General features: G+C 34.3%; 3 protein-coding genes across 4 annotated transcripts in view; 2 read left to right on the forward strand and 1 right to left on the reverse strand.

Annotated features, from left to right (window-relative positions):
• Positions 1-18,544: 18,544 nt before the first annotated feature.
• LOC110666771 (serine/threonine-protein kinase BSK1) lies at positions 18,545-45,517 on the forward strand. Its single transcript, XM_021827367.2, has 9 exons — positions 18,545-19,027; positions 19,129-19,264; positions 21,152-21,285; positions 21,411-21,516; positions 36,710-36,795; positions 38,025-38,213; positions 44,052-44,216; positions 44,301-44,414; positions 45,062-45,517. Exons 1-9 carry the CDS (start codon positions 18,716-18,718, stop codon positions 45,314-45,316), a joined length of 1,497 nt encoding a protein of 498 aa, XP_021683059.2. The 5' UTR covers positions 18,545-18,715; the 3' UTR covers positions 45,317-45,517.
• A 3,747-nt stretch (positions 45,518-49,264) lies between these two features.
• Positions 49,265-50,654, reverse strand: LOC131168948 (uncharacterized). Its single transcript, XM_058146001.1, has 2 exons — positions 50,120-50,654; positions 49,265-50,039 (listed from the first exon to the last, which is right to left on the reverse strand). Exons 1-2 carry the CDS (start codon positions 50,608-50,610, stop codon positions 49,412-49,414), a joined length of 1,119 nt encoding a protein of 372 aa, XP_058001984.1. The 5' UTR covers positions 50,611-50,654; the 3' UTR covers positions 49,265-49,411.
• Positions 50,655-72,009: 21,355 nt separating this feature from the next.
• The window catches only part of LOC110667692 (uncharacterized), a 1,638-nt gene continuing 1,558 nt past the window's right edge, over positions 72,010-72,089 (forward strand). For both annotated transcript variants that reach the window (XM_058146007.1, XM_058146004.1), the window contains exon 1: positions 72,010-72,089. This exon is cut by the window's right edge and continues 52 nt beyond it. The gene's annotated coding sequence lies outside the window, so the exon portion shown is untranslated.

Consider the following 72,089-nt stretch of genomic DNA (forward strand, 5'->3'; position numbering starts at 1 on the left):
CAGATGCTAATAAAACAGGTGAGGCTCTGCTCTGGTATCCACAGAATAATTTGTGATAAAAAAAAAATCTCCACATGTTTTAAATGAAGTTTAAAATTAACAATGAACATGACAGCATAAGATAGGGTGCTCCGGTACCAAATGTGACACTCCTCGCTTGTCTACACTGTAGACGGGTGAGGGGCGTCACAGTGGAGGATATGTTAAGAATGTGTGTACCTTGACTTTGGAAGATTGTGGAAAACGTACCTTCCCCTAGTTGAGTTTGCATACAACAGTTATCACTCTAGCATTAGAATGGCACCATATGAAGCTCTGTATGGAAAGAAATATAGATCTCTTGTGTGTTGGGAAAAAGCAAGTGAAAGAGCCTTAGGGGGAACGGAGTTGGTGGTAGTCACCAATCAAGACATACCCTTAATAGGGGCAAGGATGAAGACAACAGCCAGTAGACAAAAAAGTTACGCAGATCTCTGCAGAAGAGAAATGATTTTCTAGGAATGGAACATGGTGCTTCTAAAGGTATCTTCAATAAAGGGTGTTATTCAATTTGAAAAAAGAGGCAAACTAGCTCTAAGGTAAGTTGGACCGTATAAAGTGTTGCAAAGGGTCAGAAATGCATCTTAGAAGTTAGCTTTGCCACTAAAAATTGAGAGAATCCATTCGATTTTTCATGTTTCTATGTTAAGAAAGTTCGTGTTAGATCTACATAAGGTTATAGATGAACTAGACATGGAAAGTTTGGAAAACCTTTCTTATGTTGAATAACTTATCTGGATTGTAGACACTTAAGTAAGGAAGCTGAGGAACAAGGGGGTACCTATGGTCAAAGTGTTCTGGAACCACCACAATATGGAAAAGTACAAGTGGGAAACCCGCGATTCCATGATACAACAATATCCCCACCTTTTCTAGGTATGTTATGCTTGTTATGTTATGTTTTTATGTGTTTGTTTAAACATTCAAGGATGAATGTTCTTAAGAGGGGAGAATGTAATACCCACCATGTTTTAAGGTTAGAATATCTGTCCTTGATAGAATATTTTGGTGAAAATTAAAACTTCACTAATAAGGGAGTGGTAGTGAGATATGAAAATGTATTTAAGAATGAAAAATATTTTAAAGGTTTTATTTCCTAAAAGCTTTCAACATGGTTGTTTTAGGCAGAAGGAACTTTAGTAGCCAAAGGACAGACTTTCGGTAGCCAAAGTCCTTTTTATAGTTCAAATACACATTTGGACAAAATGAACTCTAGCAGCCAAAAGTATGGATTTCAGCAGCCAAAAATCCCTCGACTATCAAGGGGATAAAAGGGACCACAACTCATTTTTCTGCCCAAAACACTTCTATTTTTCTTCTTTCCTCTCTCTCCCAACTTTAGGGCATACAAAGAGCTTTTTGAAGAGATTTCCTTGAGTTTTTAAGGATTAGGAGGTGGATTCTTCCATTTAGAAGTTTGAAAGAGTAAATTGTAGCCTTGAGGTTTTGGTTCTCTCGCCTCCAAGCTTTAAGAAAAGGGGTAACTTTCTTTTCTTCTTGATCTAATAGGTAGATCTAAAAGAGTTGATGAGGAATTAGGTTTCTCTAACTTCAATTTTATGAAAAGTTTTTTATAAATTGAGTTTTAGGAAGTTTATATATGCTAGGGTTTTGTGATTTTATATTAAAGTTACATGTTTTGTGATTAGAATAGTTATGTTTAAGTGTTATGGGCCTTAAATGGCTATTTTCTCTTGATGGATTTCAAGAAATCCATGTATATGTTATGTTGGGTTTGGGGAAAACTTAGGATTTGAGTTTTTTATTAATGTAAGTGGGTACTAAGTATGATTTCAAGTTATTTTAGGCCCTAGAGATGTGAATTATGATTAGATTGTGCTTTAGAACTTTGGAATGAGTTTTAAGGTTTGCGAGAAGGAATCTGCAAATTTTTAACTTGGGAATTCTTGAAATTCCTAGATTCGGCTATCAAAAACTAAAGATTTGGCAGCCAAAGCATGCAATTTCTCAAAAATTTGAAAAATTTCTAGGTTCAATAGCCGAAGTCCAAGACTTCAACAACTGAAGTGTTGTCCGAAGCCTAAGAGTTCAACAGCCAAAGTTCAGGACTTCGATAGACAAAATGGATTCTGTCTAACTTTTTCTCCCTTCTTTTCTAAGGTTCCAAAACATAGTGTTGTGGTTCCTAAGGGCCTAGAATAAGATATTTATGATATGTATAAAGTTTTAGAACCTTGTATAACACTCTAGGATTTAATTTTATAGGATCGAGCTTGAGAAACTCGGAAGGTTAAGGATCTGAAGATACCTATAATTCGAGTTAGGTGATTGATGGGCTTTAAGAGGTGAGTCACTCTAGCCTTAATAAAATAAAAACTATTTAAAGGTAATTAATGATCATCCTCATGCATCATGTCATATTTATTTAGGATATCTGCATCTAAAATATGAAGATGTTGCATAATTACATAATTTATTGCTGGTGCATTGATGGATGTTTAATGACCCACTGACTCCCCTCAAGTTTATGACTATGTTACGTTATTTATGTTATGGATCCATAAGTAAATTCCATAGGGAGATCTTTATGAGGTCTTTTAGGGGAGATCCATAAGTTGCCCCAAGGTGTATGACACAGTTCATGTTTTAAATGAAAGTTTGGCGAGTTACTAGTGATAAGTCCATCCTACGCGAAATATTTATGATGTGAAATCCATGTGAATGATGCATTGCATATGTGTGAATGAATGATATAATTAATGTTGGTTAGTTTACTTACTAAACTTGTGTAAACTTACCCCATTCCCTTAAACCCCAGATGCTGGGTTGCAGGACTAGAAGAGTTTTTTGAAAAGAGAGCATCATGGGTAGCTTTAGCCTTTTCCTTTATGTATGATGTATGGGTAGATGGACATGTAAAATGTGAATGGATAGTACTGTGCTGGTAATTAAAGCAATTTAGAGTTATGCAGTATTTTTAAGCATGATGATATATATGTTATATTAACCTTTTTTGGGAGTTTGCATGTCAAACCATTATGCTTTAGAACTTATGTACATTACGGTTCAAATTAAGAACCATTCTTATGTTATAGATGTTTATTTATAGATGAAAAGACGAAAGCGTAATGGTTTGGAGTATGCTTAGATGGTGAGGTACAAGGATATGTATATGTTTTACAAGCTTTAGGCTTGCTACAGGTTTCGGTAGCCTTAAGCTGACCCAATCCCTAGCCCCGATAATGGCCCTTGATTAAAGTAGTTACAGTATGTATCTAGAATATGAATATGTTGCATTACTGCGTAATTAATTATTGATGCTCGATAGATGTTGGATGACCCATTGATTTCTCCTATGTTATGGATATGATATGGATATGATATGATCATACATGATATGATGTGGTAAGACCAGGTGAGACCTAATAAACCCCTAGCTCACTATTTATCATAAAGGAAGTTCTGAAGAGCTTCTTTAGGAGTTGGGCGTATTAGTTATGTTATATAATAAGAGGAAGTCCTGAGAGTATCTTTATGAGCCGGGCAAATTGGTTTGGGAAATCATTGGTGACAAGTCTATTTTGTGTGTATTGTTTGTGTTATGTAAAATCATGTGCTTACGCATTGTATATGTATGGATTGAATAAAAAGAAATATGATAGTGTTAATTTATTCATTGAGCTTTCCAAAGCTTACCCCATTTCCTTAACTCTAGGTGAAGAATAGTAGGAATAGAAAAGGTCAATAGAAAGGCTAGCGAGTTACAAAGGTCTTTTAATGTATGACTTGATGATTGTATAATAGACATGTAATTGTATATTTTTAGTTATTGTACTTGGCTTTAGTTTATTATAAATATGTAATATGTAAAAACAAAATAGTCAGTGTGTTTGCCTTAAACCCTAAGCACTATGATTGGATGGATTACACTTTAAAAGTTATGACTGTTTTATAAGGCTCAAAATTCAAAGCCCTTTTTAAATGAAATGTTTTTATACTATGATGGAAAAGCTTAAGTATAGTTGCTTATGAGTTGCTTTGGGTTTTGGTTTAAATGGAATAAAGAAATGTTTTTATTATGATTTAGGCTTGCTATAGGTTCCGACAGCCTTAAACTGACCCATTTCCTGGCACTGGTAACTGCCCGTAGTTGGGTCGTTACATGCAGCATAAACCCTTTTGTTTCTTTTTGAAATTGCCATATATTTATTGCCTAAGTGCTAATAGAGCATAATCATATAGTAGTAATATATGTGGTCTTTTGAGTTTTATAATATAACATATAAATTTCAACCCTCGGAATATTATAGCATTTGTAACAAAAAAAAAAAAATTTGTAGTTATAGTTAGAATACTATTGTATTTCAAGATCAAAACTAATTTTCAAGAGACAATTTTATTTTAATTTATCAACTTTTAAAAAACAAAATTTATCATATTTGATAAATGACTATTTTGAATAAAAATTAGTTTTTTCACCTAAATATTCTTAATATTGAAAAAAATTACAGAAATGGAAGCTTTTGACATCTCTCCCATTCTAACATGGGGCATAAATTAAAGAGGAATACTACATTTTTTTTTTCTCTTTTTTTAGTTGTGTAAGGATATTTAATTCTATTTGATTTCTTTATTTTCCTACGAAAGTTTGTTTGTTATTTCTAATTTTTTTAAATCTTTTAATTTATTTCAATTTCTATTAGGATTTAGTTTTTAGTTTTCCTATTTTATTTACGATATTATTTTTCCTAGTTTATCTAGATTTCTTATTGTATTTTAATTTACCTAGAATTCCTAAATAGTAGATCTATTTCACTATTAGAATTAGGAGATTAGAACTTTATAAACACCCATGTACTCTTGTATTTTACAGATTTTGTTAGACTTTGATGAAATTTTCTTTAATAAAGTTATGTTTGCTTTACTTTATCCTTAGATTTTAGATTGAATCTTGTGTATTAAGGTATTGGATTAGACCTTGTTTATTTTTCAAGAGTTTGACTGTGTGTTAGTCCTTTATCGCACTACATGTTGCCTCAAATGGTATCAAAGTATGGATTTTTAAAGTGGCCAATATTGGTAGTAATGGTGGCAATAACCTCATGATGGTGATCAATGCATGTTATTTGTCAAGCAATCAATGAGAATTGAATGCTCTAACTAATATAGAGCATCAATTGCAGGAGCTTCAAGAACAATTGTGTATCATATTGAAAGTTTGTAGTGTTGAAAAGAAAATTCATAACTTGAATGAAGCGAGAGGGTTTAACCATGATGGAGTTAATTATGATTTTATTCTTTTCAATTTTAGAAGAATACTTGTTACTAATGATGAATATAGATAATGTCACACCTTACCCCTCTGTAAAGCATAACATGATTCTGTACTATACCTAATGAATTACTGAACTTCACCGGCCGATAACCCATTAAATACACTACAAAGGATTTTAAAATAATTTTCTTACTTTTCAAAGGTAGTGAGCACTTTCGGTAGGAATTAAAAACTTTTATTTGAAGATAAACAACATATCAAATTTTTAATCAACTTAAAGTTTTCACAAATTTTATAAAAATTTCGGCAGAGTGCTGTCTGTATTTTAAAAAAACCAAACTTAAAACCTGCAAAGAAATACACTCCCAATGTTTTCAAAACAACCACAACTCCAATACACTCATTTTCATATCCTCATTCATCACAATCAATTCAATTCACTTATCAAGCCAAACTCATCAAAAAGAAACCGTCCATAATTTTCAATTTCCAAAAGAAAGTAAATAATACTTTCATTAAGGTACTAAAATTATTGTTACAACTAAATTTGCATTTCCATTATGCACCCAAAATAACATTTCAAAAGTTTTATATATCTGATCAAATAATTTACACACATATATTTACATGCATAATCAAAATCTAATATACAATGGTATACCTATAATATACCCGAGGCTAGTCACAAGCAGTCTTCAAGGTATAGCTGCAGGAATCTCACTCAACTGCTCTATCTTTACTCTCACCTGCGACAGCATACAAAGCTATCGCTTAGTGGTGAACTCAGTGGTGCTCAACTATAATTTAAAATGTAATACAATATACATTGACAATAATTATACCAAAAATTTTGGAATCTCAAAATTTAACTAATTTCCAAATATCAAAATTGTCATTGTCAATAATAATAGTCACTTATTAAAATAACCTTCATCAAAATTTCAATATGTCAAATCACAACTGAATAATAAAAATAATTCCTACAATTATGGAAATAAACAATTATTTTAACAAAATCATTTGTGCACAATCTCATTTAAAATCACAATTTCTTATCAATCAAAACTCATTCTTTATCTCACTAACTATGCAAGACTAATCCGAAAGGGCCATCATCGGGGTGATTCTAACTCCCTATGGTCGGAGAGGTCGAATCGGGATTCTAACTCCTTATGGTCGGGGAGGTCGAATCATCATGCATAGTACACACTATAATAATGCAACTTCTGAAAAGGTCAATGAAAAACTTAGATCTAACCTCTAATAAGAGGATAATCTAAGCTTGTACACATACCATGGTATTCAAAACAAAACAAAGCTAACTCCATTGTCTAATCAATAAATGATATAGAGACGGGTAATAACCTAGTCAAGCATCTATAGTGAGATATAAAACCATATCATGCATTTCTTTGTCCTTTTTGTGAGCATAAATCACAACACAATATTAATTCAAGATCAATTCTAATATTTCATAATTTTTTTTATGCTCATCACAATCCAAAATAAAATTTTATATTTTATTCATGCAAATTGTCCGTCACAATTCAAAACATAATTTATCCAGTCCAAAACAATATTCAATTATTGTTGAAATAATATTTCACAAAACTAAACTCATACTTGCTATACGAATTTCACTAATCATTGAAATAAATCCCATAATTGATAAACATAGTGCATAAGGAAAAATAAAATCATTTAATTACGTAAAATATTCAAAACAAATTCAACTAAAAACTAGTTGCGCACAAACCTCTTTTGTCAACTCAATTTACTCAAACTTTCATTTCTCATTCTAAGATCCCTTTCCAACTGAAATACATAAATTTAAAGTACTTCAGTATTCATTTCTAATACTTAAATTCCAACAATTTCTTTGCAGACTTATCCTACCTATTACGGTTTATAAATTTTAGGTCTTTCATATTTTTGTGTATAGTGGCACTATTCATGGCACTATTCAAGTCAAAATGTTGACTTTTCTATACTTAATATGTTTATTAGTTCTAATTGCACCCATATACCACATTTTGGGTGTCAATTTTGTTGGCATTGATTGCCAATTCAATTTCTAAGTCTCCTAAGAGAAATTACAATTTTTTTCAGTTTTGGTCCCCTGTTTTCTACTATTCTGTTGGTCTTGTTACTGTGAGAATTTGGCTAAGTGTCCTTCATCAAAGTTGTTCCTTATTATCTTAGCTTTAATTCCCTTTTTGAATCACTCCATTTGGAGTTTTGTAACCCAAGTTATGCCCATATTTCTAAGGCTGGCCGGATTTGATGTTACCCAAAATTCTGGGCATTTTTTTGGATACTGGCAGTTTTGGTGTGCTGGTTACAGGTGACTTTTTAGATGGGTTATGGTCAAAATTTAGATTTGTTTTCTTCATGAAAGTTGTAGGGCTATGTCTCAGCTTTCCATCGGTATAAGATTCAGGTCATTTGGATCTTCCTAGACCAAGTTATGGTCATCTAAGTGACTACTATTCATTTAGTCATTTTTGTACAGGATAGTGTGCCCAAATCCAGATTTGGCCTAATTGTTCGCTAAGTTATGGTCATTTTCTGGGCATAATTCCCAAATGAAAAATGGTCCATTTTGGTCTAGTTTTATTTCCAATTGACCTCACATCAATTGGGTTGGTAAATTTCTAGTTTTGGTCCCTGAAAGGGACTTAGGTCAAGCCGTTTGCACACTAACCCTAACCAATCCGAATTGAAACTTGGTTCTAACAATTCACACACACCACAAATGGTCACAATTAACCATTTTTCAACTCAAGTAAGGTCAATAGCATCAATTGACTAATTGTCAACTTTTTCTCCCATTTTTCAAAATGCTAAAAACCCTAGTTACACATTTGTATAATTCAATGAAATCAAAGTGTACATTTAATGTCTATATACTTCATTCAACCTAAACAACTAATCAAACACATCAAAATCATTCATTTTAAACCCTAACATAAGCTGGCCAAAATTTCCTTTTTGGTCCCCCAACAATTATTTTCTTTTGATTTTAAGTTAAGATCTAAGCTACTTACACTAAAAACATAAGTATTAAGCATAAATTTTCAATTCAAACCACTAACCTTTCTTTGATGTTCAAGTCTTCAATTTCCCTCCTTGTTTCTTCTTTCTTTCTTGCCCAATCACCTACTCAAGTGAGTTCATCAAGTTCTAATGGATTAATTTGGGGTCAAAGCAAGGTTTAGTGGGAGTTTTAAAGCTTGAACTCAAGCTTTCATGGAGGTTCATCCATGGAGATGGCAAGAGGGAGGGCGGCCAACTTGATGGGAGAAGAAGAGTGATTTGTTTTTTTTTTTTCAATTTTATGTTTATTTTATGCCTTTTAGTCTTATTTGACTGGGTCAATTATGGTGGGGAAAATAAAATTGTATTTTGACATCATTCATGATGTCATCCAATGGTGTAATAAACTTTTTCAATTTTTTTTTCTTTTGCATTTATTTTTTCATTAGTTCTTTAATTTAATTCTCGATTCCCAAAGATTCGTTTCTCCGATTTTATTGGACAGTTAGGTCAGGAATCAGCTCTAGGGGTGAATTGACCAAATTTCCCCTCGCCAGTTCAATCTGGTTTACAAGTTATTCGGTATTTCTTTCGGATCTCTGACCTAATTATTTAACCTGCTTAACAACTCTTTTTTGTGATTTTCTCTTTTCCACTGTGTTCGCAATAGTCCTAAGGACTGCGGCATCACATTTTTCGGTTCAAAATTTGAGTTAAGACTGACCTCGCAGTCATTTCTCGGGAAGGTCACCCATTGCTGTGACTCCCCAGCTCATTTAACATTTTATGTTCTATTTTTCTTATTTATATTTAATCTTCTAGCACTCACTATTTATTTTCATTCAGGGCTTTTTTAGGTGTCTTAAACATAGTTCTAGTTCTCTTAATTGTTGGGACTGACACCGGTCACCGAAACAGTAAAATATACCAGGCTATGCAAATAGGGGTGTTACAATTCTCCCCCCCTTAAAAGAAATTTTGTCTCGAAATTTTACTTGGTATCAGTCTCTGAACAGCTGTGGGTGCTGTCTCCTCATGTCCTTATCTTGTTCCCAAGTAGCTTCCTAGCCCGAATGATGGTTCCACAGCACTTTAACCAATACTATTTACTCATCGATTGCTCACTTCGTGTGCCAAGTTTCTTATGAGCTTTTGTCATAAGCTAGATTCAAATTCATTTCAATTTTAGAGGTAAGCAAATCTGTGTGCCAGTGGATCCACTTTTTCTAGGACCTCGTGTGATCCTAGATAATGAGAACTTAGTCTTTCTCCTTTTTACATAATCTTATAATCTTCATCCTTTGAGTCTGTGCAAGACTTCTAACAATCTCATGTAACATTTAATTTGTTTGTTCAATCATAATCTTTTCTTACTATTGCTTTAGCAATTATTTTCCTTTGTAGTCTCCTTTTTTTTTTTTTAAATGACCTTATTGGTCATATATGAACTGCTTATCTCTTTATTGGCCATAGGTCCATAACCATTATCTTACCATCTCTATTTATGACTAAGGCCTATATGTCATTTTGCATTATCTTGTTTGCTTTTGCTTAACTTATTTCTTTCTTGATAAAATAGTTCGAGATATCGTTACGCGTCCTAAGTAGGTTGTTTGCCCTGGTGGCAATTCCTCATCTAGTGTTTTTCTAAATTCTTACTGTTCTATTTGTTTTTTTTTTTTTTTCATTCCACAACTTAACTTTAATTATTTTATTCCTCAATCTTAGCTTCTTCCTTAACTTGACTGTTGAGTCATGATTTAGCACCTCTTATCATCCCTAATAAATTCACTATACTTCAATATTACTTGATTTGGTCCTCTGACCATTCTAGTCAACACTTTAACTAATATTCATAACGTTTCTTTATTACATTTGCACTAATTATTCTAATTTTTACTTCCACAACTCTTTTATCTATTGATATTCTATAGCTTATTTTGCACTGATGTGTAATCATTACTTCCTTTTGTACTGTACTATAACCTTTCGATATTCTAATTTTAGAGTTTTAAATCTCAGCTTAGGATTTTCAAACTCCTTTCCAATAAGAAAACTTTATCTTATCTTAACTATACCAAAACAGATGCCGTTTGCAACTATTCTTATCTTGGTACACTATCGGGTAGTACGTAGCTCTACACAATAATCCTAAGTCAGTACTGTAATCTGCAGCTTACAATACAAACATCAAGAACATTGCATAGTTACTACGATACAGCCCAATAGATCAAACTTTCCTATAACTTATCCTTTTCGAATTCACTAATATCCAGAACTTATTCTCATTACAATATTCATTGACTATTACTAACAGTAACATCTTTGCTCTCATCTAGAGCAATTATATTACTATAATTTACTTTTAGGTCCTCTTGCCTTATATTAAATAGGCTCACTAATTAACTTATAATTTATTGTATACTAATAATTACTTTTCGCTGACAAACTCTTCCAAAACTAATATCAATCACACTTATTATCGTAGTTTATATCCTAAAGGACTAGTTACTAATGCATTAAAGTTTATTCCCATGCAAAGGAATAACAGCAGAACATATATTTCTAACACTAACATATAAAAAAGTAGTGCTGGGGTCAAATAATAACTAATTGTTTCATCTAAAAATTAAAAACTTACCAGCAGCTACATCTGAAGTTTTTGCTATTTCTCTCTGGCGCATAGTGGATGCTCTGACTGATGCGCTACTATGATTGGGTGGATTCGTTGTGCTTGGATTGCGAGGAGTACCAACTCTATTTCTAGCTTGGCCCTGACCGACTGTCTGTGAACTCCGGAGAGCAGATCGAGGTGCTCTAGTACAGTCTCTAACAAAGTGTCCATGTTAACCACAATTGTAGCAGGCTCCAGTGGCCTTACGACACATACCCTCGCGTAACTTGCCACATACCTCACAAACACAGAGAGGGTAGAAACTTCGAATTCTTTGCCGATGGGTTCTCGATTGCTTCCACCCTGAAGATCCGCCTCTGTCATATCAATAAGTTCGAGGTTCCTCAAATTCTTTTCTTTTCCCTAATTGCCTATTCGAGTTCTGACCCATAGATTTCTCACTCTTTTCTATTTCATACTGCCCTTGTGGGGGTTGAGTCTGTACTTGGGCTTGAGTTTGGGTTTGAGCTTGGGCTAACAAACTATCAGGCATTTGTTGGAAGAAGGTGGCCATTTGCTGTGCCACTTGTGTGGTGATTTGTACCGATGGAATTGGTACAGTCGAGCCTTCGACACTCCGAGGAGCTGAGGCCTCCTCTTATGCCTCAATCGTGTCTGATTATTCTACTAGTTTATTCCCCTCTTCCATTCTATTCAGAAAATTTTCTTTTCTCGGGATAACCTACACAATGAGATTTCTCTCCATTAATTCATATTTATGATGCAATTGTACTATATGTATCAAATATTTAAGCAGTTGTATGTACTAAAAAAATATTTCAAATTCACAGTTCAAAAATTACTTTAAAACCATGGCTATGATACCACTAAACATGTCACACCTTACCCCTCTGTAAGGCATAATATGATCCCGTATTATACCTAATGAATTACCGAACTTCACCTATCAATAACCCATTAAATACACTACAAGGGATTTTAAAACAATTTTCTTACTTTTTGAAGGTGGCAAGCACTTTTGGTAGGAATTAAAAACTTTTATTTGAAGATAAACCACATATCAAATTTTCAATCAACTTAAAGTTTCTGCAAATTTTATAAAAATTTCGGCAGAGTGCCGTCTGTATTTTGAGAAAACCAAACTTAAAACCTGCAAAGAAATACACTCCTAATATTTTCAAAACAACCACAACTCCAATACACTCATTTTTATATCCTCATTTATCACAATCAATTCAATTCACTTATCAAGCCAAACTCATCATAAAAGAAACCGTCCATAATTTTCAATTTCCAGAAGAAAGCAAATAATACATTCATTAAGGTACTAAAATTATTGTTACAACTAAATTTGCATTTCCATTACACACCCAAAATAACATTTCAAAAGTTTTATACATCTGCTTAAATAATTTACATACATATATTTACATGCATAACAAAATCTAATATACAAGAGTATACCTATAATATACCCGAGGCTAGTCACAAGCAGTCTTTAAGGTGCACCTGCAGGAATCTCACTCAACTGCTCTATCTCTACTCTTACCTGTGATAGCATACAAAGCTATCGCTGAGTGGTGAACTCAATGGTGCACAACTATAATTTAAAATGTAATACAATATACATTGACAATAATTATACCAAAAATTTTGAAATCTCGAAATTTAACCAATTTCCAAATATCAAAATTTTCATTGCCAATAATAATAGTCACTTGTTAAAATAACCTTGATCAAAATTTTAATTTGTCAAATCACAACTGAACAATAAAAATAATTCCTGCAATTATGGAAATAAACAATTATTTTAATAAAATCATTTGTGCACAATCTCATTTAAAATCACAATTTCTTATCAATCAAGACCCATTCTTTATCTCACTAACTATGCAAGACTAATCCGAAAGGGCCATCTTCGGGGTGATTCTAACCCCCTATGGTCGGGGAGGTCGAATCTGGATTCTAACTCTCTATGGTCGGGGAGGTCGAATCATCATGCACAATACACACCATAATAATGCAACTTTCGAAAAGGCCAATGAAAAACTTAGATCTAACCTCTAATAAGAGGAGAATATAAGCTTGTGCACATACCATGGTATTCAAAACAAAACAAAGCTAACTCTATTGTCTCATCAATAAATGATATAGAGACGAGTAATAACCTAGTCAAGCATCTATAGTGAGATATAAAACCATATCATGCATTTCTTTGTCTTTTTTATGAGCATAAATCACAACACAATATTAATTCAAGATGAATTCCAATATTCCATAATTTTTTTTATACTCATCACAATCCAAAACAAAATTTTGTATTTTATTCATGCAAATTGCCCGTCACAATTCAAAACATAATTTATCCAGTCCAAAATAATATTCAATAATTGTTGAAATAATATTTCACAAAACTAAACTCATACTTGCTATACCAATTTCACTAATCATTGAAATAAATCCTATAATTGATAAACATAGTGCATAAGGAAAAATAAAATCATTTAATTACTTAAAATATTTAAAATAAATTCAACTAAAAACTAGTTGTGCACAAATCTCTTTTGTCGACTCAATTTACTCAAACTTTCGTTTCTCCTTCGAAGATCCCTTTCCAACTGAAACACATAAATTTAAAGTGCTTCAGTATCCATTTCTAATACTTAAGTTCCAACAATTTCTTTGCAGACTTATCCTACCTATTACGGTTTATAAATTTCGGGTCTTTCACATTTTTATGTATGGTGGCACTATTCATGGCACTATTAATGTCAAAATGTTGACTTTTCTGTACTTAATAGGTTTATTAGTTCTAATTGCACCCATATTCCACATTTTGGGTGTCAATTTTATTGGCATTGATTGCCAATTCAATTTCTAAGTCTCCTATGAGAAATTACAATTTTTTTTCAGTTTTGGTCCCTTATTTTCTACTGTTCCATTGGTCTGGTTACTGTGAGAATTTAGCTAAGTGTCCTTCATCAAAGTTGTTTCTTATTGTCTTAGCTTAAATTCGCTTTTTGAATCACTCCATTTGGAGTTTTGTAACCCAAGTTATGCCTATGTTTCTAAGGCTGGCCAGATTTGGTGTTACCCAGAATTCTGGGTATATTTTTGGATACTAGCAGTTTTGGTGTGCTGACTGCAGGTGACTTTTTGGATAGGTTATGGTCAAAATTTGAGTTTGTTTTCCTCATGAAAGTTGTAGGGCTATGTCTCAGCTTTCCATCAGTATAAGATTCAGGTCATTAGGATCTTTCTAGACTAAGTTATGGTCATATAAGTGACTACTGTTCATTTAGTCATTTTTGTACAGGGCAATGTGCCCAAATCTAGATTTGGCCTAATTGTTCACTAAGTTATGATCATTTTCTGGGCATGATTCCCGAATGAAAAATGGTCTATTTTGTGTCTAGTTTCATTCCCAATTGACCTCACATCAATTGGGTTGGTAAATTTCCAGTTTTGATCCCTGAAAGGGACCAAGGTCAAGCTGCCTGCATACTGACCCCAACCGATCTGAATTGAAACTTGGTTCTAACAATTCACACACACCACAAATGGTCACAATTGACTATTTCTCAACTCAAGTAAGGTCAATAGCATCAATTAACCCATTCTCAACTTTTTCTCCAAATTTTCAAAATGCTAAAAACCCTAGTTACACATTTGTGTAATTCAATGAAATCAAAGTGTACATCTAATGTCTATATACTTCATTCAACCTAAACAACCAATCATACACATCAAAACCATTCATTTCAAACCCTAACATAAGCTGGCCAAAATTTCCTTTTTGGTCCCCCAACAATTGTTTTCTTTTGATTTTAAGTTAAGATCTAAGCTACTTACACTAAAAACATAAGTATTAAGCATAAATTTTCAATTCAAACCACTAACCTTTCTTGGATGTTCAACTCTTCAATTTTCCTCCTTGTTTCTTCTTTCTTTCTTGCCCAATCACCTTCTCAAGTGAGTTTATCAAGTTCTAATGGATTAATTTGGGGTCAAAGCAAGGTTTAGTGGGAGTTTTAAAGCTTGAACTCAAATCACTCTTCTTCTCCCATCAAGTTGCCCTCACTCAAATCACTCACTATTTATTTTCATTCAGGGCTTTTTTAGGTGTCTTAAACATAGTTTTAGTCCTCTTAATTATTCGAACCGACATGAGTCACCGGAACAGTAAAATGTACCAGGCTATGCAAATAGGGGTATTACAGATAAAGTAGTGTTCACGTATGGTGTACTTTAATAAAAATAAAGAATATGGAGGTGGAAGCAAAGTTTGTTGGGAGATCAAAAGCGTGAAAGATTTAGAGCAAGAACAAAGAGATCAAGTCGAAGCAAGAGTTTGAATAGTTTATAATGCCTTTTGCTATGATGGATGATGATGAGCTTGAATTGGAATTTCTTAATCAATATATCATAGATCATAAGAGGAGCAAGAAGAGTTAAAGATGTCAACGAAACTTGAAGAATAACCAGCCATGGAGGAATCAATAGAGATTCAAAATTTATAACTTTTTGGTTATGGGTAAGCAATTTTCAATTATAACTGAAAAATTAAATTGAACCAAACTAATTTGATTATTTTAATTCAATTAGTTAGTCTACTCAGTTAGGTTCAGTTTGGTTAAAAAATTCTAGGATTTCATTTTGTTGGTTTGGTTCAATTAATTAATCAAAATTAATGGGGAAAAACTGAACTAACCAATTAACACTTATATATTGATTATGGACTATCTTGACTCCTAAGCCCTTAAGTATTATCCTTTACTTTAAGCTTCCAGCCTAATAACCTAAGCCTATTCTAAGTTTTAACTCTTAAGCCCAGTTGCCTTGAGCCTCAAATCCAAATCCTTAACTTTTCTACTCCTCCTCCTCCTCCTTTTTATTCATTTGTCTACTTTACATGCCACTTGGTTCTCCACTTCAGTTTTTCCAACCAATTCTTCATTCATCTCCACTTATTGCCTTTGCTCTTAGTTCTCCACATATGTTCTTCTTTTCCACTTCTTGTGTCTCGCTCTTAGTTCCCCACCATAGTGTTATGCCTTCATCAATTCTCAACTTTATCCCTCATGGGCCATGTCTCTCATCATACTCTAGAGTATGGAATCGATGCATCACACCATTCTAGCTACTAATAGCCATCACATAAAGCATTAATGCTCACTGATCACCTAACCCATGGCCTGTGATCTTCAAATGCATGTCGATTTGCCCTTCAATCTCACTTAGTTTTTTCCATAATTCTAACTGACGTTGCACTGTGCCTTGAAAATCAATCTCATCGCGTGCCTCACGAATTGCCACATTCTCTGTGTCCGTTGAAATTTTGAGAATTCTTTTGAAATATTTTATTTAAATTTGTAAATTGTAATTGATTGATTTATTATTGTGATTACTGGAATTGATTGAATTTGTTCCAAGTTTAATGAAGAGTTTATGAATGATTATTGCAAATTTGGGTTTGGATGTTGGAAATTTGTTGTTTTGAGGCTCGGTAAATGCCTAAACGACATCATGTTTAACCAAAAAGATAGAGTTTGGGGGTTTTCCAAAACTAATAGTTTTGAACTGAATTGAACTAGACTAATTCAGATCGATTTGACTTGATTCCTCTCTTAATTTGATTTGGTTTTGGTTGAAATTTTGATGAAATCGACTTTAATTTTTTAGAATTTAGTTTGGTTCAAACCCAAACCAGTCGAATGCTCTTCCCTATTCTGGTTGATTTTATTTGTTTAGATGGTTCTATGGATGCAAAAGACGACATGAAGATCTTCAATCTGCACTTGCTCAGCTCTTGCGAACACTAATAAAAAAGAAGCTATGGTGTGATGTTTTAATGGAGCTTTTGGTTCTTTACCACTTAAAATTTGAGGTCATATTTCTTATAAAGTGTGGAGAATGAGTGGAAGAATGAGTGGAACGTAAATGAAAGTGGAAGTCCAAATCCTTTTTTTTTTTTTTTTTTTTAGTTTTGCAAGGATTCCTAGCTATATTTGTTTTCTTTATTTTTATAGATAAGTTTATTTGTTATTCCTAATTAGTTTAGGCTTTTTAATTTATTCCAATTTTAATTAGATTTAGTTTTTAGTTTTCCTATTTCATTTATGATATTGTATTTCCTCTTTTTTATAGATTTCTTATTATATTTTAGTTAACGGTATTTTACTTTTTGGTCCCTAAGTTTTAATCAATATTATGATTTAATCCCATCTTTTAGAATTTGAACGATTTTGTCCTTTACTTATGCTCATGTCAAAATCATAGGTCTTTCCATCTAATATTGCCAGCAATTTAAGTGAAAAGATAAATATACCCTTTATTCAATTAAAGAAAATTTACTAGTTAGTCCTAGAATTTTGACCGATATTATAGCTTAATCCCTGGATTTATATAATTGAACGATTTAGTCCTTATATTTAATAATAGCTGAAATTATTAGAAATCAATTTTTTTTCTTATTAACTTTATTCTTATTAAAATTTTTCTTGAATTCTTTTTATATGACAAAAGAATTAATTTATTTGATAACAATTAATTTTAATTAAAGGAAAATATAAATGAGAGACTAAATTACTCATTTTTCAAAATATAGGGATCAAATCGATCAAACCCTAGGGGCTAAATAGTTGTTAGTTGAATAAAGAATATATTTGTCTTTTTAATTAAACTAATGACAATATTAGATAGAAGGACTTTTGATTTTGACAGAAGCATAAGTGAGAAACTAAATCGTTCAATTTTCAAAATATAGGGACTAAGTTGCAATATTGATTAAAATTTAGGGACTAAATAGTAAATTTTATTTTAATTTATCTATAATGCCTAAATAAAAATCTATTTTCCCATTATGATTAGGGAATTAGAACTCTATAAATACTCATGTACTCTCATATTTTACATATTTTGTTAGCCTTGATAAGATTTTGTTAGACTTGATAAAATTTTCTTTGATAAAATTATGTTTACTTAATTTTATCTTTAGATTTTGAATTACTTCTCGTGTTTATTAAGGTCTTAGATTAAATTTTACTTATTTTCTAAGGATATTGAGCTACACGTTACAACACTAGGCTCCATAAAATTTTTTTATTACATTTACACTCTAAGAAAAATAAAAAAGTTATTATTTAATTACATTATAACGAAATTAACTATTAAGTTCTCTTATTTTGAAAAAACATATATTAGTTAGTCTCTATATTTTGTTCCGTTTACCTTTTAGTTCTTCCAGTCATTTTAAATATTCGTATAAATTTTATTTAGACCTTGTAATTTAAAATGTATAATTATATAATCACTTTATTTTATAAGCGTTAAATATTTAATATTTGTGACAATAATTTTTTTATTTTTTTAATACAATAATTAATAAAAAATTTAATTTAAATTTAATAGAGAATTAAAAAATAGACAGAATACAAATATAAAGAATAAATAATATAGTTTTCTAAATATAATCACTGAATAATTAATTTAGTTAAACAAAAAATAATAGTAAACAAACAAAGCAGTTAAAAACAAAAATGAAGCATTGAGTGTCTTAACAGTGTTGAAATTATGAAGGGCTTTGTTATAGCATTCAACGTACAACAGCAGAAAGAAAAAAAAGGAGAATACATGACGCCAATCCAAATGCTCTTTTCTTTTCTCTTTCTTCCTCCAAGCTGCGCATACTTCCTCTTCTTCTTCTTCATCTTCTTCAGCCTTCAACCTTTTGATTATAGCTCACTGCATACGAATCTCCTTCCCTACTCATGGGTTGCTGTGAATCTTCATTTCTAGCTGAAAACCACCCGGAAAAAGACCACACCAGACAATCCCACCCTCATCAAAACAACCCATCACCTTCTGTTCTTCTTGACCCTACTACTGGAGTCCCATCTTTCTGTGAATTCTCCTTCTCTGACCTCAAAGCAGCCACTAACAACTTCAGCTCTGATAACATCGTCTCAGAGAGCGGTGAAAAGGCCCCCAATCTTGTATACAAAGGCCGCCTTCAGAACCGCCGCGGGATCGCTGTTAAAAAGTTTACCAAGATGGCTTGGCCCGATCCTAAGCAGTTTGCGGTATCTTTCTTTCTTTTTGTTTAACTTGTAATTTGTTGGCTTATATGGTGGTTTGATTGTATTTGTGAGGTGGGTTTTGACTGCTAATTTTCTGCGTTTAGGAGGAGGCATGGGGTGTGGGGAAGCTGAGGCATAAAATGCTGGCCAATTTGATAGGGTACTGCTGTGATGGAGATGAGAGGTTGCTTGTTGCTGAATACATGCCTAATGATACTTTGGCTAAGCATTTATTTCATTGTATGTATAATTTATTTATTTATTTTATTTGATTTGACAAGTTTTGTTCAATTATTGATTATATTGTTCTTGCCTTTATTGTTGAGGCCTGCTATCTTTACCGGTTGGCCTCATTTATTTTTGAATTGATTATTTGGTTGATGATTTTATCGGTTTATTTCTATAGCCTCCTTACACTCCCAATTTGTTGCATTCTTAATTGTTCTTCAAGCCTTTATGGATGTGCCTTGAAAATGCCTGGGTAGCTCCTAGAATGCTAAATTTATTATCTGAGTTGGCATTTTATTTATTTATTTTTGTGTTGAATCTCCCTCATCATGGTATTGTGCAATATCTGATGAAGAAAGAATGAAATGAAAACTCACATTTTATATTTTATTTATATAAATTGATTGAGGCCAGTGTGTTAATGATTTATTGTCTCTGTGTTTCTTTTCAGTTTGGTTTGATTCCTGAGTTATTCTGATATTGAAATTGTGTTTCCAATAAGGTTAATGCTCCCTTGGCTATAGGTTTCTTTGGCAATCTGACGGATAAATGTTAAATTATTTATTACCATTCCTAAATAACTTTTGCATCATTTTGATGTTTGTAATTCTCCCTGCGCGGGCCATTGTCTTTTCAATTTGCTTATGAGTAGCTTCTTCCAGGTGTTGTAATGTGGTAGGTTTCTTTGGTTTTTCTCCCTTTACTATACATGTTCAGAAAGTAAAAGATATCATTTGCAATGGTAGGATCATTCTATTGTTCTTTTTCTTGTGGAGTGTTTTCATTGACATAGGCTTGATATACCTAGTAAATTTCTATGTTGTATTAACTAAACAAGGGAGTTTTATAATATGTTCAAGCCAGGAGGTGCGTATACAAATAACCCGACAAAACTCCAGAGACAAAATGCACTAAATTGGTGACTAAACTGAAAACAAAGAAAAAAAAAACAAAAAACATAGGAAGCACTAGCTTTTTCATAGATTTCTGCTTTTGCCTTTTTGTGACATTAATCTCAAAGCTTGAAATTCTGATGTTGGCATCACCTACTATCTCTTTTCTGTTGTTACCTTTTTCCAGTGAGTTCAGGCATTCCTGTCCATGGGATTTGAGAATTAAAACCCTGGGTTCTTACCCTTCACATTTGCAACAAGCAGAACCCTATATGTCGCTCAATCAAAATTGATTTCCTGGTCACCATTTTTAATTTTCTTGATAAAACTACCATATCATATATACGGTCTCTGGATTCCTCAACTCTTCTCAAGAAACAATAAACCTTTCCTGAAAAGTTTCATTAGAGAATTGCTGTCTTTTATTGTTAGCCTGTTCTTTACACTACAGCTAGATACATGCAATAAGTGTTTGTTTCAAAATGGCTTTTATGGACCAAATCAAATGGTACCAATATCACTCAAGTGCCTTCAGAATTGAAAACCCCAGTTTACTAGGCAACTATTTCCTCAAATGTTGCATGTTCCATATGTTAGGGTAATTGTATCCTGAAACTTCAGCGTGTAACTAATACTCTATTGACTGAGAGCTCCCTCTCTATACAAAAGAGGATCCAATTGTCATGCCAAAAATATCATCTGCCCATTTGCAAACAATATGCTGCAAACATACCCTTGTAGTGTCTCTCAGACCCCTAATTAGCATCTGATCCCAATGGCTATTGGTTGAAACAGAGATAATTCAAAAGTTTTTATTGCTAAGGAGGTATAGATCAATCCAGGGCACCTGGAATGGATCTCAATCATTTACAATTTGAGTATTTTCTTCTAAAATTTTGTTCTTTTGATTCTTATATGTTATAATTTTAACTGTTTTATTCTATTAAATGGTCTCTTAAATTGAAGAAATCTAGTCTATAGTCAAGTATCTATTCATTCTTCACAGGGGAAAACCAAACTATTGAATGGGCAATGCGATTAAGAGTAGCCTTCTGCATTGCTGAAGCCTTAGATTATTGCAGTTCTCAGGACCGACCATTATACCATGATCTGAATGCATATAGGGTTCTCTTTGATGAGGTATTTCTTGTCCATGGTTTGACAAGATTTTTTTTTTTTAATATCATGGCAATTTTTCTGATTATTTCATAAGCATTAATTGTCCATCCGGGTTGATTATCAATTTCAATGAATGGATTTTGTAGGACGGAGATCCACGCCTTTCATGTTTTGGCTTGATGAAAAATAGTAGGGATGGGAAAAGTTATAGCACAAATCTTGCCTACACTCCTCCTGAGTACCTAAGAAATGGTAACAGCAGTCATTTTGTTTAAAATGTTTTATGTTCTCATTTATGCTCCAGTTTCTCTTCTCAAGTGTTTGCATATATTCATTTCCTTGGAAATTTGTATCAACTATCAAACTGGATCTGACTCAGGTGTATCTATTTTATCCAAGTTGCATTTACTGTAATACCATTTCTTCTGATTGTCCTCAGTTATATATCTCTCACCCTTTATTTTTTGGTGCTCTTCAATCAAGTTGGATATATAAAAAAAAATGTGTATTTAAAAAAAGGGAAAGTGAATAAAGATGTCAACAACTCTGGAATATTCATTCATTTCAAAATCACTAATGTTGTTGGAATCCATGCCTTTGTTAACCATAACCAGATTGCTTTCCCTATGGGAACTGTCACATGTACTTCATAATTGTACTTTAGTTTAGGATCCTATTGAAGGAGCGGAAGCATGAAAAACATAAGTTTAGATCATTGAAATAAAAAATTTTCATCTTGGGTCACATGCATCATGCAAGATTCATTTTTATTTATTTGATTACAATGATAAACAACACATTAAAACTCTTTTAATATGTTTTTGGATCTATATTTGCCATTTAAGATTTTAGAATTAATCAGATTAATTTTAGAACTCTAGATTAGATCAAGAACAACTCTGCCTAAGTAGCTTGCGCTTAGCCGGTCCCAAGCCCGGATAAAGGAGGAGGGTTGCGGTAGGTGACAACCAGCGTTCACCGAAAGAGTGCAGTGAGAAATATGCAAGGGTGTAGGGCGTTCACCGAAAGCGACGGGCCATGCCGGTGCTCGGGTGTGGTGTTAAGTGAGCAAGGGTTCCCACATCATGGACGGGTGTGGGTAAAGAAGTTAGTCCACAGGACAGATAGTAGAACAGATAGTGGAACAGAATACAAGATAGATATAGAAAACAATAGAAGATATCATAAAAGGAGACCAATTAGGAAGGAGCAGGATAGGAGGAGGATCAAGGTTGGTACTTGGAATGTTGGATCACTTACAGGAAAATTAATAGAGCTTATGGATACTTTGGAAAGGAGAAGGGTGAATATTGCGTGCATTCAGGAGACTAAATGGGTAGGAGAGAAAAGTAAGGAAGTTGGTAATTCAGGGTACAAACTGTGGTTTACCGGAAAGGAGATAAACAAGAACGGAGTGGGCATAATCATAGACAGGACATTGAAAGACGCAGTAATAGCTGTGAAAAGAGTAGGAGATAAAATTATACTAGTAAAGCTAGTATTAGAAGGAGAAACAATAAATATAGTTAGTGCTTATGCCCCACAAATAGGACTAGACAGTGAGAGTAAACAAAGGTTTTGGGAAGATATGGATGATTTAATGGAAAGCATACCGAATGAAGAGAATGTTTTCATTGGTGGAGATTTGAATGGACATGTAGGAAGTGATAGACAAGGTTATGAGAATGTTCATGGAGGTTTTGGTTTTGGCAGTCGAAATGAGGAGGGAAAAAACATCCTGGATTTTGCTATGGTATACGACCTAATACTAGCAAATACCTACCTTATAAAAAGAGAGTCACATTTAGTGACTTTCAAAAGTGGGCAACATAGAAGCCAAATCGACTTCCTCTTAACCAGGAAGACAAATAAAGCTCTATGCAAGGATTGCAAGGTCATTCCAGGAGAAGCTTTAACAAGTCAACATCGGTTGGTGGTCTTGGATGTTAAGTTTAGTAACAATTCAAGTAAGGTCAGAAGAAATAGTGTAGCTCGAACAAAGTGGTGGGAGTTCAAAGAAGTAAAGCAAGTGAAGTTCAAAAATGAGCTTCTCGAGTCCGAAGTATGGAAGCTGGATATGGAGGCTAATGATATGTGGATACAGATGGCATCAAAGATTATAGAAGTAGCTAGAAATGTACTTGGACAGTCTAAAGGACATGGACCATCCTCAAAAGAGAGATGGTGGTGGAATGAGGAAGTACAAAAGGCAGTGAAGAGAAAAAGGGAATGGTATAAGAAATTACCTAAATGTGATAATAATGAGGCATATGAACAGTACAAGATAGCAAATAAAGAGGCAAAAAGACAATTAGTCAAGCAAGAGCACAGGTCTTTGAAAAGTTATATGAGAAATTTGGAACTAAAGAAGGGGAGAAAGATATTTATAGATTAGCAAGGAGGAGAGAAAGAAAATGTCAAGATCTGAATCAAGTTAGGTGCATTAAGGATAAAGAAGGAAAAGTGTTGGTGAAAGATGAGGACATTAAAGAAAGATGGAGAAATTATTTTAATGATCTCTTTAATAATAGTCAAAATGGTAATAGCGTGAACATAGACTATAGAACAATAGAAAAGAATGTGAATTATACTATAAGGATTAAATCTTTAGAAGTAAAGGAAGTACTTAAGAGAATGAAAGTGGGTAAAGCCTGTGGACCTGATGAAATACCAATTGAAGTGTGGAAGTGTTTGGGAGATATGGGAGTAGCATGGTTAACTAAATTATTTAATAAGATTCTAAACTCAAAGAAAATGCCTGATGAATGGAGGAGGAGTATTTTAGTACCTATTTTTAAAAATAAGGGAGACATACAGAGTTGCTCAAACTATAGGGGAATTAAACTCATGAGCCATACTATGAAGTTGTGGGAGAGAGTTGTGGAGCATCGACTACGTCATGATACTTCTATCTCTCTCAATCAATTTGGTTTCATGCTCGGTCGTTCAACTATGGAAACGATCTTTCTTATTAGAAGCTTGATGGAGAAATATAGAAATGTGAAGAAAGATCTACACATGGTTTTTATTGATTTGGAGAAGGCTTATGATAGTGTTCCAAGAGATGTCTTATGGAATGTGTTAGAACAAAAAAGGGTATCTATTAGGTACCATACAAGTATTGAAAGATATGTATGAAGGAGCAACTACTATTGTGCGCACAGTGGGAGGGGACACAAGAGATTTTCCGATCTCAATTGGATTACACCAATGATCAGCCATAAGCCCTTACCTTTTTACATTATTTTTAGATGAATTGACGAAACATATACAAGAGAGTATTCCTTGGTGCATGTTGTTTGCGAATGATATTGTTCTAGATGAGACACGAGAAGGAGTCAACAGAAAGCTAGAGCTTTGGAGAAGTACTTTAGAGTCAAAGGGTTTTAAGTTAAGCAGAACGAAGACATAATACATGCATTGCAAGTTCAGTGAAGGCCAAACTGGTGATAGGGAAGGAGTTAGTTTGAATGGAGTGGTACTGTCCCAAAGTAATCACTTTAAATATCTAGGCTCAGTTCTTCAAGTAGATGGGGGATGTGAGGAGGATGTTAGTCATAGGATTAAAGCAGGATAGTTGAAGTGGAGACGTGCCACGGGAGTTTTATGTGATAGTAAAATTCCCAATAAGTTGAAAGGAAAATTTTACTGTACAGCCATACGACCGGCTATGTTATATGTTAGTGAGTATTGGGCACTGAAAAAGTCGTATGCGTCTAAGATAAGAGTTGTAGAGATGAGAATGTTAAGGTGGATGAGTGGCCATACTAGACTAGATAAAGTCCGTAATGAGAGTATTAGAGAAAAGTTAGGAGTGGTGTCAATTGAAGATAAGTTGAGAGAAGGGAGATTGAGATGGTTTGGTCATGTGAAGCTTAGACATACGGAGGCTCCAGTTAAACAAATAGAGTACATCAGGTTAGAGGATAGAAAAAAAGGGGTAGACCTAAATTGACTTGGAGGAGAGTAGTACAACATGATCTAGAAGCATTACACATTTCTGAGGATTTAACCCAAAATCGTTTAGAGTGGAGAAAGCGAATTCATATAGCCTACCCCAAATCTTTGGGATAAAGGCTTAGTTGAGTTGAGTTAAGTTGATATTAGATCAATAACAAGTGCACCAACCTCTTGATGCACTGCAGTGTGTTTGGCACCTTTGGGATGCGTCTTTAGGACACCAAATGTTGTCCCTCTAGCTTGTCTACACCAAGATCACCTATGGCAGCCCTTGAACAGCTTCTAAAACTTTTTCTATGAATTAGAAAAATCAAGTTTTGCCTTTTGAGAGATTACAGATGTAAACAAGATACTAGAAATAATTTCTAGTATTTTTAATTCAAGAGATTGATGGCTAATATCTTTGAATTGATGAGAGATGAAAAAGAAGAGAGGGGAGATGTTCTTTGGGTGGCTGCACCAAAGAAGAACAGCAGCCTACACGTTTTACTCTTTCATAACAACACTTATATAGCTAGGTCATCACTTAAAACCCTTGCCATATGTCACATTCTGATTGGCTCTAGGTTTAATTGACCCAATCACATTGTGCCAAGTGTCAAACCTATATTTAATCTTGATTTTAATTATCTTACATTATTAAAAGACATATGACAAGCTTATGTGTAGTGCCATGTATCATCATCTCATGGTGTCACATGTCACCCTGTGAAATGGCCAAAATACCCCTTTGTCTTAATTTTGAGTTCTCAACCCAAAATAATTATTTCTCTTATTCTAATCAATTTATATCAAATATAAATTAATTAATTAATCTCTATTAATTAATTTTCTCATTAATTAAATTCATTTTTAAACACTTTAAATATAAATTTAACTTATACTATACATCCAATAATCTAGATTTGGTTTCAAGCCATGCTAGGGACTTTGCAATCTAATTGCAAACCAAACCTATTTAATTAATCAATTAAACTCTTTAATTAATTAATTAAATCATATTTAATTTGGTGATTACTTGTGCATGTGTGTGACTTACGGTTCATCACTAATTGGCAATGAGACATGATATCAACTCTTAATATCATCAGAACTCTTTCTTACCATAAATGATTTCTCTAAATCATTTTATGCACCTCATAGACCATGGTTAACACCTAGCATAGCATGCCATGGCCACCCAATCAGTAATAAGGTTTACCTTAAATGAACCTATAATCATATGTTACCATGCACTAGAATCTCTCTGTTACAAAATCCTAACTCAAGCTGGAGTCATGGTTTATGTCAAACCCTATTTGCTATGAATATTATGTTCTCTTTTAATTCCAGTTCTTGATTAAAAGATTTTTTCATCAGAAACTTTTTTCTGATTAAATTTATCTGTCCTGGCCAGGAACTTGAAACATCAAGAACAATTAAATGAACATAGGATTTTATCCCTATTTACTTAGAGGAACTGATTCCATCTTGATCAACACCTACCTCCATATATAACTAGTAGGAGCCAACACATGCCCATATACCCATATACAGTACAAGTATGAAAGCAGTATCAAACTCAAACCACCTATATACAAGATAACTGTGATATCTCAGATCTAAAGATTATATGCACTGATGTGATTTATGACAATACATTGATAAGAGTAAACTCCATGTGCTTGTCATAAATGTCACTGGTTCGACCTACTTATCATGTACAAGTGCCTATCATGTTTGTTATATGGCATGAGACTCACCATTCCATCTTATTTATATCTCATATAAATAACTTGGGAACAAACATGAATACAATCTTTCTGGATAAGTCATGTCCTTATTGTGAGATATCCTCGATTGTGAACCTATTTATGATACTTTGTGCTAGAAATACTGTTACTCATATTCTTAACAACTTAAGAATAGAATTTCTAACAAAATATCAATGGACCTTTTTTATTACACATAAATATATTATGTAAACGAAAAATTGAAAATGCCTTTTATTAATAAAACATATACAAGATACATACTAAATGATATGCTCTAGGGCATACTACTAACAATCTCCCACTAGCACTAGAGCCATTCATTACAATACCTTAGACCCATCTTCTTAAGATGTCGGTCTAACTGAGCTTGTGACAAAGGCTGAGTGAATGAATCAGTTGGATTTTCAGCTGATGCTATTTTTTGCATGGCTACATCGCCTTGTCCAACTATTTCTCTGATAATGTGATAGCGCCTATGTGTTTGGATTTCTAGTGAGATCGGGGTTCCTTATATCCAAACAACTTCTTTTGTAGCATCTGATGCAGCAATATACTCGGCCTCTGTAATGGAACCAGCAGTCGTACCCTGTTTGGAACTCTTCCAACTAAATGCACTTCCTTTACAAATGAACACAAACCTAGAGGTAGACTTTCTATCATCGATATCTGATTGGAAATCAGAATCAGTATAACCATTCAATTGCAAGTAACCACCTTCATATATCAAGAATAAATCCTTAGTTCTTTTCAAGTACTTAAGGATATTCTTGACAACTATCCAGTGTTTCAAACTTGGATTGGATTGATACTTGCCAGTCAAACTAATAACATATGCGATATCCGGCCTAGTACACAACATTGCATACATCAAACTTCCAATAGCCGAAGCATATGGAATCTTGGCCATTTTCTCTCTTTCTTCAGGTGTCTTTAGAGACATCTCTTTAGAAAGGTGGATACTATGTCTTACTGGTAACAATCCTATCTTGAAATCAAGTATGTTAAATCTCTTTAACACCTTTTCAAGTATAGATTTTGGGATAAATCAATTATTCTTTTCGCTCTATATCTATAGATGCGAATCCCAAGAATATAGGTTGTCTCCCCTAAGTCTTTCATGGAGAATGTATTTGACAACCATGCCTTTATAGTTGTCAACATACTTGTGTCAATACATATTAATAGAATATTATTCACATATAAGACAAGGAAAGTGATGGCACTATTACTAATTTTCTTATATATACATGGCTCATCCTCATTTTTGATAAAACCAAATGACTTGATGGCTTTATCAAAACGGATGTTCCAACTCCTTGAAGGTTGTTTTAACCCATAAATGGATTGCTTTAGCTTGCGCACTTTGGAACCATATTGGGATTCAAAATCCCTAGGTTGTTCCATGAAAATGTTTTCTTCAATGTATCCATTGAGAAAAGCTGTTTTGATATCCATCTGCCAAATATCAGAATCATAGTATGCGGCTATTGCTAATAGAATTCTAATTGATTTAAGCATGGCAACAGGCGATAAAATCTCCTCATAGTCGATTCCTTGCTTTTGGCGAAACCCTTTCGCTACTAGCCTTGCCTTATAGGTCTCTACCTTTCCATCGGAACTAATTTTCTTCTTAAAAATCCATTTGTTCCTTATAGGTATAATACCTTCAGATGGGTCAACAAGATCCCAAACTTGATTCTTATACATGGAATCAATATCGAATTTCATAGCATCAATCCATTTTTGAAGAGTCTATATTTGATATAGTTTCTTCATAGGCAAGTGGATCATCTCCATGATCTTCTTCTTCATGAGTAGACAACTCTTGTTCTTCTTCATGAAGGAAACCATATCTCATTGGTGGGTGAGATACCCTGGTTGTTCTACGAAGAACAGCTGTAGATGTTTCATCAATAGGTGTAGGTTGACTAGATGGGTCTATATCCATCTGATCTGTTGGTTGGTCAGAATTCTCCAATTCTAACTTTATTTGCCTTCCTTTGCCTCCTTCTTGAACAAACTGTTGTTCAAGAAATGTGGCATCTCTACTTACCACAACCTTTTGTGATGTAAGCAAATAAAAATAATATCCAAAGCTATCTTTTGGATATCCAACAAATCGACCCTTTTCTGATATGGTTTCCAATTTATCAGTGTTTAGATTTTTGATATAAGCTGGACAACCCCAAATCTTAACATGCTTAAGACTTGGTTTTCTTCCATGCCATATCTCATAAGGTGTGAAAGATTCTAATTTTGATGGAATCCTATTCAGAATATACCAAGCTGATTCTAATGCAAATCCCCAAAAGGAGATTGGCATATCAGTATAGCTTATCATATTACGTACCATATCTAATAGGGTACGATTTCTCCTTTCAGATAAACCATTCAACTGTGGTGTTCCTGGAGGAGTCAGCTGGAAAACAATGCCGTGCTCTCTCAAGTATTCATCAAATTCAGTACTCAAGTATTCACCTTTACGATCTGATCGAAGAGCTTTAATACTCTTTCCTGTTTGATTTTCTACTTCAGATTTAAATTCTTTGAACTTTTCAAAGGATTCATATTTGTATTTCATCAATTATAAATACCCAAACCTTGATTTATCATCAGTAAGGGTAATAAAGTAATGAAAAACACCTCTAGCCATTTCTTTAAATGGACCACTTACATCACTATGTATCAGCTCCAAAATATTTTCAGCTCTTAGCCCTTGTCCTACAAAGTGTGATCTAGTCATTTTGCCCTGTAGGCAAGATTCACAAGTTGGAGTTGGCTCAGAGTCCAATGAGGATAAAATTCTCATTTTCTCCAGTTTTGTAATCCTATTTTCTGCAACATGATCTAACCCTAAGTTCCAAATATATTTTGAACTTGTGTTGATTTTCATCATGGCATTGCATTCTTTTAGATTGCTTGCATTAGATTTGTATTTAACATTATTATCTAGATAATAAAGTCCATCATACATATAACCCGAACCAACATATTTATTTCCAAAATAAATATTGCAAACATCATTTATGAACTGAAGTTCATAACCATCTCTAGTCAAACTAGATATAGAAATGATGTTCTTAAAAGGCATCAGGTACATGCATAACCTTATTTAAATACAAAACATGTCCACACATGTATTAAGATCTAGATCCTATGGCTAAGGCTTCAACAGTTGAACCAATGCCAATTTAGAGTCTAATATCTCGTTACTGCAAGCTGCTACTACTTGCTATACTCTGAGCAGTTCCTATTCCAGTGCCCATCCTGCTGGCAGTGGAAACACTTTCCTTTGCTTTTGTCAGCTTTGATATTTGTTTTTCTGTTTGGCTATCTTCTTGGAATATCCTGGAACTTGAGGTTTCTTTTTCTAATTGCCTTTTTTCTTGTTGGACTTTCCAGCAGAAGAAGATGTAATCAAAGTTACTTTTTTTCCTTTATTGCCCGGCATATTCTTTTGGGCAATAACTAGCATGTTGAGTAAACCAGCCAAAGTGCATTCCTGTTTAGTCATATGAAAATTTGTCACAAAATTACCAAATGACTCAGGAAGGGACTGAAAGATCAAATCCGTCTGCAGTTGGAAATCCATGTTAAAGTCAAGATGTTCCAGCTGCTCAATCAGCCGAATCATCTTATGGACATGATCCCCAATGTTCTGTCCCTCAGACATCCTCATGCGGAATAGCTGTCTAGATATCTCATACCTAGCATTTCTGCTGTGCTCACCATACAACTCTTGTAGGTGAAGGAGGATCTCACTCCCACTCTGCATGTTCTCATGCTGCTTCTGTAACTCATTACTCATGGAAGCAAGCATGTAACATTTAGCTCTCATATCATGCTCCTTCAACTTGTCCAAAGTTTCATGTTCCTCTTGAGTGGCCTCTGGAGGTAAGGGACCAGGAACATTTGAGTCTAGAACAAATCCTATATGTTCAAGGTTCAGGACAAGTTTCAAATTTATTAGCTAATCAGATAAATTAGCTCCTGTCAACCTATTGCGATCAAGTATGTTTACAAGGATATTGGATGGTGGTGATTGTGGTGTGTTCATTATTATAAGAAAATTAACTGAGAAAAATAACCAGATTAATTATTAAATGTATCATGTATTTAACCAAAATGATTATGGTCTTTTAATCAAATTGGTCCTTCCACTAACTTAGCGAATCCTACACTTCCAAAGTAGAAAACGGAAATCCTAGTTGGATGAATTTCTAGTGGGTGATTGAATTCTTATAATTCTATTGATCATCATCTGGTACATCCATTATTGGAATTATAATAAACTATAAGTGAGCAACTCCTTGCCCATCACATCTCATGTGAGGTTCAATCCTTTACCTAACCCCTAATCCTCAAAATCTCAGGTACATCCATTATTGACTTATCTTGCATTAGTCAAGTTGATCTCATTGAGTCAGTAATTATGAAAATAATTTTAATGTCCTCAGGTACATCCAATATTGCCTACCTAACCATTTACATATTTACAACATCTCATGCTTAACAATTATTCTTAAGAAAATCTCTTAAATTAATTGCATCATATGCAAGTATTTAAAATTTCTTAAAATAATTGCCTCAATGGAGGACCCATGTTATAATTATTTTAATTATAACATATCCAACTTAATCATTTGTTTGGAAGATTTTGTGGTCGTCCTAATTACTATTAAGGTCTCACTTTGCACATTATCCATTTAGCATGCATATATCATGTACTTGCATACATTCCCATACATCTCATGCATTCATGGATAAACAGTAAATATGGTATAATCATGGACTTTTCTAAGGGATTCAATTCTGAGCCATCAAGAATTGAATCAGGGCATTCCTAGGTGCATTTCATTCATTCATATTACAAGAGTTGCTGAAGGAGTACATAATCAACACTTGATATTGAATTCCTCCCACTGGTCCCACCAATACTCTTGACCTCCTTGATCTTCTTGCAATCCAATTACGTAGTAATCCTTGGCATACCAAGGCGAATTTACAAGAACTAAATAAATGAAATTACAACCCAAAAATTATTACAACCTTAATAATACATGCCCAAAAATAAATTAAAATAAATTAATTTAAATTACAACCCAAAGAAACATAAAAGAAATAAATCCAATCACATTGGTATTTTATAGTCCATGATCATCCATCATGCATATCACTATTTAACAATTAAATAAAACATACATACTTAAATTAAATTGAATATCTCATATTCAACTTAAAAATCCAGATTTGAATGTGATTGAAACAAATTTAAAAATTCAGATTTGAATCACATTCAAACAAATTTAAAATTCAGATTTGAATCACATTCAAACAACTTTAAAAATTTAGATTTGAATCACATTCAAACAAATTTAAAAATTCAGATTTGAATCAAAATTTAATTGTGTGATTAAAATAATTAATTAAACATTTTAATTAGTTATAGGATGAACCTTAGAACATGTAACAATTGCAGATTCCAAGGCCAAACCTTGCGCACCACCTTGGAGACCATTGATGGTGTTCATCACCCAAGCCGCCACCTTTCTTGCAACCAGCAATGGATCTATCATCTCATGATTATACCACACAATTAAATCATATAATCAACAATCTAAATAGCAAATATAGTGGCTCTGATATCAATTAAAGGAGCAGAAACATGAAAAACATAAGTTTAGATCATTGAAATAAAAAATTTTCATCTAGGGTCACATGCATCATGCAAGATTCATTTTTATTTATTTGATTACAATGATAAACAACATATTAAAACTTTTTTAATATGTTTTTGGATCTATATTTGCCATTTAAGATTTTAGAATTAATCAGATTAATTTTAGAACCCTAGATTAGATTAAGAACAAGTGCACTAACCTCTTGATGCACTGCAGTGTGTTTTGCACCTTTGGGATGCGTCTTTAGGGCACCAGATGTTGTCCCTCTAGCTTGTCAACACCAAGATCACCTATGACAGCTCTTGAACAGCTTCTAAAGCTTTTTCTATGAATTAGAAAATCAAGTTTTGCCTTTTGAGAGATTACAGATGTAAACAGGACACTAGAAACAATTTCTAGTATTTTTAATTCAAGAGATTGATGGCTAATCTCTTTGAATTGATGAGAGATGAAGAAGAAGAGAGGGGAGATGTTCTTTGGGTGGCTGCACCAAAGAAGAACAGCAGCCCACACGTTTTATCCTTTCATAACAACACTTATATAGCTAGGTCATCACTTAAAACCCTTGCCACATGTCACATTCTGATTGGCTCTAGGTTTAATTGACCCAATCACATTGTTCCAAGTGTCAAACCTATATTTAATCTTGATTTTAATCATCTTACATGATTAAAAGACATATGACAAGCTTATGTGTAGTACCATGTGTCACCATCTCATGGTGCCATATGTCACCTTGTGAAATGACCAAAATACCCCTTTGTCTTAATTTTGAGTTTTCAACCCAAAATAATTATTTCTCTTCTTCTAATCAATTTATATCAAATATAAATTAATTAATTAATTAATCTCTATTAATTAATTTTCTCATTAATTAAATTCATATTTAAACACATTAAATATAAATTTAACTTATACTATACATCCAATAACCTAGATTTGGTTTCAAGCCATGCTAGGGACTTTGCAATCTAATTGCAAACCAAACATATTTAATTAATCAATTAAACTCTTTAATTAATTAATTAAATCATATTTAATTTGGTGATTACTTGTGTATGTGTGTGACTTATTAGGCTCATCACTAATTGGCAATGAGACATGATCTCAACTCTTAATATCATCAAAACTCTTTCTTACCATAAATGATTTCTCTAAATCATTTTATACACCTCATAGACCATAGTTAACACCTAGCATAGCATGCCATGGCTACCCAATTAGTAATAAGGTTTACCTTAAATGAACCTATAATCATATGTTACCATGCACTAGAATCTCTCTGTTACAAAATCTCAACTCAAGCTGGAGTCATGGTTTATGTCAAACTCTATTTGCTATAAATATTATGTTCTCTTTTAATTCCAGTTCTTGATTAAAAGATTTTTTTATCAGAAACTCTTTTCTGATTAAATTTATTTGTCCTGGCCAGGAACTTGAAACATCAAGAACAATTAAATGAACATAAGATTTTATCCCTATTTACTTAGAGGAACAGATTCCATCTTGATTAATACCTACCTCCATATATAACTAGTAGGAGCCAACACATGCCCATATACCCATACACAGTACAAGTATGAAAGCAGTATCAAACTCAAACCACCTATATACAAGATAATTGTGCTATCTCAGGTCTAAAGATTATATGCACTGATATGATTTATGACAATATATTGACAAGAGTAAACTCCATGTGCTTGTCATAAATGTCACTGGTTCGACCTACTTATCATGTATAAGTGCCTATCATGTTTGTTATATGTCATGAGACTCACCATTCCATCTTATTTATATCTCATATAAATAACTTGGGAACAAACATGAATACAATCTTTCTGAATAAGTCATGTCCTTATTGTGAAGTATCTTCGATTGTGAACCTATTTATGATACTTTGTGCTAGAAATACTGTCACTCATATTCTTAACAACTTAATAATAGAATTTCTAACAAAATATCAATGGACCTTTTCTATTACACATAAATATATTATGTAAATGGAAAAGTGAAAATGCCTTTTATTAATAAAATATGTACAAGATACATACTAAATGATATGCTCTAGGGCATACTACTAACACCTATCACATCATATTTCTATGGTAGTGGTTGTATATTTCCCTAACCTTCTCCTGAAGCAAATAAAGAAAGAAAGATGATTGATAGAGTGCAACTAGAACAAGGGAAGAGGAATTAGAAGTTAACTTTGGAATTTTCTGTTGTGCTATCTCGATTACCTTAGCAACTGATGTCTCTCAAACTGCATATACTGAACATAATTGCGTAAAGTTGATAGTTAATGTTAGGGCATTAAAAAAACAGTGTGCTGAGTGAATGGCTTGTGAATAGTTTTGATAAAAGTTGATAGTTGGTGTTCCTTTATTGAGATATATGGACCAATTTAAACACAGATTTAGGCTTGTTTAATAAATGAACCAAACCTGAATATAGGTGAGTTTGGCTTGATTATGTTTGTGAATGTGTTTGTTTATGCTTATTTATTTAGTCATTTAAGATTTGAAGAGAGTTTTTTCATTAACCAATTTCAGATTGCTTAAATCATAATTTTGACAATAAATATGGCTCTAGATTATAGTGGGACCATTGTAATGATTGGTCGTAGATCTGAAATGGAGTTCTAGAATAAAGGATATTAGCTATAAAACATAGGACCCTGATCAATGAAAATAGAGAGAAGGAAGAGTAATGGATGTGTACTCAGATCCACATCATTTGTGAAGAACTGATGAGTTTGAGGGGGCTATCTTCCTCATATGAAGGGACAGCTCTCCTCTTGAAGCATGAAACAAGGCCTCCATGGCCTTCACTTGGAGCTCATTTTAAAATAAAGGGATAATTACACTAAGCACTTCTAATTTTTGGCATTATTATAGATTGAATCTCATACTTTAAAATGTTACAATATCAACCTTAACATTAGTTTGAATTTCAAAGGCTACTTTGGTTGAATTATCTTTTTGAAATTTCTCTCAACCCATAATTCCTGCGCTGCATGCTGTGTCAAGTATGTGTGAGAAATCTTAGAGGGAAGTTCTAGATATAAAGTTAAATATTTTTAGTTGTAATTCTTAGATCAATTATTTTTGTATGTAAAAATTGAAAGTATTCGCCTTTCCGACATAGTAATTGTGTTTCTAAATCAATTATTTTTACAATTTCATGGACAAATGAATCTTAATTTGAGAAAAGAAAATCCAATGAAGATATTAATTGCTGTAGTTTATAAAGTTCATGATTGACATTGTAATGTTTTAAAGCATGAGGTGCAGAATGTGATTATTCCTTAAATAAAAAAGTGCATACTGCATAAGTGATAGTATATTAGTTCACAAATTTTTTGGGCTCTGAGCTCTTTTTAGGTATGGAACTGAGCCTCAGATTGGCTATATTTTAGGTTGAGCTGTGTTCAGGCTAGAAAGCTGAAGCTCATTTGGATCTGAGCCAAGTTCAAGTGTAGGAATGAACCAATATTGACCAAAGAAAAACTGGACTTGGCTCGTTTAATGCCCTACTCAATATCTTGGTGTTTCAGTGAACTGATGAGTCTTGGTATAACTTATATACGCGATTGCATTCTGTAAAAAAGACAATGAAGCCATTCAAAATTTTAATTAGTTTGAGAACTCTTTATCTGCCGCATAGTTGACAAATTTGCAAATGTATTAAAACCACTTTTGATGTTGATGGCTACTCTGTCAACTCTAGATTGTGTCATGATATTCTCACTAAACTGCTTTTTACATATACTTAGCCTTCCAGGTTTAGTTTTTCCTAAGAGAATGGAAAACTTAGTATTTGCTACAACCTATTTATCATATTAGATGATGTTTTTGGGGCGTGGTATTCACTTATGAGAATGATTTGATTGTGTTTTTCTTCTTTTGTTTAAAATGAATTGCAATAACCATTTCAATATGCATGACTAACTCTTTTGCTGGAATATTATTGTGGAAAAATAATTATTTATTTCTTCAAATTGTGTGATTATTTTCTTGTTTGTATTTGACTTGATGCTTCTTTTGTTAGGAAGGGTCACCCCTGAAAGTGTTATTTACAGTTTTGGTACCATTCTTCTGGATTTGATAAGTGGAAAGCATATCCCTCCAAGTCATGTAAGTCGCATATGTTTTGGTACCATCATGCAAATTGAAATAAGAGGCCATGACCTTAAACAAAAATTTGCCATTCAAATGGTTTTTTTCTTTTTTCTTTTTAATATATAAAAGGATTTTGAATAAACTGCAAACATGATTGTAGATGAGCTAAGTGTTCATTAATGATTTGGCTTGTTTATTAAATAAGTGGAGCTGAACTGAATGTAATCTGTTCTCGTTCGTATCTATCTATCTATGTGAAGTAAGTAAATCCTTTCAAGAGTTTGCCATGTGGCATTCCTTTTTTTTAGTAGTGATGGAGCTTGATGATAGTATTTGGAGGGGCCAAAGAAAATTATATAATAATTTATTAACTTTTTATATTTACTTATAACTAGAATTTATATTTTATATTTATACATACAAAAATATTTTCATTCTAAACTATTACACTTGAAGAAATTCACCAAGTTATTAATTCAATCTATTTTATTCACTGCTTTTCTAAAAAAGTTAGCAAAATTTATTTTAAAATAAAGTAAAAATAAACATTTTTTATTTAAAGTTGAGAATGATTGATAAACAAAAAATATTTATTAACTAAATTAACATGAAATAGTAAACAATATTTAATTGTGATTTATATTTACTAATAGATAGACTTTTAAATATAATTGTAAAAATTTCTAATTAAAAAACTTAGAGGTAGTAGAAAGGCATGGGCTCCCTTTAGTCCCCATGTAGCACTGTCCTTGGCTTTTAGTTAAATAACTCAAAACTAAATGGTATTGATTCTACATACATCCTATCTTGACTTTCTTGAAGCGAAGCATTTTACTTGAAGTTTCAGTGTGAGCAAAGGTATTTGGACTGTAATCTTGGTGCTTCACTTTGGATTTAATTGTGGCAATATTTGTAGTTTTATGTGATAAGTGAAATAACTAGGTAAATGGGTTATTAACATGCAGTTGAATCTTATTTTACATCTTTGTTGATATCTTTCATGATATTTATGAAAGGCAACCAGCATAAATGACAAATGGTTAATTTATCAACATTGAACATGGGTAATATTTTGCATGATCATTTTGATGTCCATCCTTCATATGTCATTAAAGGACCCTATTGGTCTTTCAGGACTTGTATGTATAACATAAGAGTTTCATGCAATATTGATATTTCTTCAGTTTTTGTCTATTTTACAAGACAATCTTGGGTGTTGATTTGGTGACTCTGCATGTATACAGGCTCTTGATATGATAAGAGGAAAAAACATAAATCTGTTAATGGATTCACATTTGGAGGGAAATTACTCCAAAGAAGAAGCAACTGTGGTTGTTGATCTTGCCTCTCGATGTTTGCAATATGAACCCAGAGAACGGCCTAGTATGAAGGATCTTGTTGGAACACTGGCTTCCCTGCAAATGAAACTCGATGTAAGAGATTCAAGTTTTCTCAACCATTTTGTTTTCTATTAATAATCAATTCATCTGTTGTTGTTCCTTTATAATAGGCTAGTAAGTATTTTTTTGTTGTCTTTTGCTAGATGCTATTAGGGAATACTGGTTTACATTTTATAATTGAATTGAAGATTGCATTAAAAACCCATGAAACATCACCCAATATCTACATGAGAGAGAAAAGAAATGGCAGCTAACGAATGATCTTTGTTGAGAATTATGGGCCGATGAGTGACACAAAATTAGGCTCCCATCACCAAGATGGCCTAAGCTAATTTGGTTTGGTTTGCCTATACTTGTATGCGTTTTAATTTTCTTGTACACTACTAATGTGCGACTTGTTCCCACAAGCGATATTCCAACACTCCCTTTTAAGTGCAACTGGGTTCAAGTCAAGCTTGTAGGGTCTCATAGGCCTAGTTGTCACTTGCCATTGCATAGGTTGACTGTCTAACTTGGGTTTAGCTCCTCTTGGCTCTGTCCTCAAGGTCTAGCTCGCTGGTTAGGCCATGGATCCACTTGAGTTTGGCTTGCTGGGGCTTAGCTCATTGCTTTAGCTTGTTGGGGCTCGGGAATTTATGGCTGCTAGGCCTGATTGCTCTGATACCATGTTGAGAATTATGGGCTAAGGAGCGTGAATATCAAACTAGTAGGGCTATACACTAAATTGGGCTTCAAAATGGGTTCGCAATTACCAAAATGGTCTAAGCCATTTTGGTTTGGTTTGCCAACGCTTATATGCCCTTTAATTTTCTTGTACACTACTAATGTAGGACTTGTTGCCACAAGCAATAGTCCAAAAATCTTATTGTGAGCATATTATTTGTCAAGGTTTGGCCTTCCCCTCTAAAGACAGTGTTTATCATTCTACAAAAAATTCTGACTGTTCTTACTTGACATTGATGGAAACCCATGAACTGGAAATTAATGTGTGTAAACACTGTCTTAAATGCCGTGTCATAGTTCTTGATTGAATATGAGATTATTTACTCCATAAGGTGTATTAATCAAGGAAATCTCCTTTTGAATTTGAAAACCCAATCCAATGAGTCAAAAGACAGATGCCAATGACCAAGTTGCATTCTTTAATACAAAGTATTGCAATTATTTCTAATGAAAGTAAGATGTAGGGATTGTTGCAGTATTGGAAGAAGATTCATTTTAAGGGAGACATACAGAGTTGCTCAAAGTATAGGGGAATTAAACTCATGAGCCATACTATGAAGTTGTGGGAGAGAGTTGTGGAGCATCGACTACGTCATGATACTTCTATCTCTCTCAATCAATTTGGTTTCATGCCCGGTCGTTCAACTATGGAAGCGATTTTTCTCATTAGAAGCTTGATGGAGAAATATAGAGATGTGAAGAAAGATCTACACATGGTTTTTATTGATTTGGAGATGGCTTATGATAGTGTTCCAAGAGAGGTCTTATGAAATGTGTTAGAACAAAAGAGGGTATCTATTAGTTACATACAAGTATTGAAAGATATGTATGAAGGAGCAACTACTATTGTGCGCACAGTGGGAGGGGACACAAGAGATTTTCCGATCTCAATTGGATTACACTAAGGATTAGCCATAAGCCCTTACCTTTTTACATTAGTTTTAGATGAACTGACGAAACATATACAAGAGAGTATTCCTTGGTGCATGATGTTTGCGGATGATATTGTTCTGATAGATGAGACACGAGAAGGAGTCAATAGAAAGCTAGAACTTTGGAGAAGTACTCTAGAGTCGAAGGGTTTTAAGTCAAGTAGAACGAAGACAGAATACATGCATTGCAAGTTCAGTGAAGGCCAAACTGGTGATAGGGAAGGAGTTAGTTTGAATGGAGTGGTACTGTTCCAAAGTAATCACTTTAAATATCTAGGCTCAGTCCTTCAAGTAGATGGGGGATCTGAGGAGGATGTTAGTCATAGGATTAAAGCCAGATGGTTGAAGTGGAGACATGCCACGGGAGTTTTATGTGATCGTAAGATTCCCAATAAATTGAAAGGAAAATTTTACCGTACAGCCGGCCGTAGTGAGTGTTGGGCACTGAAAGAGTCGTATGCATCTAAGATAAGAGTTGCAGAGATGAGAATGTTAAGGTGGATGAGTGGCCATACTAGACTAGATAAAGTCCGTAATGAGAGTATTAGAGAAAAGGTAGGAGTGGTGCCAATTGAAGATAAGTTGAGAGAAGGGAGATTGAAGTGGTTTGGTTATGTGAAGCGTAGACATACGGAGGCTCCAGTTAGACAAGTAGAGCACATTAGGTTAGTGGATAGAAAGAAAAAAAAGGGGTAGACCTAAATTGACTTAGAGGAGAGTAGTACAACATGACCTAGAAGCATTACACATTTCTGAGGATTTAACCCAAAATCGTTCAGAGTGGAAAAAGCGAATCCATATAGCCGACCCCAAATTTTTGGGATAAAGGCTTAGTTGAGTTGAGTTGAGTATTCATTATAGAATTACGAAGTTTAGATTTTTATTGTTTAGAAATTCTATTATTATTATTATTATTATTATTATTATTATTATTATTTAGGAATATTTATAGAGTTATATTAGGTTTAGTATTTTATCTAGGAAGTTTGAGTTTGTTTTAGTATTCCTAATTAGTTAATAGTAGGATTAGTTTGTAAACCATGAATAGCTTTGATAAACTATGAATACCTATGTCTAGGTATTTTATGAGAGAGATTATAATGATATCATTGTTGACCATTAATAAGATTTTAGAATTTTTTTCCTCTTCTTTATTTGCGTACTTGTTAGAAATTTGTTTCTTTACTCTTTGAGAATGTGTTTCTGTACTAGTTCTAGATCAAGGACACTTGTGTTATCTAGGATGAAGTTTATTCAGTTGTTTATTTATTTATTTTGTCGCTTTAGGTGGGATGAAGTCTGCATACATGTCTTTTATGTTTCATACAGTATGAAATTTGCATTTTTTTCTTATTCTTTTTATTTTTTTTTAAGCTTTATTGAAATTAATTATACCTTTTTTGTATAGAGAAATAAATAATCTCACTATTTGTTTTTTTTTTTTTTTTAATTTTATGGATTATGGAATTAAATTTGCTCCATCGTGCTTCATATGGGATTAAATCCACTACTTTTTTTGCACCCTTATATGGTATTCATACACACTGGCTGCAAGTGCAGGAGTTGCTCAAGTACTATAGAAATAGATATTATTCCCTCGAAGAGTCGAGTTTTCAATTGAATTTTGATTTAAAACAAACTTTGTTGAAAATTGTATTTTAATCAAACAATTTAAAGAAATTGGGAATTTTGAAGTTTAAAATATGAAAATACAAAACTCAATGTAAACAATTAACTAATTTAATAATTGACTAAAATTAAGAAAACAAGATATTATTAATGAAAATTGGTAAATGAGATTAGCAAGAGCACTTAAAATTAAAATTCCAAATAACAATTGATAAAAAGACAATTCTGGAGTTAGGGAGGGGTTCATATTCAAATCAATTTGGGATTTTTACTAGCTAGCCCGATTCATGAATTTATGAGTTTAAAGGAGATCAATTTTAAAATCTTTTGAAATTTCTTTCGAGAAACAAAAAGTTTCTTAGTTGATAAGATCCTACTTTTGCGGTATTTAGATCAGCTAAAACTTATTAAAATCTTTAATCAATCTATACAAATCTTCTTAAACCTTAATCTATTTCTAGATATAAGATAATTAAGTCAATTTCTTGATTATCTATCACTTGATTTTCTCCTTTCGATTCTTCAATTAAAGATTAAAAACATTACTTAATGGGATCCTACACTAAGTATGTCATTAAACACACAGGAAATGAATTAAATCTCATAAAAATTATAAAATCTGAACTAAACTAGTTCAAATCCACAAAATAACTCAAATATTATATCCAAATTCCAGAATCTTAAGAAACTACTCATAATCCATGTTCATACAAGAGATTCTATATAAAAAAAATGAAATAAAACATGAAAAATAAACTAAAATTGAAAAACCCGATGTGTGGCATGAGGAAATGGTAAAGAAGGCAAATCCAAGGTTACTCGACAAACATGGTGTGTTGCCCTTTTCTCTTTCTTGTTTTTTCAAAATCTTTCTTCTAACAGTAAAAAATGATGTAAGGAGGCTTTTATATCCTCTGACAAAAACCCTAGAATAGGCTAAAAATGGAGCTTGTTTCAGGTCATTGCACGTGTAAATTGTCACATTAGATGAATTCAATAAAGTTGCATGGCTGTGCAAGTGCTTGTGTAGGATTATGTAGAGAATTAGGTCTGAGAAGGATGGGCGAGGATGGACTTGCATGGCCAAGTAGGTCCCTGTGAAACTCCCAGCAGCTTTTGAGCAATCGTTCATATTGTTGCATGAGCAGTTGCATGGCCATGCAAGAGGCTATGCAACTTTTGGCAACTTTGAACAATTTTCAAATTTCTGCATAAGTGGTTACACGACCATATAGGAGGCTATACAACTTTCGGTGTGTTTGAAATTATTTTTTGAATTTTTGTATAAGCAGCTGTATGGCCATGCGGGGTCCTGTGCAACTTTTGGCAACTTTTGACAACTCTATTTTTCTGGATGCAAGTTGCACGGGCTGAGCAGCTCCTTGTGCAATTCTCGGTGGCCACTAACTTCAACAATTTTTGCACTTCATTTTTGGCATCTTTTTGCTTAGAATTTACTCTTCACACATGCAATTGACTCCTAAATCTTCAAAGGCACCATTTAACCTATAAAACAAGAAGAAATTCACAAATTAAAACTAAAATTAACAAATATGAAAAACTAATTAGATTAGCAATGAAATTAGCTAAAACTAATCAATAAAAGGACAAAATGACTATAAAACTTAAATAACTATATAATATGCAAATATTAAGTACGAAGTTCACTGTTTTGGTCTTCATAGTGATCAGCTCCATTTCTTTCATGTGTTAAATGGGATTAAGCGACGCCTTTGTAATTCAGTCTGCAACATTTAGCATGCCTTGTATAGGATCAAGCCAACTTCTGTTTTATTTGTGTAACTATTCATATGGGCATAGTTATCAAATGGCGCGCCTCAGCCATGCCTCAGGCTCAAGACTCACCAGGCTCGAACCCTATGCGCCTAGTCTTGCGCCTTTGTTCCAGGTACAAGGTTCTAGAAAAGCATGCCTTCTTTATTTCCATCTTTAGTGAGGACTTTCATTGGCAAAAAGTACTACCACTTAACCTTAATATTTGTCGATCTACAAGAATCCTATATTGGCACACTAGGAAGTTTTTGGAAGTAGTATTACTGGTGATAACTAGTCATCAAACTAGCACACCCAAGATCACAAACCTCCTATATTTTCATTTTCAACACTACTACTCTATTATTATCTTTTTTTAAAAAAAAAGTTACACCTACACCTATTTCAAGATATATGCCAAAGGAAAAAGGAAAAACATCACATTTATTTGACTTTTATGGATTTTTTTAGTTTTTTTTTTTACTTTTGCGCCTCACCTCTCTCAGGCGCGCACCTGCGCCTTGCGTCTAGGCTCCAGGACCTCTTAGCGCCTTAGTGCGCCTTGAGCCTTTAATAACTATGCATATGAGGTCAGGGCTTTATGTGTGCATGTGTACGCACATTTTGCATAGATAAAGTTTAGACCTTTGTGATTCAAAGTCCACATTGCTGTTTAAGGGATGAACATGAAATTTCCAAAATATATACTCATGAAATAGGGTGTGGTATGTAGAATTGATGCCTATGGTTTGAGGAAGATCAATTTACTGTCTCTTCTTGTGTAGACACTAATTACCATTATTCTGATTTGCAGGTTCCATCCTATGTAATGCTTGGAATTTCAAAAGATGAGGAAACCCCACCTACTCCTAGGCGCCCTCTTTCCCCAATGGGTGAGGCCTGTTCACGGATGGACCTCACAGCTATTCATCAGATCTTGGTTATGACACACTACAAAGATGATGAAGGAACGAATGAGGTCATTGATATGGATAAGAACAACTTGTATATTTTTATTCTCTAATGTTATGTTGTGAGGTTAACTTGATGTGGTTTGGTCCAGTTATCTTTCCAAGAGTGGACACAGCAAATGAGAGATATGCTGGAGTCAAGGAAGCGAGGGGACTTTGCATTCCGTGATAAAGATTTTAAAACTGCCATCGAATGTTATTCCCAGGTATGCATGAGAAGTTGACCAGATATTCATCCATATCTTTCATGCTGTAGGTTATTTACTAGGTGGCTCTACGACACCGAGTATTGTGGAATTTTCTGCTTCCTGAGCATAGATACATATTCTTAAAAATCCTGCCCTTTTTATTTCCTATTCCACAGCTCCATGCCATTGGTTATCTGTTGTTCTATGGACGTTCACAACAGATGCAAGAAATTGCTTCATTTTGTTTTCTTTATTGTTTTGGTTGATTTGACTTTGACTGAGGTGGGAACTTGAGACTGTACAACCTAGAAGACAATTTTAGTGCCACTGAGCTAAATTGATTGGTCATTTTGTTGTCTTTCATTGTACTTCATTTTACATTTTTTTTTTCCTTTTATTCCTTTTTCCATCCAAAAATTTACAATGTTTCCTTTTGCAGCTCATAATTTTGTATTAAGTTGTAAAAGTTGTCAATTTTTATTTTATTTTTAAACATTTATATTTATAGTTTCATACGTCATTTTAGGTCGTAAGCATCCTCTTCATTTACCTTTGCGTTATGCACACAGGCATTAACAAGACACAAATATATACGAGACGAGGACACTACATTCGAAAAACTTGGAATCATTAATATATTTTACTTTGCTTTGTTTCATTTGCAGTTCATAGATATGGGAACCATGGTTTCCCCTACTGTTTTTGCACGGCGCAGTCTTTGTTATCTTTTATGTGATCAACCAGATTCTGCCCTTCGAGATGCAATGCAAGCACAGTGTGTATATCCAGAGTGGCCCACAGCCTTCTATATGCAGTCAGTTGCTCTTGCCAAACTTGATATGCATAATGATGCTTCTGAAATGTTAAATGAAGCTACTGCACTAGAAGAAAAGAAGCAAAGAGGTGGGAAAACATCATGAGAATTATTAATAAAACCACACACCGAATGCATTGTCAATGAGTCCAAGCCAAAATTTGTGTAAAATTTGAGCCCTGAATTGATTTTTTTTCCAAAAAAAAAAAAAGAGAGAAATGTAATGTAGACAGACTTGTTGCATTAATGCATGAGTAATTTTCCCTGTTTGTTGGGAATTAATTGAGCTAGCTATGGGTTATGATGATTTGATTGTTCTTGAATGCACCTTCCTGCTGATTTTCCTCCACTTTCTGCCCATGGGATTGGGGAGGCAAAATGCCGAAGTGTGATGGGCTATGCAATGGGTAGTTATTATTATTATTATTATTATTATTATTACCTCAATTGCAATTGTTACCGCAATAATAAATTTGAGAGTGGAAGAACTGAAAGCACCACAATGCCTTCCACTTTATCTTTCCAATTTACTGCTGAAAAGAGCATCCTTACGCACTTGTATTCTGCTAGAAATGCTCAGACGATTGCACACCAGTACTGTTCTGGAAGTGTTGCATCAAGAACACCAATACTGTTCTGGAAGTGCTGCATCAAGACCAGCAAACATGCCTAGCTCTTGTGCTTCTCTAGAATGCTCAAGCACACAACTCACCTACACATTGCTCATCCTAGAACCTGTGCTCTCTATGTAATGCACACTTTCTTGTAAGTGCAGCCTCAATAACCACCTCACGTGGTCTTCCAATTGTCTATTAGTGAATGATTTAAAATGATAAATCAATTAAAATCTGCGTGCTAGCTGACAAGATTGTTGGGCAATTGAAAGGCAAGATCCGCTTCCTTTTGACATCGCCATGTTCTGCCATATAATGAATCAAGCGATTAATTTAAGGAAAATGCTTGGTGCATTAAAAAAGTGCTTATAACTTAGTTGTGCAAATGAAATAAAATGTCCACTTTATTCCCAAGTCATTTAGCCAAGTCATTTAGCCCTAAATTAATTTGGTTTCTCTCCAAAATTATTTCACTTCAAAATACAACCAATCATAATTCTCCTTTTCTTTGATTAATCAGCTCTCACTAATCTATTAACCAATCAATAGCTTCCGCTAATCTCTTAACCAATCATAACTCATAAAAAATTCAACCAATCACGTCTAACTGCACCAACAATTCAATCAATCACAATTGATTTATATAGTGTGTTAAAATCTAATCGAATCGGACCAATCAAACCGATTTAATTGAGAATTGAGCCAATGATTGGTTTGGTTCAAGCTTTGATTCATTTATTTAGTAAATTGAAGTTGACTCATCTGAACTGGATGAGTAACCAGTGAATCAATTAGATCATAAATCAAGTAACCATGATTAATTAGATTAATTAATCAAGTAACTATTAACAATTAGATCAATTAATCAAGTAATTATTAATCAATTAAATCATAAATCAAGTAACTATGCTCAATTACAACATAATCAATTAGATAAATTAATCAAGTAACTATTAATAATTAGATTAATTAATCAATTAGATGTTAAAACAAGTTACTATGATCAATTAGATCACAATCATGTACTATTGAGTATTTTATTAATTAATCAAGTATATCATAAATTAAGTACTATAATCAATTATATCATAATCAAATAAAATAAAATATTTTATCAATTAATCAAGTATATCATAATCAATTAGGTTATAAATCAGGTAACCATGATCAATTACATCATAATCAAGTATTATTAATTATTTATCAATTAATAAAGTATATCATAATCAATTACCTCATAAATCAAGTAATTATAATCAATTATATTATTATCAAGTACTATAGTGTATTTTATCAATTAATCAAGTATATCATAATCAATTAGATCACAAATCGAGTAACTATAATCAATTAGATTATAAATCAAGTAATTATGATTAATTATGTCATAATCAATTAATTAAGTAATTATGATTAATTACATCATAATCAATTAATTAAGTAATTATGATTAATTACATCATAATCAATTAATCAATTAGATAAGAGTGAGTATTATTCTGTTCAAATCGAATCAGCAATTCGATTAGGTTTTTGTAGAAATTCAGTTAAGTTTAATTTTTATTTATGAATTTTTCGATATATTTGATTCAGTTTTGGAAACAATATAATATTTTCTTTTCTTCCCTCTTGTTAAAATCGGATCGCCTAATCAATTAGATCATAATCAAATAACTATGATCAATCATATCATAATCAAGTACTATCGGATATTTTATTAATTAAACGATTAAATCATAATAAGTTAGATCATAAATCAATTTATTATGATCAATAACATTATAATTAAGTACTATCGGGTATTTTTATCAATTAATCAAGTAAATTATAATCAAACAAATCATAAATCAAGTAACTATAATCAATTATATCATAATCAATTAGATCAATTAATCAAATAACTATTAATAATTAGATCATAATCAAGTATTAATTAGTATTTTATCAATTAATCAAGTACATCATAATTAATTAGATCATAAATCAAGTAACTACGATCAATTATATCATAATCAATTAAAAAGGGATGAGCATTATTTGGTTAAAATCGAAATAATCGACTGATCAAATCGAATTAATTTGGAAATTCGATTCTATTTTTGTTGAAATTCAATTTGGTTTAATTTTTAGTTTTGAATTTTTTGGTTTGTTCAGTTTGGTTTTGGAGATAACATAATATTTTTTCCTTTTTTCCTCCCTCTAGTGAAAATTAGACTGCCTAATCAATTAGATCATAAATTAAGTAACAATGCTAAACTAGATTATAATCAATTAGATCAATTAATTAAGTAATGATTTATCAATTAAATTTTAAATCAATTAATTATGATCAGTTAGATTATAATAAAGTATTATCGAGTGTTTAATTAATTAATTAAGTAGATCATAATCAATTAGATCTAAATCAATTAACTATTATAAATTAAATCATAATTAAGTATTATTGGATATTTCATTATAATATCAAGTATATCACAATCAATTAGATCATAAATCAAGTAAATATGATCAATTACATCATAATCAATTATATCGATTAATCATATAACTATTAACAATTAGATCAAGTACTATCACTGCATGAAAACAATGGATTAGAAATGGAACTTCGAAATGGATACAATTCATTTCTAAATAGAAACATCATTGAAATGGATTTGAAATGAAGAGATTCCACATATGATAGAAATAGATTCGCAATGGAAATTAGAAACGGACATAGGTTTTTATTGTAAATTAAGCGTGAGAATAATGGTGAGAGTTGTTGAAACAGATTTGAAACTGATTAGAAACAAAATTCTGAAATAGAACATGTTTCATTTCTGAATGTAAAGGAACAATAACATGTGGAAACAAATTAGAAACTAAATGTATGGTCTATTTCTACACTAGAAACGGAATCATTAGCCATTTGTAATTGGAAGTTGAATTTTATTCCCAATTATTATTTTGAAATAAATTAGAAACAGATAATGTGTCCATTGTAAATTTCGAAACGGATACAATTTCCATTTCTAAATTGGCTGATTTTCATATGTTAAAATAGTAAGATTTAGAAATGGAATGGTTTGTCCGTTTTTATTTTTATTAAAAAATTTAAAATATTATTTAGAAACATAATTTATTTCTGTTTGAAGTCCGTTTGGAATTCTACAGTCATAAGAACTCATGAGTTCTTCTTTGACATTTCGCAAAAGAAGCAGAAATTTCCTCTTCCTCTTCTTTCGGTAGCGTCACCGACTGGGAACCCAAAACACCATCTGCTGTTCGCCACCTTGTTGCAATCTATGTAGCACGGAAACGGAAACACGGACACGGGGAAACGCGGAAACGGAACGAGGAAACGGTATTTTAAAAAACATAGGAAACGGAAACGTGGGGGAAACGTGTAAATATAAAAAATATAGGGGTATATTTATATATATATATATATATATATATATCATGAAAGATGTTTAATAATAAATAAAGTTCAAATCAACATTTAAATTCAACTATAAAAATACATATTTAGAAGTTTCATACTTATAAGAAATAAATATTAACTACAACACATTCAAATGTTAAAAAAGAAAAGATAATGAAATTTATGACATTTCCTCAACTTCACTGTCTTTCTCATTCTCCTTCTCCATGCTTGTAGTTGCATTTTCATCAAACAAAACAGACTCTAACTCTGGTTCATCCAATGAAAGGTTGGCAAATTCAAGAACTCCCACATCTTCCATACTCCCAAATTGATCACCACCAACATCCCACAATTTTGTCTTCTCATCATAATATTGGGAGGAGTTTCTCGACAGAAGACGAAGATTATTATGGATAAAAACCAAGTCCTCTGCACGTTGTGGAGTTGATTTATTCCTTCTGCATGAATGAATGAAGGAATAAATACTCCAATTTCTTTCACAACAAGAGGAGGAAGTAGGTTGTCCAAGCACTTTAAAAGCCAACCTTTGAAGTAAAGGTGCATTAGAACCAAAACATGCCCACCATTTCCTAGGATCTGTAACATACATACTTCCAATAGAATCAGGATCAGCAAAAGGTCCACTTTTCAAAGAAAAATTTGCAAATTCATCATTTGCTCTAATTCGCTCATCTTCATTAGAAAAAATCCTCCTAAAACATTTAATTCTCTCAGTTGATACTTCTCCATCCATATGAGGAGGCACTCTACCTTCTCCCTCTTGAAGCCATTTTTCACTATAAAATCTTCAAAAATAAGAAAATAAATTCAGAAAATAATAAAAAAAATTAGAACAAGAAGATGAGTATGTAAGTTAGAAATTTACCTTGGATTTAATGAATGGGCTAAACAATGAAGGGGAGTGTTGCTCTTTGCCCAACGATCAACAAGAATTCGATGAACCACATAATAAAAAGGAGAAAACCCATCTGCTTGCTTTCCTTCATGATCAAAAATAACTTGCTTCACCTTTTCAATCATAGAATCCCACAACTCATAAACCAAATGAAGGCATGGTTTGTCTGTGTCACAAACTCTGATCATGTCATAAATGGGCCCAGTAAAAGCAATGATATAATCAACCTTTTCCCACCAATCCTCATCTACCACTTTATCACGAACAAATCTAGCTTTGCCTTGGTCATCTTCTCGGTATTGTGCCCATTGATCACTCATAACCATTGCTTCTAAAGCACGCCTAATAAGTTTAAATCTTTTAAGCATCACAACAATAGAAGCAAAACGAGTGTCAGCAACTGAAAGCAATTTCAAAGGGCTAAACCGATTATAAATTGCAAGCCTCATGGAATGATTCATTATAAAATTCTTGATTTGCAAAGCATCCCCATGGATTTCAGTGATCCAGTAACACACATCAGAAGTTTCTTGACTAGTTTCCAAATTTTTTGCTGCACATATATTCTTCAAAGCAAGATTAAGAGTGTGCACAACACAAGGAGTCCAATAAATATGTGAAAACATTCCCTCAATGATTTCTCCAGCACCTTACAATTTGAAGCATTATCAGTAATGACTTGTACCACTTTTTGATGACCCACCTCATCAATTACTTCTTTTAGCAAATTAGCAATAAATTGCTTATCTTTCACTTCACCAGAACAATCTACAGATTTGATAAACATGGGGCCAGACTCAGAAACAACCATAAAATTAATCAAAGGCCTCCTCTGGGGATCACTCCATCCATCACTCACAATACTAACACCCTTTTCTAACCAAGTGCTTTTAATTGGTTCAAGCAACCTCTCTACATTTGCTTTTTCTTGCTGAAGTAATGTGGTTCTCAATTTGTTATAACCAGGCAGCACATAACCATCCAAAACATGATTAGCAGCAAAAGAATAAGAACTCACATAATAAGGATTTCTAGCAAAATTAAAAGGTAGACCCCCAGTGTAAAACATTCTAGCAATCTCTGCATCTAATTGAGCTCTAGTTTGCAAGTCAAAAGCTCTACTAAGAGGAGAATCATTAACTCTTCTTTTCGTCAAAGTTGCTGAAATACTTGGTTCAGTTATATTCAATGAAGGAACATAAGTTATACTAATAGGCAAAGAAACTCGCCTAGATTGTGAATTGGTAATTTTGTTTGTTGCCTCATCCTCCTGTTTCCTCATTTCAGAAATACTATCATTCATCACTTTTTTACACACACTAATCCCTTTTCCAGTGATTTTCAATAAATGAGCCCTCACTCTAGTATAAGTCCCTTGCTTTTCTTGTCCACAAAAATTGCATATCCATTTACAATTACCCCCTCCTTCTCCAGTTTTCTCTAGTTTAGTTACATATCTCCACAGAGGATTAAATTCTTCCTCCCTAGTTTTTGAAGAAGTGGCACTAGTGCTATTTGCTTGGGTAGAATTTGAGTTCGAAGAATCCATTCAAATATTGTCCTATCAAAATGACAAAAAGAAAATGCAATTTTATACAATTTACAAATTATTTAAACAAATTATATACTAAGGATTAAAGCACAATGTAAATTATATATTAAATGATTAAAGAATTAAATAATATAATTGAATAAATTGACTATATTATGAAAAATTTTAATATATAATATAACGATACATTAAAACAAATTATATTAAACACATTATATATAAACTATTACAAAAATATAAAATATATTAATATAAAATACAAATTTTGAATGTTGGAATTTTTTTTTATTTATCATTAATTAGAATTTAAACTTGAAATTTTATAATTTTAAAAATAACTTTAAAAATATATTTACATTTGTCCTTAAATTCCTTCAAAATGTTGATTGTAAAAATATGGCAAATCTTGAAAATTTTTAGTGAATTTGGGAAAATTTTTTTTTATCTTTTTTTAAAAAAAAATATTTATGATAACTCCTCAAATTTAGTTTGAGAAAAATCTAATTATGGAATATATATTTAGAGAAAAAAAAATGATATTAAATATGATAAATTTATGATTAATTAATGGAATAAAATTGTAATTAATTAATAAAAATTGCTTGATAAAATTATTTTACAAAAAAATTAGACAAGGAAAATAATAAATTAATAATAAAGAAAATAATAAATTAAATAATAATAAATTAATAAAACCACTCCAATATAAACCTAATTACCCTCATTCACAATCGGGAAGAAAAAAAAAAGGGAAACGCCACTTACCTTTCGACGAAGGGAGAATTGGCTGCTGCTGCTGCTTCTTCTTCTTCTTCTTTTTCTTCTTCTTCTTCTTCTGTTGATAAGAGAGAAAAGAGTTAATATGGCAGATCAGAGAGAAAAGAAGAGAAAGGCGGTGTTGCGATTCTTACCCGCGTTGCGAACTGGACGCTGCCGACTGCTGTTGAAGCCTTGAAGGTACTCCTTTTCTTTTTCTTTTTTTTCTTCTTCTTCCTTTTCTGTTGGTGAATGTTGTGAACTGTGAAGTAATCGATTTTAACCTACCCAATTTTCTTTTTTTTTTTAATTTTTTTTTTAATTTTCTTTAAAGAAACGCATTTCCGGCAACGGAAACGCGTTTCCGATTTTCAATATTTTCGGAAACGGCCCGAAAACATTTTCCAGCCGTGTCAGTTCGTTTCCTTGTCAGAAACGTTTTCGACACTGGGAAACGTGACTCAGTGCCGTTTCCGTGCTTCATAGGTTGCAATCACTGTTAGAGGTTCAGTCCCATGCTCGAAGCGTCCATTTGCGGGTCTCGATCTAACTCTCCTTCCCTATCTCTCCTCTGCTTGGCTCTCTCTGTCTCTCTCTTCCCTCCCAATTTTTTTGCAATACAGGTATGAGAATCTGTTATTTTTTATGATTCCTTTTTTTCCTTGTTATTTGGGCTTTGAGTTTTTATTGCATTTTAGTTTTAATTTGAGTTCTTCTTGTAATTTTTCTGCAGATTGACCTAATAATTTATGTTTTAATTTGTTTGAAAATATCAATTTTATTTTTTGTAATGAGAATTTATTAATTTTTGCTTTACTTTGTACCCATATCAGAATGAGAGGATTTTGTATCATTCATTTAGTGATTTAACTACTCTTTTGGTTTAGGAGGTCAATGTAGTGTGATTACATTAATAGGCAACTAAATCTCTGCTAAACGTAGAAAAGACACATGCTTTACATTGGATTCCATAACATCCAGTCATTTGTTAAGTGTTTAAATGTTTAGTAATTTTCTTAATATTAGCCACTTTAACTCAACAAGAGCAGAGGTTCTTAATATAATGAATACATGTAGCAAATTGTGTGGTGATTATAGAATAGAGAAGCCCATTAGCCGATTGAAGTTTGGAATTTAAAGGTCATTTTAGCAAAAAACATAGAGAAGAAAGCAGACTGAAACACATATGATTTCTAAGGGGAAAAAAGCGAAACAAAAATAAAAAGAATGCAAAGTAGTTAAGGAGTTTTTTGTATCTGCAATAGCAAGGTTTTGCATATATAAGCAATTGAAGTTGATTAAAGGAACCAAAAAAGCATTCAAACCTCATCACTGACCTTGTTGAGATAATTCATTTGAGTGATGACACTTGTAGCAATGACAAACATAAAAAACCATGTCTCCAGATAGAGTAATTGGTTGTTTCCTTCAAATGTCAATTTTAGTGTAGTTCCAACGGCTTTAACACTCATTACTTGCACATAGAACAGTATTAAAGCTTGTTTGGTTCAATTCCATTCCAAAAAATTTGTTGGAATTCAATTAAATTTTTATGTTTTTGTGTGTTTAGTTTGAAAGAAAATTAGAATTCAATTCTAGGAATTGGTCCTACACAAATTTGATGGATTTTGAAATGAATTCCACAAAACTTACATAATAGTATTTTTCGGACTAAAATGCCCTTATAAAAAATTTTTCTCTTAAACATTCATCTTTTCATATACTCATATATTAAAATTATTCACTTTGAAACTTTGATCACTAATGTGCTCAATAGAATTCACTACAACCAATATTTTATATTGTCTTAACTTTTTAATATCTAACCTATTATGTGCTTAGTAGTGACACTATTAATGCAATATGGGAAGATAGAATTTAGGTATTATGTTTATTTAAAATTAGGAAATTTAAGAGTTTTATTAGGTTTAGAATTTTATTAATAGTTTTAATGTTTTAATAGAATTAAGAGTTTTATTAAGTTTAGAGTTTTATTGAGGGTAGTTTAGAAATGAGAACAAACAAATTTCAAATCTAGAAATATATGAAACATGAATTATATGAAATTCAAATAAATTTTACAATTTAAGTTGTATCATACCAAATAGTGAAATTCATTTCAAATGAATTCTATTTAAAATTCATTTCAAATAACTTCCAAAATTCTAATTTGTAGTTGAATTGAACCAAAAACTATGTTAGACATATGCAAACATAGTATGATGTTAAAAACCAATGTAAAAGAATTAATGAAATATGACTTCATTTAGTTTTACCATCCCAACATCAGAAGGGGAAACAAAGCAATCACTAGCCAAAGCAATATTAGTCAATGTTCCATAGTGCATGCAAATTGGTGCACTCAAGGAAACTTTCAACAATTTATTCTAACCAAGAAAATCGATTAATATATTAATAACAAATTTTTATCAGTCAATGAACTATTTTCAACCACCCAAGGAAAAACTTCAAGAAGTTTCAAGCAAAGAACAAATGTACATACTGTTCAGTCAGCTTATAACTATATATGGTTATAGTAGAGTACTTTCCATAAAAATTCAAGCAATGCAGATCATTTGACTTCAAACTTGCACATAAGCTTTACAGAATGCAGAATCTTTTAAAAAAAAAAACAAGAAAAAAGATTTTAAGAAAAAAGATTTCTTTATTTCAATTTAAGTTTGGAAAACTGATTAGAATGAACAAAGAAATGCACCATCAACATATTTGGTCTTCCAATAAAGAAATATTTAAAAAAAAAGTGCTAATAATAATTAAATGATTTACAGAAAGAGAACCCATTGTCGACACCATATTTTGGCCGATCCCCAAAATCAATAAAACTTTGGAACCGATCCCCGGTATTAAGTCTCCTTCGGACAGCTAATCACATTTCCGATCCCTCTTTGATAGGCTATCACACTTCCGATCTCTCCCCGCAAAGAATTAAATCAAATTGTTAAAGTTTTTCGCATCAGTCAAAGCTTTACTAGTTTGTCGCTCACCGATCTCTCAAACCCATTGTCGAAGCTCAGGACCCGTCAAGTATATTCCTGATAAATGAACTGGCACTAGATCTTTTCTTACCAGTTTTATTGCCGATCTCTCTTTCGAAAATTTAAAAGTTAAGGTTTTGGTTCAGTTCAATAAGGATTCCAATTTTAAGTGTTAGTTAAATTTTCAATTTTAATCAAGTCCCATTCAGCATTTCTTCCTCACCGATCTCATGCTTATTGTGCTTTCCGATCTCTTATACTTAGATTAATAATTGCCTTTAGTTTTTGTTTTGCTGTGCTCATACAATCAAACACTCAGACAAACAATGGTTTAAAATTTTCCGATCACAACCATTCATTGAACAAAGAGGCATTCCATTTCATTTCATAATTTGTACAAGTTATTCGGCTGGGGGATCACCCCCAGCCTGATTTACATTCTGCTCACTCTCTCTCTCACCCTCGGCTTCCTCCTCACTGTCCTCATCGTCGCCCTCAGGAGCCAGGTCGGCCATCCAGGAGAAGTCCTCTTTAGGGTAGTGCTTCTGGAGTTCGGCCAAGAGGTCCTTGTGAGCATTCACGTAGGCCCCGGCTATCCCTGTCACCATCTCTTCGTCTTTCTCCTTAAGCTCCTCATCCTTCGCCTTAAGCTCCTCGTCTTTCTCCTTAAGCTCTTCGATGAGTTGGGCGACCTGGGCAGCTTCGTTGGCCTGAAGCGCCTGAACTTCTCCGAGGGCCCGATCCCTTTCATCCAGGACACGAGTCTGTTCGGCCAGCTTGTCTTCGTAGTACTTCGCCCGTCCCTCAACTTGAGATATATAATCCCGAGCGGATGAGAGTTGGGATCGGAGGGAAGCCAATTCCTGATTTTTCTTCCCGATCTCCTTACCGCACGCTGGACCTTTTCCCAAACCATGGTCTGATTCACCAGGCACTCCACATTCAGACTCATGGAGTGAGTCAAGATATCATCAAGGCTGCTCGAGGATAGCCTGTCCCGATCCTCCCGAAGAAAGATGGAAGACCCCAAAACTTGGGCAAAACCGGGGTTCTCCCGAACAGTCCGGTTATTCTTCAGAGACTCCATTAACTTTTGGGCGCCACGAGAAGAGGTCCTCCCAGAAGATTGAGAAGGCCCCCTTTCCTTGCTTGGAACAACTGAAAGAGTAGGGGGCTGCTCTTCCGATCTAGGAGGAGATCGAACAGCTTCAGTGGTCGGCAGATCCGAAGGTGGAGGCGGGTCTCCTTGTATTTCCCCAGGTTCACGACCAGGTGTTCGAAGCATTTCCGAACGCTTCATCTCCTTTACTTTCCGGGAGATTTCTTTGTCCTTCTTCCGCTTCCTAGAACCCTCACCACCCGCCATACCTACACAAAGAAAAGGTTAGTGAGACCGCTAAGGTCCTGAGATCTGAGATATAGAAAATACCAATGCCGAGGTCAGAGAGCGGAAGTTCGCGATCTTGGCCGGTGATCAGCTGCATGGTCCAATGGTGCAGCTCGGCGGTCACCGCGTTTGGACAGGAATACTTTAGAGTGGCGGCCTGACTCTTCAGATCCATCACTATTAAGCTTTCCTCTTCACTCAGGGTAAGGCGATTCGGAAGCAAGGGTCCCTGGTACCACCAGCTGCGGGGGAAGTCCTCAAAGCGGCTCGGATCTTTGCTCCTCAGGATGAAGAAACGGTTCTTCCAATTCTTGAGAGACGAGGGCAGATCGGAAAAGAGCCCGCAATGAGGCTTCGCCTGAAAGAACCAATGGTCATCGTCCTTTCGGCGAGTTAGCCTGTGCAACTCGGCGAACACCTTAGCCGTAGGTCTGATTCCCTTAGCTCGGCATAGGCCTCGGAAGGCCACCAAGATCCGCCATGAGTTGGGGTGAATTTGAGCAATGCACGCTCGGTGAAGTTTTAAGACCTCCTTGTAGAAGTCATCCAGGGGGAACCGAAGACCGGCCTTTAATTGTTCCTCGTACACCATAACCATGTCATTCTCTTCGAAGGAGTGATCGACACGAAGATCGCCGTGGCACTTGATTAGCTCGCATTTAATCGGGCGAATGTTATATTCTTGGCTAAACGATTGCAGATCGGATTCTCGAAGAACCGACTGTAGCTCGTCTATAGGGAGAGTCTCTCTCCCTAAAGAAGGTGCGAGCCTTGATGGTATGACCCGCCCCCGAGTTGGAGCGGAGGCCCTGGGAGGTTCTTATTGAACGCTTGGCCCGACTGCCTCTTCTTCATCAGACGATGACCATGAGAACTGAATGGAAGGAGGGCTCGCCGCTCTCTGACCTTCGGCACCGCTCATTTTCAAAAGAAACAAAGAACTTAAACTAAAAAGAAGATCAAAGCCCTTACCGGAGTCTGATCGGCGTCGGAAGAAAACTTGAGAAAATGAGAGAACTTCGAAGTTGAGAGCAAAGAAGCTGAAAACGGAATGAGAGAACTGGCTAGCCCCTCACCCCTATTTATACTAGTCCGAGCATTAAATGCTCACGAGGTTCCATGCAGTGCATCGGTTAACGGGATTCGCCAGCTGTTCTGACACGTCTCTCGAGCATTCCGAGATCGGTTAAGTAGAGGTCGGCATAATAAGTTGAATATTTTGAATAAAGGATCAGTTAAGAGTCATTTTGTTAGAATCCAGATCGGACAAATATGTCAGAGATCAGAAAATAATCAATAAGATGATAATTGGAGAAACAAAATTTTTATTTCCAAAAGTTCGGATTACATCATTTGGGCGATCTCTAGGGATCGGATTACAATAAAATTCTAACTACATCATTTGGGCGATCTCTAAGGATCGGAATACATTGGAGATCTGACTATATCAAAAGGCTGATCTAAAGATAAGTTTATAACTGATCCCAAGGATATTGCCGACCGGATGCCTCATCCGCTGTCGGAACACCCAATGTAGATCAGAATCGCTGTCGGAACACTCAATGTGATGAGAAGCCGAATGAACTCAGTTGAGCGACTCGAGATCGGTATAACCGAGGTCCGCAATACAGATCGGTCAAATCCAGTTCTCTCACCATCATCGGTTAAGGTCACTCGATCACCGGGATCGTAGATTTTCAGTCGGTGAGTAAGGAAATCCGTCGGAAAAAGATCAAAAACCACAATCATGGCCGGAGCGACCGCCGGAGCAGCTAGAACTAGGAAAGTAAGAAAGTAAGAGAGGAAATCAGATGAAGGAAATGTCTCTGTCGACAGGAGTATATATAGGGGAAAATGAGCATTTATTGCTGAGCAGAGAACGAAGCGAACGCTTCGGGAATCGAGGGACAATTAATACTTTGACCAGACCGGACCTGTAGAAGGGAAAAGATCGGAATAGAAGATCGGAAGATGGGAGGTCAGCATGAAAGATCGGAACAAGAGCATGTCAAGAAGATCGAGAATGGGGAGAGATCGGAAGACAAAAAGAATAAAGACAAATCCCAATAACCGTTGTCAGAATCAGAGCCGAGGTAGTTAAAGCATGGCAGACGAGATCTCCACCGCACGCCTGAGAATCGCCCGCAATACTGACAAATGCCAGAGTATGTCATGACAGTCCTGTACATCCCAATCCCTACCGTTGATCTCACTCGTAAGGACTAAACCAGAACCATTGGATCAAAAGAGAAAACGACAATACCAGCGTCTTTCGCTCTTAGCCCTCGGATAGTTCCGGACAAGGAAATTTGGGACCGTCAGATGGAAAGAAGAAAAGGACAAATATTATGAAGAGTGATCTCAACCATTCATTTTGATACTCTTTAATTCCTGAACCTCCGATCATGTCCTTCGAAATCTCGACCCTCCATCTCCCTCAAATAAATCCTGACCCTTCACGAAGAGCACCCGATTCCTATAAATACCTGCATAAAAACTATTCAAAAAAGGGGCAAAAAAAAAACAAAAAAATAGACAAGAGGCTGTTATTATAGCAGAGGAACTCTGAAATTTCATTTAGTTTGCTACTCTGCTACTTAGAAGTGTCGATCAAAAGACTTTTGAAACTAGTTTTCTGAAGTGTTTTTCTTGAAAAGATTCTGAATACTGGAACTCTACATTTCCAGTTTGTTCATTATCTGGTCACACTCTCACTTTCTGCCTTTTATCATCTCTGTTTTCATTGTCCAAGCTCAACTTCATTCCACTCGGTTCTTTTCATCTTGATCTGATCGCATTTTAGCTAAGCACCCTCCAGTTCACGAGGAACACCACCCCTCAGGCCAATCAATCCGTTGCCTTATCACTATTTGACACCCCATAGTTATTTTAGTAGATTTGGCTCCTTACAGGTAAGAGCTCATACTACTGTTTTATTAAGTGCTTACATTTACTTTCCGCATTTTCTTTGTTCTTCTCACATCTGTGACTTTCTACTTTTGCACAAACGATCCCCAAAGAATGTTACTGTAAGAGCTCATACCACTGTTTTATCGAGTGTCTGCATTTACTTTCCGCATTCTCCTGTGTTCTTCTTACATCTGCAACTTTCTTCAAGACTATTTTTGCACAAACGTTCCCCAAAGAACGACACTCCCAAATCATCTATTTAGTGATCAGTTCATTTTTGTTAATCTTCATCTTTTTGAAAGCAAGTTTTCTAACTCCTAGTAGTATGTAAGTGGTTGGGTAAACGTAGGTAACTGCAACTTAGGGGTCTCTTTTAAAAAGAGAGAACATGAATAACCCGTCAGGAAGATAGCCAAACTATTAGGCCGACGTAAACAGCAATTCGACAAAGATGTCATAAAGTGGAATAAGACCAAAGTAAACGAATCAGAGTAGATCGGTCATTAATAGATATTGGTAAAATGAACGCATGGAAGGTTGGTAAATCAAGTCAAGTTTTCCCTATCTAATCAAAAGGTATCGAGAAGCCTTATCCCCAGCATCTTAGAACGCCAGAATCCTTAGCTTTAGGCTCTTATGTCATGTAGTTGAAATTAAAAATCCGGGAGATCGGAAAAATCCCTTTCAGGCTCCTGTTAATCTAAAAGAGATTGGAGGAGAGTTCTTATCCGGTCTCAACTCAAAATTTTAATAACTATTAAATATAGATCGGAGGAGGGTTCTTATCCGGTCTCAACTCAAAATTTTAATAACTATTATATGGAGATCGGGGGAGAGTTCTTATCCGGTCTCCATAACTATTAAATAGAGATCAGAGGAGGGTTCTTATCCAGTCTCCCCTCAAAATTTTAATAAATAACCATTAAATAGAGATCGGAGGAGGGTTCTTATCCGATTCTCACACCAAATTTTAACCCACACACAAAATAATCCCAATACCAAAAACAATTCGCGACGTCAATTCACTAAGGTTGTCTCATTTACTTATGTATCTGGGTGATCCGAATTTAGTGAAAAATCGAATATTCCTTTCACCGAGAGGATTAACATTGCCGTTCGAGCCCTCCTAACTAATTTATAAAGAACTCAAAAATTAAATCTACTTACCCTTATTAAGGGACGAGGTGGGGTGCCTAACACCTTCCCCACCCGTTTACGGACCCCGAACCTAGAATCTCTGTCTTGAAGTGGTTTCATTTTTTATTTATCTTCTCAAATGGTTTTCTTTAGTTTCCCTCAAAACTAAGGTGGCGACTCCTCACTCTTTTCCACTTCGGTGAGTGATCGTCCAGGCGACCGCAAAATCCCTTACGACACCCATCAACGAGCAAATGCTGGCGAAAACTAAGAAATTTGAGGGCCCACACTTTGGCAAAAAATGGAAGGCTAGAATAAAAATAAGCACAATCAATGCTAAGCTGCCAATTTATCAGTTACATAAAATTTTAGAAGCCTGAGGTTACCTGAAGGGAAAGAATTAAGGAGCTTCAATGATTACACTTCCCTTACGATTTACCTTTCACACGGAAGGGGGGGATAAAAACAAAGAAAGAATAGAAGAGAAATTAAACAAGTCATTTGATTGTGACATATCTATAACAACATTTGAACAGTTGAAATGGCTAATCAATTCTCTTCAATTGACAAGATAAATTAAGGAAATATGATATGGGTGGCTGTCAACGTCCCTCTACCACCACCACCACCATTACTAGACCAGTCTTGCATGAATATATAACTTTCAAAGGTAGCAAACAAATGTTGGGTGACCCAATTACATGTGTTGTTTCTGTGTCTTTCTTTGTTTTTTAAGTTACTGATTCATCATGCTTTTGTAAAGAAGCAGAAAGTTAAGAATTTAAATCTTGGCTCTTTTTTTCTCCTGCAAAATATAGTTATATGATAATAATGAGGAACTATCATTCTAATTCATACAATTCAATGATTCTAAAGTATGAAATTCTTCAAGTTAACTTTCACAAATTCGGTAAACACAAAGCTAGGCTTAAACACTCCTCATCAAATGAGCTTCAACAATCTCTAAACATCCCAAAGATTCATTCTCCTTCATTTTCCCCAATTCCCACAAGTACAACACACCCATTAACATAAGCTAAGTCTACCCAACATGTAAGCTGAATTAAAGCTAAGTCTACCCAACATGTAAGCTGAATCAAGTGTCCTTGGTTTCTTGATAAAGAAAGTGATCATTGAATTCGGTTATTTATTCTTTCGTATCATTTTAATTATTCAAATTCAATTGTTAAGAGAATTATGGGTTTAAGCAACATTGTTAATATTTGATGAATTGCATTCAGCCTAATTTGGTCTTATAAATCACAGCTATTGTCCATAATGAGATCGGATCAAAGCTAGATGTATGCTAGGCTTAAAGGTGGCCTTTTGAACCCGAAATTCTTACAAGGCATTTATGATTTCATAAATTTTGCCAAGATGCATCCACAATGGATGGATGGGGAGAAAATCAAGTGTCCATGTAATAATCATAAGTGTCAAAATCGAAGCTATTCAGATGAACATACGATACGATTAAATATCATTCGATAAAGCATGGATTCATACCGTATTATTATGACTGGATATTTCATGGGGAGACCTACGGTATGGATGTTGGTGTTGGAAACAGTGAGGGAATGATAGAAGAGCTAGGTCCAAATTGTGACAATATAATGCATATGAGCAAATGGTAATGGATGCAGCAGGTCCATATTTCTTTCAGGATGATGTGGAGGAGCCTCTAAATCCATCAGCTCAGAAATTGTATTACATGTTACAAGCTGCTAATAAGGAGGCCTCGCTAGGTTGTGAAAACCATTCACAACTGTCAGTTGTAGCAAGGAAGTTAAACATAAAGGTAGAACATCATTTGTCAGAAAATTGTTTTGATGACATATGCCAACTAATGAAATAGGTGTTACCAATTGATAATATAATGACTAAATACTTTTATAGTATAAAGAAATTGGTTCAAGCCTTGGGCCTACTAGTCGAGAAGATTCATTGTTGTACTAACGAACGTATGTTATATTGGGGCAAAGATAGTGAATTAACAAATTGACAAATATGCAAACATCCAAGATTCAGTCGAAGTCAAAGAGACTATTGGACTGTGAAAAACAATAACCCATTTAAGAAAATGTATTACTTTCCTGTCACCCAAAGATTGCAAAGATTATATGCTTCAAACACAACTGTAAAGGAAATGAGATGGCATGCTGAGCATGAGACTAAAGATGGGGTAATGCGATATTGTTCAGATGCAATAGCGTGGAAGCATTTTGATAAGACACATCCTTTTTTTGAAACTGAGGCCCAGAATGTAAGTCTAGGACTGTGCATTAATGGGTTTCAACCATTTGGCCAATTAGCACAACAATATTCATCTTGGCCAGTTATTGTCACACCATACAATTTGCCTCCATGGTTATGTATGAAGGATGGGTACATGTTCTTAACAGTAATTGTTCCTGGTATAAGAAACCCGAAGGATAAGTTAGATGTGTACTTGCAACCTCTCATTGCAGAGTTGAAACAATTATGGGAAGTTAGTGTTGACACATGATGCATCTAAGAAGAATAATTTTCTTATGAGGGCAACGTTATTATGGATGATAAGTGATTTCCCTGCATATTCGATGTTGTCTGGATGGAGCACTGCAGGTAAGACTGCTTGTCTATATTGCATGATTGATTTAGATGCATTTAATTGACTAAGGGAGGTAAGCAATCATGGTTTAACAATCACCGTAAATTCTTACCATTTGACCATCCATTTAGATGAAAGAAAAATGCTTTAAAGAAAAAAAAATAGTTACAGAAAAAGCTCCTCCTATTCTTTCTAGTGCAGAGGTGTTGGAACAAATTGATAAGTTGGGATTAATAAGGGCCATAGATATATGTGCATTTAAGAATAATAATCACATTGCTAGAACCTGTGGCTGGAAAAAATGAAGCATTTTTTGGGATTTGCCATATTGGAGTACGAACATGCTTTGACACAACCTTGATGTCATGCACATCAAGAAAAATGTGTTTGCAAATATATTTAATACTATCATGAATGTTGAAGGGAAGACCAAGGACAATGCAAAATCAAGGGAAGATTTGAAGGAGTTTTATCGGTGACCTGAGTTAGAGAAGAATGCAGAAACTGGGAAGTATCTTAAAGCATGTTACACTTTGGATAAATAGTCAAAAGCAGTGCTATGTGAATGGCCTACAAATATGAGATTCCCAGATGGTTATGTATCAAATATGGGCAAGTGTGTGGACATGCCCAAATTGAAGTTGTTTGGAATGAAAAGCCATGAATTTCATGTCTTTATGCAGAGATTACTTCCCTTAGCTTTCCGAGAATTGCTTCTAGCAAAGTTCTGGCATCCATTGACTGAATTGAGTAATTTTTTTAGAGAGCTAACTTTGACTACATTACGAGAAAAAGACATGTTACAGCTAAATGAAGAGATTCCTTTAATATTATATAAACTAGAGCGTATTTTCCCACTATGTAACACCCTAGGCAAATCCCACATCGGCAAAATACAGGAGAGATGCTGGGTTTATAAGTTGGCAGCTCGTAACCCCTAGCGACGCGTTTTAAAAACTGTGAGGGCTTCGGCCTAGAGTGGACAATATCACTAGTGGGCCGGGCTGTTACATTTGTGGTATCAGAGCCGCTCTACGTGCAACCTTGAGCGATGGTGGGGCAAACCTCAACGAGGACGCTGAGTCCCATAAGGGGGGTGGATTGTAACGCCCTAGGCAAATCCCACATCTGCAAAACACGGGAGAGATGCTGGGTTTATAAGTTGGCGGTTCGTAACCCCTAGCGAGGCGTTTTAAAAACCGTGAGGGCTTCGGCCTAGAGCGAACAATATCACTAGTGGGCCGGGCCATTACATTTCTAGTACGGTGTGTGGTGCGAGGACGCACCAGGTGGAAGCTGGTGGGCTTATCACGACCGAGGGATGGGGTTGGGACATGCTTGTTTAACCAGCTACGCATTAGGGTGGAAACTTCACGTCCCACATCGAAAACGGGAAGAAAAGATTTGGGCCATATATGTGGGAGCCTTCCTCACCTGGTTAGCGCGTTTTTGGGAATGAAACCTCTCAAGGGACAAATCCGTGAGGCCCATGGGCCAAAGAGGACAATACTAATTGGAGAAGGATTCGGGCTGTTACACACTAAGCTTCTTTGACTCTATGGAACATCTTTCAGTGCATATGGCTTATGAAGCATGTATTGCGGGTCCAGGGCAATATTGATGGATCTATCCATTCGAGAGGTAACAATTACATTTAAAAGTTGGTTATAATCAAAATTTAGCAATGTAGTTAATTTAATAATCATATCGGTGTAGGTACCTTAGAAAGTTAAAAAATAATATTAAAAATAAAGCCAAAGTAGAAGGTTCCATATGCATGCTTACTTGGTTGAAGAAGCATCATCATTTTGTGCTTATTATTTTAAACCGCATGTCAACACAAGGCATCGAAAGGTTCCACGCAATGATGAAATTGTAGAAAATTTAGAAGAACATATGGAGAATCTTTCAATTTTCACACATTCTGGTAGGCCATTGGGGAAAGGATAGGTTGGATATCTTACAGAAGAAGAGTACCGAGCAACACAAATGCACATACTATTGAATTGTCTAGAGGTGAAACCATACATTGAGTATGTAATTCAACTCTTTAATAATTAAATTTATTATTTCCTACATGATTAATGGCATCATAAATTGATAATTTATTCCTTGATTCAGCCTTTTCATTCATGAGCTACACCCAATATGTCCAAATATCGATGATAAAGAAGTTAATGAGAGATTAGAGCATGAATCTCATATATGGTTCAATAAATATGTCCATGATCCAACCAACAACATCTCAAGCCAGTTCTTAAAGGATCTATCAAGGGTTCAATTAAGAAGTGTTCTTTCCTACAATGGTTATTTTGTCAGCAATTATAAATTTCACACTAAAGGTTACAGTTCACATAAAGTAATGATGAATAGTGGGGTATGCATCAAGGGAACTACTTATGGTGCTGATGAAATTGATTACTATGGACAGTTAATTAAAGTGCTACGATTGGAGTATCCTGGATTACCAATCAAAAGAACTATTTTGTTTAAAAGTGATTGGTTTGATCTGACACCAAATGTGGGAACAAGGGTTCATCAACAATATAAACTTGTGGATGTTAATCATAAACGTTCCTTCAATAGCTATGAACCATTTATTCTCTCTCTCCAAGCTACTCAAGTTAATTATACCATATATCCAAGCTTAAAGCACGATAAGGATGATTAGTGGGCCATGTTTAAAATCAAAGCAAGATCTATTGTTGATCTTCCTAATCAAGTGACTGTGATAACCCCTTTAGCATGTGCAGAACCATTTCAAGAAGATGAAATGGACATCCTTTCAATACAAATAGAAGATGTTGATGATGCACAATAAGATTTGAATGATCCAAATGGAATACTAATTGAAATTGATTATTAGGATTTTGAGGATGAAGAAGAGCTTAAACTAAACTCAGAAAGTGATGAGGAAGATGATGATGAATATGATACTCATAGTGATTAAATTAAGGTATTTTATATTAATAAATATTATGTTGATAAGAGAAAAAAAATTGAAACTAACAAATATATGAGGTAATAATTTGTTTTAATTAGTTGTGCATTTATATAACTAGTTTTTATATTTTTTTAAGCAGGATGCAAGGCAACGGATGCAGAGGTGCTCCATCTAGATGGTCTCAACCAGATCACTTATGTCAACATATTGATCCTGATGAGCAAGTAGACCAGTCAGCACAAGATTAGCCTAATGTTCCTTCACCTTCCACTGCTCAGTCTATGCCACAACCTATTATGTCTACATCATTAGCTCAGCCTCGTGATGTATTTCCACTTACACTACCTTTAGCCACTTTAGCTGCTAACCCTTCTTCTCAGCCAGTAGTTGGCTAGAGCTCTGGACATAGAGGTCAGTCTCTGGAAATGGAGGTCAGTCAAGTGGGGCAGCACCAATTGCATCTATGGATGCCCTCTCACTTACTCGCCATGGATTGAGGAGACAAATCAAGATTGTTAATAATTCATAAGTAGTATAAATTAATATTAATTTTCTTTATGATTGCATATATATTTATAAATTGTGTTTGTAACCCATATTCATGTGGTGTATATAAATATAATTTATATCCAATCTGTTATATTTGTGGCTTTGAATTTTGGATATGTTTTTCATGGACCCGAATTGTGACTCGATCCGAAAGTTTTACGCTGTGACCTGATTGGGATAAAAAATGAGATATGTAGTGGTAGTAGAGGGCACAGGCCGATAGGCCTGGGCCCAAAGCCCACCACTGATCTCCCTAGGGGTGCAGGGGCAACGCCCTCATGGTATGGACTAGTATCGATATTGTAATATTCTACCATTTTCAGTAAAGTTGTGAGATATTCAGGAAACACACTGGGGTTAGGGTTTGATAGTTCTGATTGATTGTATCTTGCTCTTTTTCATCATAATGGAACTTTTTCTCTTATCTTGCCAGTGGACGTAGGCCTTACGGTTAAACCACGTTAAATCTTGTATTATTCTTCTTCTTTTTTTAATACTGTGTGATTGTGCAATTTGTGTGTGTGCCATAGATTTGTGTGATTGTTATAACAAACTGGTATCAGAGGTTTGTGCCCAAAGCCTAGGGTTTACAGATGGCGTCGTCTTCAACGAAGTATGAGATGGAGAAGTTTGATGGTGGATTGAGTTTTAGTTTGTGGAAGATTAAAATTAAATCTTCCTTGATCCTATAAGGTCTATGGAAGGCAATTGAGGATAACTTTCCAAAAGGTATGAAAGAAGCGGAGAAGGCTAATCTAAAAGAGAGAGCCTTGAGTGCGATTTTCATGAGCATACTAATAGTGTCCTACGAGAGATTGCTGGTGAAAGCTCAGCATCTATGACATGGAAGCAATTAGAGGAGTTGTACTCTGCCAAATAGCTGACCAACCACCTGTATCTAAAGAAAAGGCTTTACAATCTGAGAATGAGCAAAGGTACGCCCATTAAAGAACATCTAGATGAATTCAATTCAATCATTATGGACTTGAAGAATATTGATATTGAGATTGATAGTGAGGATCAGGCTCTTATTGTGTTATGTTCTTTGCCACCCTCCTATGAAACTTTTGTTGATACTCTGTTGTATGGGAAAAACTGCATTTCACTAGATGATGTTAGTAATTCTCTAAAATTGAAGGAGTTGAAAAAGAAATTTCCAGATAATAGAGAAAGATTTGAGGGGGAAGGTTTGGTAAGCAGGGGAAGAACACATTCAAGGGAGGGTTCTTCCAGCAGGAAGAAATCTAAGGCTAGATCTAAGTTAAGAATGAAAAAGGCCAACTGTTTTGAGTGCAGAGAGTAAGGTCACTATAGGAGAGACTGTCCCAAGTTGAAAAATAAAAAAGGGAAAGCAACCAAAAAGTTCCACGAATGTGGTTGATAATTTTATTGATTCTGATTGTGATGACAGTGTTGGAGAAATTTTAGCCGTGAGTTCAGATCATGGACAAAATTCCTGGATTCTTGATACTGATGCTACTTATAACATGTGTCCGCACAGAAACTGGTTTGTCACTTACAAATAGATGAGTGGCAAGGTGTTTTTGGGCAATGATCGTGCATTATCTGTTGAAGGAATTGGTAACATCAAATTGAGGATATTTGATGGCATTTTCAGAACTATAGAGTGTTGGCATGTTCCAGGACTAAAGAGGAACCTAATTTCTCTTGGGACATTTGACTCTCATGGATTCAGATACCATACAGAGAATGGAGTTCTCAGAGTGTGCAAGGGCTCTATGGTACTCATGAAGAGCAGTTTGGTTTCAGGATTGTATTTTCTTCAGGGTAGTACAGTTTCAGGGGAAGCTGCAGTAGCATCCGGAATCAATAATCAGAATCAGACTCAATTGTGGCATATGCGTCTGGGTCATATGAGTGAAAGAGGATTATCTATGTTAAGAAAGTGGGATTTGTTAGACAGGCAGAAAATAAAATCTATGGACTTTTGTGAATACCATGTGTTTGGCAAATAGAGCAGGATGAAGTTCAATAAAAGGGCAGTGCACAAGACCAGAGGAACGGTGGTTCCACTTAGATCTATGGGGTCCTAACAGAATTTCTTCCAAGAGCAGTGCCAGGTACTTTATGACCTTGATTGATGATTACTCTTGGATTGTGTGGGTGTATTTTCTGAAAACAAAAGATGAGACATTTTCAACCTTTGTAAAGTGGAAGACAGTGATTGAGAAGCAGACAGAAAAGAAGGTCAAGCATCTTAGAACTAATAACGGGTTGGAATTTTGAAATCGTGAGTTTGATGCATTCTGCAGCAATGAAGGTATAGTGAGACGTCGCACTTGTACTAGGACACCACAATAGAATGGTATTGTAGAACGCATGAACAGAATGCTTTGTGACAAAGCATGAAGCATGCTCTCACATTCAAGATTGAGAAAGGATTTCTAGGCTGAAGCAATTAATACAGCCTGTTTCTTAGTTAATAGATCTCCATCCACAGCTATTGAGTGCAAAACTCCTTTTGAGATATGGTCCTGTTCACCAGCTGATTACTCTCAGCTGAGAATATTTGGTTGCCTTGCTTATGCTCATGTGAGAGATGGTAAGCTGGAGCTGAGGGCAAGAAAATGCATATTTCTAGGGTATGCATCTGGAGTGATAGGCTACAGGTTGTGGTGCAATGATCCAAAGTCTCCAGGATTAATTATCAGTAGGGATGTGACATTTAATGAGTCTGCTTCATTGGATAGTCAGAGGGAGAAGTCAATAGCAGAATCAGATCATGGTGTCAGAGAATAGGTAGAGCTTGATATTATTTTTTCAACAGTTTAGTCAAGTGATTCAGAGGATGAGGTGCAAGATCCTGATCAATAAGAGGATGCACCTGAGCAACAGCAATAGGAACCATATAGCATTGCAACTGGTAGAGAGAGAAGACATATTAGACCACCACAGAGATATGCATATGCAGATCCAGTTGTGTTTGCCTTGTTAGTTGCCGAAACAGTTGATGTGTATGAACCCAACAATTATAGAGAAGCTATTTCTTGTTTAGATGCAGATTGGTGGGTCGATGCTATGAGTGAAGAAATTAAATCTCTTCACATGAATCAGACTTGGGAGATTGTAACATTGCCTAAGGGATAAAAAGTGGTAGGTTGCAAATAGGTGTTCAAGAAAAAGGAAGGCACTCTAGGGGTTGAAACACTTCAATAAAAGGCACATTTGGTAGCAAAAGGCTTTACTCAGAGAGAGGGGATTGACTTTAATGAAGTGTTTTCTTCAGTTGTGAAGCATAGTTCTATCAGAGTCTTACTTGCTATGGTTGCTCTTTATAATCTAGAGCTTGAGCAACTAGATGTGAAGACAGCATTTTTGCATGGTGAGTTGGAGGAGCAAATTTATATGAGTTAGCCTGAGGGATTTGTCATTCCAGGTATGGAAAACTGTGTTTGCTTGCTTAAGAAATCTTTATATGGTGTGAAACAGTCTCCTAGGTAGTGGTACAAAAGATTTGGTACATTCATGGTTCGTAATGGCTTTAATCGTAGTTCATATGACAGTTTTGTGTATCATAAGAAGCTTTCAGATGATTCCTTTATTTATTTGCTATTATATTTGGATGACATGCTTATTGCTGCTAAAAGCATGTCACAAATTAACATTATGAAAAGGCAGTTGAGTGATGAGTCTGAGATAAAGGATTTGGGTGCTGTAAAGAAGATATTGGCAATAGAAATCACCAGGGATAGAAGTGTTGGGAAGCTTTTCTTGTCTCAACAGGCCTATGTTGAGAAAGTGCTTAAGCGTTTCAACATGAATAATGCTAAGCCTGTGACTGTTTCGTTTGCTGCCCATTTCAAGTTATCTGCAAACATGTCACCAAAAACAGATGAGGAGATGGAACACATGTCTAATGTTCTTTATTCGAGTGCTGTTGGTAGCATCATGTATGCTATGCTATGCACCCAACCTGACATTTCACATGCAGTTAGTGTTGTGAGTAGATACATGGCGTGTTCTAGAAAAGAGCATTAGCAGGCAGTGAAATGGATTTTGAGGTATTTAAAGGGTACTACAGATGTTGGTCTGACATTTGACAGGGCCAAGATGAGTGATTCAGTAGTTGGCTATGTGGATTCAGATTTTGCAGGGGACTTAGACAAGAGTAGATCTTTGACAGGTTATTTGTTTACTCTTTCTAAAAGTGCTATCAGTTGGAAGGCAACATTGCAAGCTATAGTTGCTTTGTCTACCACAGAGGCTTAATATATGGTCTTAGCAGAGACAGTAACGGAAGTTTTATGGTTACAAGGTTTTTTGTGTGATCTTGGGTTGATACAGAATAAGATAACAGTGTTTTGTGACAGCCAGAGCGCAATACATCTCACAAAGAATCAGATGTACCATGAGCGAACTAAGCACATTGATGTCAGATATCACTTCATTCGGGACATTGTATCTTAGAGGACTGTAATTGTGCAGAAAGTCTCTACACATGATAATCCAGTAGATATGATGACCAAGGGAGTCCCAGTAAGCAAGTTTAGGCATTGCTTAGACTTGGTTGGTGTTTGTAGTGCTCAGTAATGCCCTTACGAGGGCATATAGCAAGACAGAGTGTTTGTGGTTATTTTGTTAATGATAGAGGAAATTCAAGCCAAGGGGAATAATTATTATATTTGTGGCTTTGAATTTTGGATATGTTTTTCATGGACCCAAATTATAACCAGACCCTAAAGTTTCGCGCTACGACCCGATTAGGATAAAAAGTGAGATCTGTGGTGGTAGTGGAGGGCACGAGCTGATCTACCATTTGCTGTGGAGTTATGAGATATTCGAGAAACACATTGGGGTTAGGGTTTGAGAGTTCTAATTGATTGTATCTTGCTCTTTTTCATCATAGTGGAACTTTTTCTCTTGTCTTGCCCGTGGACGTAGAACTTACGGTTGAACCATGTTAAATCCTGTGTTATTCTTCTCTTTTTAATACTGTGTGATTGTGCAATTTGTGTGTGTGCCTTAGATTTACGTGCTTGTTATAACACAATCATAATGACTTTGCTACCTTTCATGTATACAGGTTATTTCCATTTGAGATATGTGCGTGGAAAATCACAAGCATATTCAAGGGAAGGCTAGATAAAGAGGGTTACTG

This window comes from Hevea brasiliensis, chromosome 1 (assembly GCF_030052815.1).
Source record: "Hevea brasiliensis isolate MT/VB/25A 57/8 chromosome 1, ASM3005281v1, whole genome shotgun sequence".
NCBI lineage: Eukaryota > Viridiplantae > Streptophyta > Magnoliopsida > Malpighiales > Euphorbiaceae > Hevea > Hevea brasiliensis.

Bases quoted from the DNA above. Each gene is read 5' to 3' on its own strand.
- LOC110666771 (XM_021827367.2), top strand. From the start codon at position 18,716: ATGGGTTGCTGTGAATCTTCATTTCTAGCTGAAAACCACCCGGAAAAA. The intron at 21,517-36,709 runs GTAACAGCAGTC...TTCTTTTGTTAG, and splicing joins TCCTGAGTACCTAAGAAATG to GAAGGGTCACCCCTGAAAGT. The intron at 44,217-44,300 runs GTCATTGATATG...GGTTTGGTCCAG, and splicing joins ATGATGAAGGAACGAATGAG to TTATCTTTCCAAGAGTGGAC.
- LOC131168948 (XM_058146001.1), bottom strand. From the start codon at position 50,610: ATGAATCATTCCATGAGGCTTGCAATTTATAATCGGTTTAGCCCTTTG. The intron at 50,040-50,119 runs GTAAATTTCTAA...TTATTTTTGAAG, and splicing joins GCCCATTCATTAAATCCAAG to ATTTTATAGTGAAAAATGGC.